The following is a 63,175-nucleotide window of genomic DNA, read 5'->3' as shown; positions in this document are numbered from 1 at the left end:
CCCTAACAAGTTTTAGGGGAATAAATTCTATGTGTCAAATTTATCCATCTTTTACGGCTTCTGGGTTTTGTGCCCCACTTAGAAAGCTCCTCCCTACTTCCATATTGGTGTTCTCCCCACAAAAATCATGCTACTACAAACCCCAAAATCAACAAGCCCCACCTCTGCATTCAAAGCTTCCAATCATTTTTAGGTGCCACATTCTTAAATATCAACAGTCAACAAATAATCACAAGATTCTGAGCAAATATAACAATACAGATATGAGACTAGGACAAACGAAGTACAGAAATAGACTACAGAGGGAAGAAAACTTTAAGAAAACCAACTATACTTAGAATTAGACAATAATGCAATCACAAAACAAGAATGGAATACACATGTAAGGAACATTCAAGATAACAGATGTGTACTTATAAATTTTAAACGTAGCAGAAATTTAACTCTGTAAAAAGGTCAGAAGACAAAATCAAGGAAATCTTCCAGAAAGTGAAAACTTAGAAACAAGAGAAAAGATGAGATTAAATAACTTGTCCAAGGAGGTTTAGCTTCCGAATAGTAAGATTTCCAGACATAGAACAGAAAAAAACAGAAGTGTGATAGATATCAGAGAAATAACTCAAGAGATTTGCCCTCAGCAGATGAAATGGATAAAACTGATATACTTGATGTGTCTGAACATTCATCTTTGTAGCCCCTGAGCCAGGTACAAATCAGATAACCCACCTATTTGGGTTTTATGGTAAATTAAAACCCACCTAAATTAATAATTTATTTCAACATATAAGGCCCTTGAAATAAAATGAATAAAAGAATAATGCTTAAGAAACTTACAATTAGTGAGCCTAAGGCCTCTTGATATTGATAATGGGTAACAATATTTTATCATCTGGCATTCAGCATCTTGCACTGGTGGCAAGTAAGCTGTACCTATCAGTTTGTCAACACTTGCCCAAAAGCTGAAAAATGAGGACAAAGATATCAGCCTAATCATTAAAGTGGCAATTAAGAATACCCCTGAGATAACATTAGCAAGTGGAGGACCTGGAGAGACAACTCAAAATTTTTTCATCAAAATAAAGTGTTTGGCATGGGAGCAGAGTGGAATTCATGTGGAAAAACTTTAACGTCTATATGCCAAAAATTATTTGGCATATAAAATACTTTATATGCCTTGTAAAATACATAAAATATCATCCTAGTTATCACAAGGATCACAACAGAACATCAGTCAATACAGATAAGGAATAAAACTTTGCAAACAGGGAAGATTGAAGTATAAAAACACAGTAGGTGATGTCAAAGCACTGTAAAATTGTAGCTATTATGGAGTTTAGAAAGTTTCAATTTAAAAATGGAATGGTTGACGAGATACTTGGTATGGGAGGCAAGTGAGCAAACCTCTCAAAAATATTTCCTGCTTTAAATACCTGCACTTACTCACTAAATAACTTTACAGGAGGTAAGAGTCAGTTGCTCACAATTCTTAAGGGAGAATTCATTTAACAAAAGACTAAAAGATTTAAAGTGAAAGGAAACTCAGAGATGAATTTATAGAAAATCTATCTATAGAAAATAGAAAAACTTACTTTATCTCCCCTATCTCCACCTCCAGTAAGACAACTAAGAATCTATATATTCAGAGATACATAGTAATTTTATGGAATGCCTTTCCACTTCAGTCATACCTACAACAAGATCCTCTCAGTAAAATGTAAGTTCCTTATACAAGGTCCCTAAATGTGCTTTACTTATCTATGGATCCCCATTACATCTCTTGCAAAGGTATCTAAAATCTGCATGTGTGGGGCTTCCCTGGTGGCGCAGTGGTTGAGAGTCTGCCTGCCAATGCAGGGGACACAGGTTCGAGCCCTGGTCTGGGAAGATCCCACATGCCGCAGAGCAACTAGGCCCGTGAGCCACAATTACTGAGCCTGCGCGTCTGGAGCCTGTGCTCTGCAACAAGAGAGGCCGCAATAGTGAGAGGCCCACGCACCGTGATGAAGAGTGGCCCCCACTTGCCGCAACTAGAGAAAGCCCTCGCACAGAAACGAAGACCTAACACAGCCATAAATATAAATAAATAAATAAATAAAATTAAAAAAAAAAAAATCTGCATGTGTACATCTTTCTGTAAAGACATCTGGACTTTTACTAAAAGCTTCCAGAAGAACTGTCTTCAAAAGTGACACTGCTTCAGAATGAAAGATCTTGTCCATTCATTCCTTAAGAATAATTTTCTAGTTTATTGTCTTTACACTTAGAGAAATAGTATTTCATTTAAAATACTCTCCTAAAACATGAGTATTACCATGAGGGGATACCCTAGTTAATGAATCTCTTCTTGTTGGACACTTACCTTAAAAAATATAAAGAGTCATTCACAATATTTTTTCAATAAATGTCAATCATGTGCAGGACAAAAGACTAAGCTGAAGACCCTAATGCAGCAGAAAACAGTGGCTAAAAAAGACTGAGAAAGGCCTCGAACTTGATCAACAACTGTTCTTAAACATTAAGTTTTCCCCTCCAGCATTTAATCATATTTCTGCTTTCCTGCACTTTTCATTTTGTGTTCTGGACATAAAAGCCATGAACTAATTTATTTAACTGGAATACTAATATCCCTAACTCACAAAGTACTTACCATGAATTGAAAAAGTTCTGTTAAATAGTGAATCACATTACATCCTCTATCTTGAGAGCACTGTACTAACACTTAACACCACAGAATTAAACATGGCTTAAGGATTTAATTGCTGAACCCACACCTAGCTCAAAAATATTAATCATAATAATTTAATGCTCTTACATCTTCCTGAGATTTTTTAACAACACAGAGTGAGCAGAGGATCAAAACAAGAACTTTCTGCCTCAGCAAGTGACTTGCTTGGTTGCAGGCTAAGAATGCCCTTTCTCCAACCCTTAATAAACTCTGGAATATTCAATCAAAATGTTTATTTTGAATTATTATTCTTTAAAGTAATTGAGAAACATATTATTAAGTTCTTAGTAGTAAGAATCATATACAAACTTAAATTGAGACGTGAGGATGTATGTCTAGAATGGATACTAAACTCTGGCATTGCCTGCTACACTGCATACAAGACAGTATATACACACACAGCACCCTAAAGTTTTCCCAATGAGAAAAACACAATTACAGCATCTAACATTTATTAAATGCTTATGTGCCAGGCACTGTGTAAAGTCTTTTAGATAAATTCTTAGTTGAACTTCACAACTGCCTTGAGGCTGATCTATCATGCCCATTTTGCATTTCGGGAAATGGTCTTTAAAAAAATCTTTGAGGTATAATAACTTGCCCAAGATCAGTTACTAAGTGGCAAAATCAGCACTCAAATACAGCATTGCCTGACCACATACCTATGCTTTTTGATGACTGAATATTTTACCTACTCAAATTAAGAATCCACTAGAGGGCTTCCCTGGTGGCGCAGTGGTTGAGAGTCTGCCTGCCAATGCAGGGAACACGGGTTCGAGCCCTGGTCTGGGAAGATCCCACATGCCACGGAGCAACTAGGCCCGTGAGCCACAACTACTGAGCCTGCGCGTCTGGAGCCTGTGCTCCGCAACAAGAGAGGCCGCGATAATGAGAGGCCTGCGCACCGCGATGAAGAGTGGCCTCCACTTGCCACAACTAGAGAAAGCCCTCGCACAGAGACGAAGACCCAACACAGCCATAAATAAATAAATAAATAAATAATTAAACTTTAAAAAAAAAAAAAAAAAGAATCCACTAGAAAGCATAAGCCTTACTGATGGTGAACCAGTAGTATTACCCATGTATCGCCTCCTGTATCTTGTATTATTATTCATATAGTAGGTACTTGAAGATAGCTAACTAAAGGATAAAACACCCTACTGCAAAACAGCTTCAAGGAGAATATGTGATTTGGCCAGTGGAAAACAGATGAAATCTTTTGATGAATGATATGTATAATAACAGAGAAAAGTAACACTAAAAGGAACTGTTATATATAAAAGGCTTATTTTAAAATAATAGTATGAACCCATGAATAGATTCCCATTCAAGAGTTACCAGTGATGAACACTAAAAATTAAACATTTTACTTCTTAACTAAATGTTTAATCAAGTAAGAACACTGAAGGTGCATGTAACTTTTTTATTGAGGCACAACAAGGCATTTTAACTTGCCTGAACTTGAGGCAGTTAGTTTAGTAAGCTGAACGTTAATACAGTTAAGGATTAAGTGCAAACAATATACATTCACAGCTTGACTAGCGAGGCTACATCACAATTTATAAAGTGCCAGATTAGTGCTAATTGTCATTCAGCTTGAAATTTTTCACCATGGGGAGGAAAACAAAAAAGTAAGGACCTCCTCCTTCCTCTAGGAATGAAAACATTTTCCTAAACCAATCTGTCAGAAGGGCAAGGACTACTTTTCCTTTATTCCCACTAATCAGAACACCATATCTTTTTATTGTCAATTCTGTACTGACTTTCAATCTTGGTAAAGAAGATAGCCTGAAAACGTAGAATATTTCCAACTACTTCCATAAATTGCTCCTCTGTGCAAACGTAACCATATCTGGTCTCCCTGGAAGAGCTGAAGAATTGCATGATTGCTAGCAGTTTCATGGTCTGGAGCACCATCATTGGCATAGGCGGATACCAAGACCTCTTCATTCTTCATGAGGTTGACATACAGTGGCACATTCACTGCCAGCTTTAGCATGTGAAAAATGAAAACATAAGTGCCATTCACTGGGCAATTAAATCTACCAAGCTGAAGATCAAAAGTTTCTCCCAAGTTGTTCAGAAGAAGATCAAACACAATAGGTTGGTCTAAAGTTCCGGGGGCAAGATTGGAGGTTCTGGCTGCTGAGAAGGCAACTCGCATCTGCTGAGGCAGGGGATACACGTGTACTGGCAGTATGGTGGCTGCTGGGTTTGTCACTGGCACATCCACAGGGGTCATGCTACGGGAGTCTCCTTGTCCAGAGTCACCACTGTTAAAGGTTTCGTTGTCTCTTTCTGGGCTGCTCACCTGAGAAGAATCACTCCACCCTGCTGTTTTATTAGCAACAGTGAGTTTCTCATAATGAAGCAGTTAGCTTTGAACACAATATTTAACATTAGTCGGCTACTGAAATACAGATAAAAATACATTTTATAGTAAATTTTTTTTTAAAAGCAATAAAGTATAGCTACAGTATACTTTTCTAGATTTCTCTGACAATAGGCTTTTCTACTACTATTCTAAAGCCAGAAAGGACCTGGATGATTTTGTCCAGTAGCCTCATTTTTTTTTTAATATTAAAAAAATGAGGCCCCCAAAGGTTGGATAACTTAACAGTAGTTATGGTTAGCAGAGTCTAAAACCCAGGTGTGAACACTCTTTAATACTTTACCTTTCTCCCATAATTCTGAGTTCTTAATTCCTCAGTGATAAATCCACTAAGTATCTAACGGAGAAGGACTCAAACTGAGATTACATAAAAGTAGCAACTTCTGGAACTACTAGCCTACTAGACATTCAAACGTATTTTGTCATGGTACTAAGCCCCATAATAAATGCTTGTTCTTTATTTCTAAGTTAATGTGGTATCATAAAATTTTAATGTTTTCAGTATTGTACAAAAACACTGCTCAGATAGAAGGCAAAGATAATGTGAATAGTGGCTACTTTCTTAAAAGGAAAAGCTTCTCTTTTCTTGTGACAAAGTTAATCTTCAGTAATTCTTGATTTTCTCAGTTACACTGAACCTTTTAATAGTACCTTCACATTTTAAGAAGTATTAAAAGTATCCTGCTTTTGTTCAAGTCATTGTGTCTTAATTGTTGTTTATTCCTTATCTATCAATGTACTAAGGGGCACTAGAGTATCTAGAAGTGCCCATTATTCCAAAACCACCATCCTGAAATATCACCTGAAACTATATCAAGTCAGCATAGTGAATATGTATCTAAGGGTAAATCATGCTCTGGTGTCAAGCAAATTTAAAACACACACACACTTAAATTGACAAATGATTTCCACAGCCTTTCTAGTAGTCTAATATCTCCCTAAGATCTTCAGTACAACATCTAAGCAAACTGAAAACCTCAAAAGATAAATGCTAATATACTTTGGGGAGAACTTGACAAAGGATGAAGAAAGATCTAGAGGTATGTTTTAGGTAAATAAACTCTTCAATAAATTATCCTTACCTCTCGAATTTGCCCGAGGACCACCAGATGTTCCTCCTCGCTTGTAACACTGCTGGAAATTATCCTAAAATGAACACATAATATTTACCTTAGCACCAAAAATGCAAAACAGTAATTATTATTGGCAGATAAATTTGTAAGACTAAGTCCTCCTAGCCCTTGATCTAGCCTTCTCCAGCAACCAAAGGGGCTCAGATGACACCAAGAAAAACAAAGCAAGAGTCACAGTAGCAATATTTGCTTCATCTGTTAATTAACCTGACAAATTAGATATGTTAATACTTGCAAAAACATTTAGAGAACACTACGTAAAAGACACAATGCTAGGTAATGAGGGAAATTCAGAAATATGTCCTGGTCCTCTGTGCCTCATCTCAATATAAAAGGAGATGATAAAGCAAAACTACAGACAATTTCAGTCTTGCTCTATTTATAAACCAAAGTGTGAAGACAATTACAAACTATGTTAGGGTTTTGTTTTGTTTTGACATGGAAATTGATAAGAATCATAATACATGAACATATTATTGCCTGGAATCTTTAAGAAAAAATGTTCAAGAGGCAACATTTCAAACTGACTCCCAAGTATGGTGAAAGTCAGCCCCCATGCAAGTCATGAAAAGAATAATTAATGGTGTAATCAGATTAATATCAATACATGTAATAAAAATTTAAACAGAACAAGAATGTATACAGTAAAAATAATAATTAATTTTCCTACCCCAAACTCCTAATCCTCTTCCCAATAGCACTACTATCACTGATATCTTATGTTTCCTCAGGAAGAAGTTTAAAGCAGCACACAAAAATACTAGAATACTGGTATTAAGAACAGATAGCTCCATTACTGAAAGACTGCATTAATCAAAGTTTTCCCTGCACACACAGTATGTGACAATCAAGTAATAACAGTTATATTTGCATCCTTGATATATGCAAAGCACTTATGTATATATGCATATATCCTTGATATATGCAAAGCACTTATGTATGTATATGGGTTCATTTAATCCTCAGAATCTCTCATAGAGTAATCAACACTTCAGAGTAAGATAAGGAACTCAAACAGATGAGTCTTCACCTAACAGATAAGGAACTAAAGCTCAGAAAGTTTACTAACATGCCCAAGGTCACACAAAGAGGAAACTGGTGAGATCAGGGGTCAAACCCAAGTCATTTAGGTGACCTGGTGTGTTCTCCAAGGTGTGTTCTTCAATATTGCCTCTGTATAGACGTCTATCTTACCTCACGTAACCGTAAGCTCCTTCGTATGTTAACAACAGAACTCAGTAAAACACCACATACACACTTAAAGGCTTGTAAAACTTCAAAACTGAAAATGCTAATGTAGTATAAATTCATATCCATATACGACCAATGACAGGGAGTTTCCAAGGGCTGTTCAAGTGGAATGTCTACCATCCTCCTATCAGTCTTTTATCATATATAGTAAAGAAAATCTGCTGAACTAGTCAATCAAGAATAAACCAAAAAAATCAAACTTACAAAAAAGGACTTTCCTATACCTGATATCTAAAAAAGTTAAACTGAAGGCAATATAGTAAAGACCATGGGCTCTGGAGTTAAGAAACTTGCATCTAATCTTAGTTCTATCATTTACTTGCTGAGTGACCTTACATAAGTTACTTGTTTCTGAACCCCAGTTTCTCTTATAGGATGGTGGAATAAATGAGTTAATGCAAACTTAATAAAGTCCTTAAGACCTCCTAAGTTCCATGTAACAGGCAGTTGTCATGTACCCTACTTGGGTTATTAGAAAAGCTTCCAGATCCACTCTCCATAAGTTACAAGAGTGTCTTTACAAAACAAATTACGACTCTGCTATAGTTTAGTCACCAGCTTCACATCAATTGTACTATTGTTCAGTTATAACAATTATTCTTACCCTTTGGGAATAAGGTGTTCCAGGATACTCTCTAGCTTGGAACTGTAGCTGGCTATAATTTCCATTGGAAATTGAAGGAGGTCCTCTATAGGTATCAAAACCTAATAAATAAACAACTTACATAAAATTACGGGCAAAATTACACTAAACTTTTAAATAGTCTGTTCTATACCACTTAGAAAGTTAAATTGATCCTATAAAGCCATCGTTAGATTTATGCCTTCTTTAAGCAAACTCCATAATACTGTTTCCACAATAAAACACACATTTATAAAAATATCACAGACTTCAAACAAGCCAACTGTAGAAATTTACTATTGCTGGGATGCAGGTGGGGTTGGGAAAGGATGGTGGTTAAGGCCTTGGTCTAGAGTACTTCTGCTAATACCAGCAGTGACTAGAATACTTGGAACCATATCTAACTTAAAAGCGTATCACTATTATTGTCTCAAAGTTTTCATCTGTGGTATACTCTGATAACTAGGAAATGGGCACTGTCTTAAATATGACATGTTTTGAGCCAGCCAAGTCAATTAACAGAAGAAAGAAATTATTCAAATATGAAAACCAAAATTCATCCCTGGAAAAAACCAAAATGCTCAACCTTTCACTTCAGTAAGTCACAGGATCGATCTGTTTTTCATTCAAAGAGTTCCTCTGTTATAGACAATAGACATATTAGAAATACCATATTTTGCAGAAATAGGGAATTCTCTACTACATTATAAATGGAAAACACAAAAAGGAACAAGGTAAAGTAAAAACAGTTTGAGTCAAGTAAACATACAAATTTTATTCAGAGCATACCTTTATAACCACCAGGGGACCGATACGAATTGGTTAGTAATCTCCCACCACGAGTACATCCTCTAACAGATCCCCGGCTATTGACAAATGGTTGAGAGGGTCTGGGAAATACATTCGTCTGTGCTGGGTAAAAGGCAAGGCTACCATTGCTTACTTGAATAGTTCCATCAGGATAACTTGCTGCTTAAGGAAACAGTTTTAGAGTCCAAGAGTTAAATGGTAATAAAAGTTTAATATTCTTTATACTTAGAAGTCAGTGTATATCAAAATCTTTAATACAACTTTCTCCCTTTTTAAAAAAAAAACAGATGCTATAGATATGTATGTGTATAGAGAGAGAGAGACACAGATATCTCTCTCTGTATATATGTTTAAGTAATAAAATATTATTCAGCCTTAGAAAGGAAGAAAATTCTGACACATTCTACAATACAACATGGATGAACCTTGAAGACATTATGGTGTTACAAAAGGACAAATACTGTATGATTCCACTTATATAAGTTACGTATTTAGAGCAGTCAAATTCATAGAGTAGAATGCTGGTTGCCAGGGATTACAGGGAAAGGGAAATGGGGAGTTAGTGTTAAATGGGGAAGATGAAAAATTCCTAGAGGTGAATGGTGGTGATGGCTGCACAACAACCTGGATGTACTTAATGCCATAAAACCTGTACACTTAAAAATGGTTAAAATGATGAATTTTATGTTACGTATATTTTACCACAATTAAAGGAAAAAAACAGGCTAAATATGCCAGATCAAGGAGTAAAAGAAAATGAATTCTTATTAATACTGTAATTGAAAAGGCATATGACAAAAAGTATCCTTTATGTAAATCACCTGCCCTATGTTTTCACAGTACAGATGAGAACAGAATGAGGTCATTTGTGGCTAGGTCCAGGGATTTACATTTACTACCTCTTGTGATTAACCAAGCAATTCGTTTGCTCCCAGCTTAAGTTTTAGAGAACCCAATGGGGGCCTGAAATACCAACACTAAAAATCTACAAGTGCTTCTTAAGTTGGGAAATAACTACAAAGTTGCTATTCTTTCATGTACGTATTAGAATAGCATGAACAATCAAATGGGTCTCCCATCTCTAAGCAAAGAGTAGAATAAGCATACTAAATTATATCTTCACATTAATCAATGCTTTATTACAAGAGGGAAGAAAAAAGGCCAGATAGCCATCTGTCTGTGCTAACATGGAGTTAACAGAATGGTTTCAAAACCTTCATAAAAGCAGCTGGATAGTGCCTTATGCACCTCTACCACTGTTGATGGTAATTAAAGCAATCAGATTTAAAAATAAAAGCCTACTACTTCAAGGTTAAATCAACCATCTAAGTTCTACCTCTACAAAAGTTAAAAGTAATAAGTGAACTTAACTAAAGAGACGAAAAAGCATTAAGTGTTTCTCAGTACTTGAACATGTGAAGAGATAAGGCTTACTAGTCAAGAAAGAACCTCTCAAATGTCACTACAGACTTGCTTTCCATTTAATTAGCTCTCATCTAAGTCTTCAAAATATGATACACAAAGATCTTACCAGTCTCTTGAGAAAGGACAGTCTGTTCTACGTGTATAGCTGGCAGTTGGCACTGGGGTGGTGTCTGTGTACTTGCTGTAGTAAAACTTTGATTGTAGCCAGGTGAGTAAGGGGATTCTTTTATTTCTTGTTCTTTACGTGGAGGCAGAGGTGCATTAACATTAAATACCTTAAAAGACAGGGTACACTGAGTCATTTGTGAAGTTTTACAGAAAACGATTAAAGGTGACATTCAGCAAAACTCTGCAACATTCAAAAACTTCTATTTGATGGGCAAAGGACTTGAATAGACATTTCTTCAAAGAAGATAAATGGCCAATAAGCACATGAAAAGATGCCCAACATCATTAGTCATTAGACAAATATAAATCAAAACCACAATGAGATTCCACTTCATACCCATTAGGATGGCTATTACTTAAAAAAAAAAAAAAAAACCCCAGAAAAATCTAAGTATTGCTGAGGGTGTGGTACTGTTGCCACCCTCGTGCAGTGCTGGTGGGAACGTAAAATGGTGCAGCCACTGCAGAAAATAGTACAGCGGTTCTTCAAAAAGCTAAATGCAGAATTCCCATTTACCAAGTAGAATTACCAAGCAGAATAGGATCCAGCAATTCCACTTCTAGGCATATACCCGAAAGAACTGAAAGCAGAGACTCAAATATTTGTACACCAATGTTCATGGCATTGTTCATAATAGCCAAAAGATGGAAACAACCCAAGTGTCCATCAGCAGATGAATGGATAAACAGAATGTGGTACATACATACAATGGAATGTTATTTCACCATAAAAAAGAATGAAATTCTGATCTATGCTACAACATGGATGAACCTTGAAAATTCTATGCTAACTGAAATAAGCCAGATACAAAAGGACAAACACCGTGATTCCACTTATATGAGGTACCTAAGAATAGGTAAATTCATAGAGACAAAGTAGAATAGAAGTTACCAGGGGCTAGGAAGGGGGAGGGGATGATGAAAAAGTTCTGGAAATAGATAGTGGTGATGGCTGTACAACACTGTGGATGTACTTAATGCCACTGAATTATACATTTAAATACGGTTAAAACAGTAAACTTTATGTTTATGCATATTTTACCGTAGTAAAAAAACCGAATTTCTATTTGATTTTTTTTTTTTTTTTTTTTTTTTTAATTTTTGGCTGTGTTGGGTCTTTGTTTCTGTGCAAGGGCTTTCTCCAGTTGCGGCGAGCGGGGGCCACTCTTCATCGCGGTGCACAGGCCTCTCAATGTCGCGGCCTCTCTTGTTGTGGAGCACAAGCTCCAGACGCGCAGGCTCAGTAGTTGTGGCACACGGGCCTAGTTGCTCCGCGGCACGTGGGATCTTCCCAGACCAGGGCTCGAACCCGTGTTCCCTGCATTGGCAGGCAGATTCTCAACCACTGCGCCACCAGGGAAGCCCTTGCCTAAAGCTTTTAAAGGTAATCTTTTTTTTTTTTTCCAAATTATTTATTTATTTATTTATGGCTGTGCTGGGTCTTCGTTTCTGTGCGAGGGCTTTCTGTAGTTGCGGCAAGTGGGGGCCACTCTTCATCGCGGTGCACGGGCCTCTCACTATCGCGGCCTCTCTTGTTGCAGAGCACAGGCTCCAGACGCGCAGGCTCAGTAGTTGTGGCACACGGGCCTAGTTGCTCCGCGGCATGTGGGATCTTCCCAGACCAGGGCTCGAACCCGTGTCCCCTGCATTGGCAGGCAGATTCTCAACCACTGTGCCACCAGGGAGGCCCCTCTATTTGATTTCTGACAGAAGTTAAACCAAGTACAAAAATTAACTCTCCTGCTATTACATTATAATAATGCTTACTGAGAATGAAAGCTATATAGGGGAAAAGGGTACTTTTTCAGAAATTGAAAACAAATGAAAAAATCTGCCATTTACTGATTTCTACCACATAGCAGGCAATGATCTGTCCAGACTCTGGTCATCATCTATAATATAGCACTTCTGCTACTCTCTAGCCCTCTTATCCTGCTCCATTTTTCCTCACAACACATAGCATCTGATATAAATATATATGAATATTTTTCTCTCTAGCCCTCCCACCTCCATAATAAAGTATAAGCTTCTTAAGCACAAAGACCTGTCTATTCTCCATTGTTACCACCCCTAAGAACAGTGCTTGGCTTCATAACTACCTGTTTATTGAATAAATGAGTAAGCAAACAAATAAGAACCAGTTTGTACTGGATAGAATCCAAACAGGTAGAGAAGACAGACTGGCATGAGCAAAAAGGTATTGTGATGCAATGTGGCATCCTGCATGGGATCCTGGAAAAGAAAAAGAACACTGGTGGAAAAACTAGGGAAATCCAGATAAAGTCTGCAGTTCCACTTAAAAAACATAAAGTAGGATAAGTGCTATTAAAAATTTCCAAGATACAATGAGAAGACACACCAGGAGCAACTAATCAGGAAACAAAGATTTCAAAGCAGAATACAAATCTGGATGTAATTTTTTCACTGAAAAACCCAAGGTACCTGCCTCTAGAAACAAGAAATTATTCTAAAGGTTAACTGACTTGTTTTATTGTTGCTGTTGTTGTTATTATCATTTATCATTTTTGTCTCTCCCTTGCTACACACACACACACACACACACACACACACACACACACACACACACGAATGTAAGCTTCATGGTAAAGGGGACAAATCTGTATTATTCATTTCCTTACCCCCAGTATCTAGAACAATGCCTGGCATACAGTAAAACAATGCCTGCCTCGAAAAATATATACAGTGAGTGAATGAATGAGCCATAGAATTGGAAATACCATAATTTAGTCAATCATTTCCCAGTTAACAGACGTTCAGATGGTCTCCAATTCAGATTGGTTTTGTTGCGATTGCCTTCTAGTGCCGTTATATACAACATATCTTCAGCTACTGAAGCATATCCTTAGCTACTAATCCCTTTGTTCCTGTAGTATGGATTCCTCAAGGTGCAACTTCTGTCACGGCTTTATGCCCCCTTTTTAAAAATTTTTAACAGGAAATGCCTTTCCTAAAAGGTTGTGATGATTTACTGTCACATCAGCAGTGTATAAAACTTTCTGATTTCTTTCCCCACTCTAGATAATGTCAATTGTTTTAATATTTTCCAATTTGTTGAATGAATAATTGTATTTCATTTCAAATTAAAATTAAAAATCTTAAAACACACACACACACAAAAAAGGTATTGTGACAAAGAGTGTACAAGGCAAGCCCAGGGGACTAGTCTGGCAAGTTATACCAGACTTCAAAAGTTACTGAGTGTCAGGCAAAGGACTTTCAATTTCATTCTATAATGGACCAATATTTGCTTTTAATTAGGAATAAGAAAAAGTTAGTAAAACCAATGTGGCAATACTGTGTAGGATGGATTGACAGGGATAGAGGGAAAGCAAGGACACAAGGCTGTGCTAGGTGGCCAAGCAGAAAGTAATAAGATTAGTGAATTCAGGGGTGTGAATTCGCCAGACCATCTCCCTGCACTGTGCCTGCTTTCCACTTCCACTCCACTGGCCCCATCCCACCACCATCACACGGAAGTACCTGGAGTGGGGCATTAAGCACCATCAGGAAAGGTACTTATCGGCTAAGACTTTTTGCTTTCTTCTAAAGAAAAGTTTTATACTTATTCTACGTTTAGAGAATAAACATCCAAACCTAGTTGAAATATCACCTTAAAAAGTTTTAAACTACAATTTGTAGCGGAATATGTAATTCAAAATACCATAAAAATCTGAACAATTCTCCAAAACCCAGATGAGATGAAGATGAAATCAAATGAAAGTTTCAACAGTGATAGAACACACAAGTGTGTGTCCTGTATTTCAGGTTATTGATGCCATGGAACATTACTACTGTGATATTAGTAATGGTTAGTATTATTAAGCTATTTACAGAAAATTATGTTTCTCACTCACGTTTCATTCATTTAATATGGGTCCTCAGCTTTGCCTGCCACTAATTTTCAGAGGGGAAAATGCCCTGATAAAATTTCCATTCAAAATTATTGAGGCTTTGGATTTAATACTCTTCCCACAAAAACAATATTTCCATTGGACAAATGCAAATTCTACCAGCCCAAAAAAGAGTAATAGAAATGGCAAATTTTTTCACATAGTACCTAATGTAAGAGAAACAATAGCTTTTTAACAGGAATAATGAACTGCAATCATCATTCACGTTTCATACTCACTGTCTGCATGGCTTGAAAGGGTGCTGTGTTAATGGTTACTGAACTACTACTTGCTGGAGGTGACTGGAAGCCCTGTTCAGAGCCCTTTGACATGGGAGGATTTGGAGAAGCTAGTGAAGACGGTTTCTTGCTTGGGGGAACTGCTGCCTAGGGAGGAGAAATGCAATATCAGCCAATCACCTGCCATACAATAAAGAGTTAACACTAAACCCCAGACTGGCATAAGTCAGCAAGTCCTACAGGACGACATTTGGACACAGGAATCCAGAAGAATAGCTTTTGCTTACAATTTCAAATCTCAATTGCTGAGGATGCACACGAGCATTTGCTTTTGCACAGCTTGCTGACTAAGTGAGAATCTTACTATTAATCAGTCTAACAGACGAGGGGCTGAACTTTTTATGAGTACCTAGTCCTTTTCAAACCCTGTAATGGTATTTTCCAGTTCAGAATCTAGTATTATTCCAAATTTATACAGAAGAATTAGGCTTAAGAAAAACCTTGGGTTAGTTACTTAGTCAGTGTTAAGTTTTCTCTGTTTTAAAGTCTTATTAGTGGATTCCTCAGTCAGCCGCTTAAAAAAAGAAAACCAAACCTGAGCTAATCTAAGTAACTCTTAACTAAGGGAATAAGCAAGTCCTTAATATAATAGATTATAAAGCCAAATGCTTTAAAAGATATGAAAACACCAGTACCAATGAGATTATGAAGCAGACAGCTGTGACTCACTAGGTGGCAAACACTTCCTCACCTTAAAATAAGGAACCAAGTAATTTCAATTTAGACCAAGTCAACACCATAAAAACTAATGCTTACCTTATTTTCTTATACAATGAACACAAATTCTCATATAATAGTTAACTAAAAAATAATAATAAAACCTAAGAATTGCTAAATTAATCCAAAAAATCATCCTATCTTGCTATATCTATCTCAAGGATTTGCTCAAACACAGCGAAAACTTTCACTTGACAATCAAGAGGAAAAACGTAATACTGTCAAAATGCTTTGACAAAATTAGGCAAAAAGAGAATGTAACTCATTCCAATTGAGTCAGTGCTAATATTAAAACTATAAAGTTATTGAGTCTTCTGTTACATGGATAAAAAGATTTTTCTCCTAAGGAGTCCTTCAATATGAATAGAGTGAGAAACTTGAACTAACCTTACCCTTACCTAGAAATTTTCATTTTTTTTGACACTAGCAATTTGGACATATTTATTGTATCTGAAAAGGCAATACACTATTAAGTCCATTTATAAGGTAAGGTCACAATAAAGTTAAAGTTACCTGTATAAGTTCCAGGACTACAACATCTATAGAAAGCAAACATTAGTAAGGTATAAATGTTAAATCATTAAACTGATTATGCCTGTAATTCATACAATAAGCTGGTTCTGCTATTCTTTAAGACAGAAAAGAAATTAAGACAATTGGTCTCTTATTACCTCAGGAGTCTCTGAGGTCATAAACTCTGTTTCAGATCCCGAAGAGGCCTGATCGGTAGTAACCAAGCAAGCATTTGAGCTACAAGTAACTGGAGAAGAAGCAGCCTAAATACAGGAAGATATAAAACATTGTAAAAGGCACATTTTGTTCACTTTATATTTCTTGGGCCCTGGGCTTCCTAACACATTACTCTCGTTGAGCAATCACTACTGCCAAATGGTATGCTAAACACTTTTAACACATATTAATATATTTAATCCTAACAATAACCCTGTGCAATAGGTACAACTATTCCCATTTTATTCATAATCAGGCAGAAGCAAAGAAAGTTAAGTAATTTACCCAAGGTCACACTAAAATTAAGCGGAAGAGCTGAGATTCTAACCCAAGCAGTCAGCTACATTGCCTTTCCAGGCCTAGTCACCAGAGCTACACATCTAACCCCATCCTCATTTATCAAGATTCTCGGCCCTGGAAACCTGGGGTCAGATTTTCTATCAGGCTCTCAATAGCAGTTCTGTGGGAGATGAGCCCAGGGTACATTAACGCTCTAGGCACGGGCCTGCCAGGGATCATTACAACTATGCTTTTACTCTACGTGCTCTCAGTGTCTTAAAGAAGTCGGCAGAAGTATAAATAGAAAGGATAAGCTCTACATAAATAACAACAGCACCAATATTTTAAGAAAAATTAAAGCTAATATGTATAAAATACTAATTGGGAGAAAGCACAGTAGGAACTAATGCTGTGACAACTGTAACCAATTAAAAACTAAGAGAGTAGCTAGGAAGGAATTCTATGGCACAACAGGTACTAGAATATAACAGAGATACATAAAATTCTAGCAATGGCAAGGTCTGAAGTGTCGGTGAATCCACTCCTTTTATCTAAATGTTTCAATGTGGTTCTCAGAAGCCCAAGTAATAAAATGGGTTAAATGGAAACTAATTAATGGTAACCAAATATCAGAGCAGTTATGTTTCAGTGACCTTCTAGAAGGGTTCATCATGATATGCCACTTCTTGATAAGGAGATGGGGACCAAGTTTTTAAAAGTCTAATGGAAGACCTTTAAAAGGTCTTATGGAGAAAATTTTGAAATCCTTTAGAGCATTTAATATACCAAAATAAATAGGTATAATTTAGATCTGACCAAACTATTAGAATTATTATAAAATGGTAGTGTTTCTAAAAGCAGGCCTTTCTTCTGGTCCTCTCATTAAAACAATGAGACAACCACCCAAAATAAGTGAGACTGGCTATTGTGGGGACATTACTAACTCTATTGCCAAAGAAAAATTCGAAGATACTAAGTAAAGGCAACTTGGCCCACTTGATAGTTAAGCTTTAAAAGACTTTGAATTTTAGTTAAAACGTTAACTTAACAAAAAAGATAAAGAAACATTCTTTACATTAGTATTTATTTAGAAGTTACGGCAGTTCTTGCTTCCAAATTATTGCTCTTTAAGAAGACCGGCTGGAGTTTGTTTTAAGTACTGCTGAGTAAGCACGATGTTTGAGGCCAGTGGTTCCAAAAAATGGATGTGCAGATTCACCCAGGGAGCAGATTAAAAATACAGATGACTAGACGACACCCCTGGAAATTCTGACCCTATAGGTCTAACATGGTATCTAACAATACAGTCATCCCTCAGTATCCACAGGGAATTGGTTCCAAGACCCGCTATGGATACCAAAATTCGCAGATGCTCAGGTCCCATAGTTGACCCTTCATGCCCGTGGTTCCGCAACTTCGGATTAAACCAACCTCAGATCCGTAGTACTCTATGTATTTAGTGCTCGCTTCGGCAGCACATATACTAAAATTGGAACGATTCAGAGAAGATTAGCATGGCCCCTGCGCAAGGATGACACGCAAATTCGTGAAGCGTAGTACTCTACGTATTTAGTGGAAAAAACCCACGTATAAGTGGACCCGAGCAGTTCAAATGCACACTGTTCAAGGGTCAACTGTATGTACTTTTATTAAAGTGACCAAGTGATTCTGATGCAGCCATCCCACAGGCATGCCCTGAGAACTACCAGACTATTGGTTTATCAAAAAAAATCTTAACTTGTCACTTGAAAGCCTCATATAGAACCTAATAGCTAGACCAGATAACATGGAATTCTTCAGTTAAAGCAGTGACTGGGGTGAGGGACCCTGCTTAACAAACACATTTTGAAAACCGAGCCACATCTTAAACTAAATATAAACCACTGTAAACAAATGGTATTTACTTGTAAGGTTTTGGAAGGGAAGGCAACTGCTGAACCACCTGATCAAAATATTTAACCGACTGTCAAAGCAGTTGCTGTCTAGAAAACTGCCATAAGGTTTTCAGAAGGATCCTGAGAAAAAAAAATTTTTTTTAAGTAATGACCAGAAAACTAGCAAATCTTGAACTTACTATTGATGGAAATGCAATGTGGCATTTACAGAGCTCAATGATCTGGTCCCTTTATAACTCTAATTGTGTTCTGTGAAAATTAGTTCATCAGAATGTTAGATATATGTGTGCGGGTAGGACTGGCTAACCATGAGTTAAGCAAAATTAGTTTCTTTCTTTATACCCTTTACTCTGCCAATATACTAAGTGACTTAGGTAGCTCAACAGCAAAGTAAGATTCCCAAAGTACCTCCGAATTCTTCAGGCTTACTCTTTCCTTACTAACATCAGCTAACCTTCTCTATTATAACAGATGACTTCCCCATGTTTATTAGGGAATCTTTTGAGAACCAGCTGTACTTAATCTAAAAAACTAGATATCCTTAGAATATTTTCAATAATTTCATTAGGTATATTAGAATCAGCGAGTCTGATCATTCTTGCCAAAGCCAAGAGTTTCCTCCCTGAATAGCAAAGAAGAGTAAATGAAAGATCAGTCTGGTAAAGTTACCTGTAATGGCTCTTGAAGAAAATCACTTTGATTGGATAGATTTTGTTCTGTAGATGCTGCAGAGAGTGAAATCAACAGTGAACTGAGGGAGGAGAAAAGTTTATGCATACCAACTGGGTGGAAACTAAAGTTTATACTTTATAAAACAAAGCAGTATCTGGAAGAACTAGCTCTCAAGTCCTTTCTACTGTAGTAGAGCGCTAAAAAAAGAGTCAGAGAGGATTACAGAAGAAAAGGATACTAGTTCCATCAATGGACAAAAGCAGTATTTCAAGGCTTCCAAAAGAAAAGAACTATGACTTTTAAAAAACTGGTAATTGTAATCTGGATGATAAAACCTGAGCTATCATGAGCAGTAATTAGTTAATACACTTTAAGTTACAAGTGCAGGGGTCATTTGGCTCCTCAGTTTTTTTTTTTCTCTTTGATCATGTAAATTAAATATACTTTTCAATTACATAGTTGCAGTTTGGTTTCTTCTTATTAATGTCTATCACTTTTGTTAATTACTCCCTCTTCCTTCTCCTTACCCTACCCAGGAATTACTGGACCAGTCTTCTGGTTGGTGTCTACTGCTCACTGCAGCTGAACTATGGCTTTGATTATGTCATTCCACCTCTGAGATAAACTAGTGTAGAACAAAAAGCCTAAAGTCTGAAGCATCAGACCAGATTCAGATCCGGTCTGCATCATTAGTTACTGTGTTAACCTGTGCACTAAATACCACTGATGTAATTTCACTCATAGTTAGGATCCAAAAGCCTCCACACTAGACATACAGAGTTGAAAGAAGTCAAGCAGGTTCTAGTCAGAATACACTCCAAGAAGAATATAAAAAGTGGCAAAGACAACTAACATTGTGTACTTCCATTCACCGATCTGGAGACCTTCTCTAAAATGCAAACGGGTCAGTTAAGTACACTAACATCCTCACGGTAATTTACCCGTATGTAACTCTGATAACATATGTACACATTTAGAAAAAATTAACACACGGACATAGTTTAACCTTAAGATAATCTAGAGTAAAATTATATGCAAAAGAAGTAATTGGAAAAACAGCTGTAGGTCTAACAAGTCTTAAGAATGAGGACATACCTACTGGGCTACCTGGAGTAGCTGAAGGCGGCTGTGATGATGGAATTGCACTTGGAGGTTTGTCAAAATCCAGAATAGATTCCTAAAGACAAGAGTTTAAATAATGAGTGAAAACAAAGATTATCATTTGTTGGTAAAGCTATTACCATTAAATTATTTATGATGTTGTCAACTGCTTATTAGCTATAGGAATCTAGCTAATAACTATCTCAAGATGTTAATAACTTAGTCTTTATAGGAGAAGAAATGAGAATTAAAAACGAAATCTAAAGTAACTGTCAAACCTTAAGACTGTGTCAGGGGCTTCCCTGGTGGCGCAGTCATTAGGAATCTGCCTATACGGGTTCAAGCCCTGGTCCGGGAAGATCTCACATGCCGTGGAGCAACTAAGCCCGTGCACCACAACTACTCAACTACTGAGCCTGCACTCTAGAGCCCACGAGCCACAACTACTGAGCCTGCATGCTGCAACTACTGAAGCCCATGTGCCTAGAGCCCGTGCTCCACCACAGGAGAAGCCACCACAATGAGAAGCCCACGCACCACAACAAAGAGTAGCCCCCACTTGCCACAACTAGAGAAAGCCCAGGCGCAGCAACAAAGACCCAACACAGCCAAAAATAAATAAATAAAATAAATTTATTTTAAAAAAGAAGACTGTGTCAGGACTTCCCTGGTGGTACAGTGGTTAAGAATCCACCTGCCAATGCAGGGGACACGGGTTCAAGCCCTGGTCCGGGAAGATCCCACATGCCACGGACCCACTAAGCCCGTGCACCACAACTACTGAGCCTGTGGTCTAGAGTCTGTGAGCCACAACTACTGAGCCCACGTGCTGCAACTACTGAAGCCTGAGTGCCTAGAGCCCATGCTCCACAACAAGAGAAGCCACTGCAATGAGAAGCCTGCGCACCGCAACAAAGAGTAGCCCCTGCTCGCCACAACTAGAAAGCCCATGTGCAGCAACGAAGACCCCAAGCAGCCAAAAATTAATTAATTAATTAATTTTTAAAAAAAAGATTGTGTCAAGTATTAAAACTCTAATAGTAATTCTAAGGCCAAGTTAGGAAAAGAAAACTCCTGACTTGAAGTCTTAAACATTAATCCTAGCGTAGACTGAGCCCTCATTTTTATTATAACCAATGAGAGGGTCTAATTATTTTATCTCAACCACTAAACTAACTCATGCCCTTAGAGACTTTCATGACAAGAAGGCATTCTCTTCTCCCATCTGCCTATCCTGGTTATCCTAAAAATATTTCCAACATTTTGAGTACTTAACTTATATACTTAACAGTGATCATTTTAGGTCTTTTATATATCAAATAATCTGAAGAGGTATGCAATTCCCTCACTTTACAAATAAGCAGAAGGTTGGAGGTTAAATAACTTGCCACAGATTATACAACTGGTAACTGGTAGAAGTGGATTTAAATGCAGGTCTAATTCCAAAGCTCAAAATCTTTTTACTACACAAAAATCTCTTATTTGCCTACTTCATCCCTCAGTAATACCACACTATTCTGAAATTCTGTAAGAGTCTGTATGACACAATTTAGCATGTGTCATAATGAATGTCTTATGATTATCTACACACAACAGCAGCAATATCATTTGAGCACTTTAAGCTTCTTACATGTTTAATTCATTGTATTACTCACAACAAACAGGAATAGGAACTATTATCATTTTTTCCAAAAAGAAACTGAGGAAGAGAGTTAAGTAACTTGCCTAAATTCTCAGAGCTAGGAAGTGGCAGAACCAAGATTTGTACTCATTCTGGACACCAGAATCTATGCCCTTAACAACTTCATTTAATGCTTCAGATCAGAAGCTAGTAGCCCCATGACTATCATTTAAGATTCACTTAATAATGACTCATACTTGCATAAAGTTACAAGTTCCTTGAATCTGGGTCATCAGATCCTGCAGTTTTTCTTTCCTCAATACTGGATCCTTTGGAAGGGTAGAGGAAGAACCTACAGGCTGATGCATAGGCTTAGGCACCTACAAGATAAACCCATAATGTATAAGAGTGAAATTCAAATTCAAAAGCCTAATTCAGGAAACTAAGCTTATCACTACATCTTAATGTAATCAAAACACATAGCAGTGCTCATTTATAGATTTATCTCAGGTAAAGAATTTCCACATAAATGCATTTTCTAAGTAATTTAAGCAAACTTTACATGTTTCCTCCTTCAGAACAACTTTAATGGGAAAGGTTTCTAAACATCATCTTTTTAAAGGGAAGGCCCAGAGCAACAGAACTTCCTTGATAGAAGTTCTCTCATTATGGACATCAGTTACCCTGTGTCCTCTATGATAAGATGCCACTGACTATAAATATAAAACACATCAATGATTTTTTTCCCCAGGGAAAAAAAATTACTACTACCACATTAAATATACATCCCATTTTTAACACATATCTGATTTCAGAAACAGTAAGATGTAAAAACATATACATAGATATCCTAGAGTTGAGGAAATATACTACTATATTCTGTCACACAGGAAGTATACTTTGGGGGAGAGGGGGCTACTGATGCTTAGAAGGTGGCTCGCCCTCCTGCTAAATTTCTTAAGATTGCTGAATACCCTGGAATAGACCTCATGCTTATGGTTGTTTCTTACAGGTATCAGCAAGCCTGTCCCTACCAGCTCCTCTTCTCCACCTTCTAAACTCACTGGGAAGTCACACAGCTAAGCTTGTCAACAGTGTCATAAAATAACTGTTAATAGACCCTAAGGGAATATATGAAAGGCTCTTTTAGGAGAAATGTATGAACTTTAGTGATTTATTTCATGTTATCTAGTCTTTTGGCTTTGAACTCTATTTTGCCCTTGACAGTACTTAGTCATGTTCCAAACAGCTGAGATTTCAATACAGATAGAGGCAAATACTCTATTATACAGAGAAGCGTCCTCTCAGTCCCTGAGAGACCCTGTAACTTCAATATAATGATGTCTGTGCCATAAAGCACATTAAATGAGTTTTGACCTTTCCAATTAAACACCCTTAATTTTAAATACTATTCAGCAAACAGCATGGTATCAATATTCTGGTACGGTCAAGGTTCAAGACTGCTATACCTAGTGGAATTTTTAATTGCGGTTTTTTAAACAGCTTTATTGAGGAATTAAATTGGGTTTTTAGATATAAATCTCTCAAAGTAGTTGCTATATTACAATTACTGTCATATGATATCTAGTTAATGAAAAAGGCTATCAATCTTCTGCAGGGTCAGGAAGAAGCTAAAATTATATTACCACTTAAAGAGGAAGAAAGGAAAATAAAAGGAGACAAATAATTCTAAAATTCTCTTCCCATAAGGTAGAATTGAGGCGGGGTAATTTATAAAATGCAATGCTTTGAATTCCTTAAGCGAAATCTTTTTCTCCCCCAACCTTTTTTAATTGAAGTATAGTTGATTTACAATATCGTGTTAATTTCAGGTGTACATGACAGTGATTCAGTTTTATGTGTGTGTGTGTATTCTTTTTCAGAGTTTTTTCCCTTATAGGTTATTACAAAATATTCAGTATAGTTCCCTGTGCAATAAAGTAGGTCCTTAGCAAAATGTTTTTCAAACTGTTAGAAGACCAAAGATTTACGGGCAAGCCTTTGGCTAAAATGGCGTGGAAGTGCAGGGAACACTACTAGATGTATATGGAGAACACTGGGAGGGTAGCAAGTTCACATCTCTTAGCAAACAAGGCGGTAACAAGTCTTCAACAAGTCTGCAATGAAACAGTGGTAAATAACTTATACTTTAATAAAAGACAACACTAACTAGCATCGTATCCAAGGATTATTCATTATAAAGCTTCTTATCTTATTGACATGGGTTATTTATCATTAGCAGAATGAGGCCTTATATTTGAACTAAATCTCATACTCCAAAACCTAATTACAGGGCTTCCCTGGTGGCGCAGTGGTTGAGAATCTGCCTGCCAAGGCAGGAGACACGGGTTCAAGCCCTGGTCTGGGAAGATCCCACATGCCACGGAGCAACTAGGCCCGTGAGCCACAATTACTGAGCCTGCGCGTCTGGAGCCTGTGCTCCGCAACAAGAGAGGCCACGATAGTGAGAGGCCCGCGCACCGCAATGAAGAGTGGCCCCCACTTGCTGCAACTAGAGAAAGCCCTCGCACAGAAACGAAGACCCAACACAGCCATAAATAAATAAATAAATAAATAAATAAATAAACAAACAAACAAACAAACCCAAAGTTTAAAAAAAAAAAAAAAAGTATTTGAAAACCTAATTACAGAATATTTAATGCCTATACTTTTCATCTGCAGAAAATTCTTTTGAAACAGAAATAGAGAACTAATTCAGATCCTTCCCCAACTACTGCTTCTTCGGAAACAGGACATGAAAGATTACTGTTTCTTCTCCTGACCATCTGTACCTTCTTCAAAGAGGACAGGCTAATTTGAGTGACTATAAATGAAAGAGAAGGAAGAGAATACAGAAAAATGTAACTTCTGTCAGAAAAAGGTCTCCTGCCTTTTGACATGCATTTACATTTCTCACTTCTTCAACATTATGGTCTTTTCTGAACTATCCACTATTTTGATGTCATATCATGTCATTAAAATTTGAGCATTGAAACAATATTTTCTAACTGTGGAAATTTCACTTCAGGTTAGGCGCAAATGACAGATTAAATCTGCTTCCAATTTTCTAGGGAAAACAAATTATGCATTAAAGAGTTAAGTGAAATATTTTATACATTAATTAAACATGGGTTTTACTGATCTTTTCCCAAAGAGAACTTTTAAATTATCACTACCACAAATCTCTATTTATGCCTACATTGACAGGAACAAACTGATACAAATCAACTCACATCTTTGGGTTCTGTATTAAACTTCCTGGGCAGCAGCTGGTCATTTGGTATGAGGCTTGCTGTAGCTACCCCCCAGGACTTTGGAGAAATCTGTGACTGTGGTGTTAAAGGGTGTTTTTGACTCTCAACATTGTTTTCCCAGGATTTTGGAGTCTCTGGCTGTCTTGAATCCTGTTCTTCACACATGGGAGTGGCCCATGACTTGGTGATGTCCTGTTCACTCTGCACAGAAGGTGTCCAAGACTTTGGAGTTTGCTTCTTTGGATCCTGTTCTTTCTGCAGCTGAACTGGCCAAGGCTTTGGTGTCTCCTGCTTCTTCTGTTCCTCCTGAATGTACCCCACTTTGGACTTAAGAGCTTCTGGCTTCCACTGGTTGGGAGCTGACTTGGTTTTCGAGACATCCTGCTTCTTCTGCTCTTCCTGCAGAGTGGACCTGAGTTTTGGAATCTCTTGTTTCCTCTGTTCTAAGGAAACTGCGGGCTTTGATACCTCCTGGTGCTTAACGGAAGACTCCCAGGACTTGAAGGATTCCTGTTTCTTCTCCTGACCATCTGGTTCGGTAAGCACATCCCAACATTTGGGGAGATTTGGTTTTCTAGCATAATCTGCTTCCCAAGATTGCTCTTCATCTTGTTTACTTGAATAATCTACTTCTGTCATGTAGCGTCTGTTAAGAAACTAAACCACAGGGAAAATGTGCTCAAGTCACAGTCTGTAGAAGACCTTGAAGAGAATACTGAACTCCTATGTCCACTGGTCTGACCCACTGTGCTAACAGGAAACTTCTGACCTTATCCTACTTGAAAATAGTATCCTACTTTTATGTCCATTCCTTTCCCCTCAATTAACAGAAAGACAAACTTCAAAAGTATACTTCAAAAGTAGCAACCTATATTTGATTCACCTAAGACTGGTAAGCAGTGCACACCGTGGTGCCACATTTGCTTGACTCAGGCTCTCTTACCAAGGTTACTCTGCCTCTGCCAGCCTTAGGACCACCTGACTCCCTTCAAGTTAAGGCAGAGGGTAGTTCAACTACACAAAGTCCTACTTTTTACACTGAAGTCTTATGTTTCCTGAATTACCAGCCTTTTCTTTATTCCCATTATATATCAATCATACTGTGATTTTGCTTCTTCCATTCTTTTCGGTTTCCATGAATTCCGATGTCACTTCAGAAAGAGAACAAATGTCCTCTTCTATTACCAATATGAGTAAATTCTGGAAAGAGCAAAATCCCACCCATCTTCAAATTCCAATACAGGGACCAAAACCACCACCACCAACACCAGCTAACACTTGAGCCATTCTGCGTGCCAGGCCAAATTGTAAGTAATTCAGATTTAACTCCTTCAAACCTCACAATAACCATATGAGGCAGGCATTGTTATTATCCCCATTTTAGGTAGGAGGCTAACAGACACAGCTGAGCTACATATCTTGCCCAAAGTCATTAAGCTAATAAGCTGCAGAGCCAGGATTCAAGCTTAGGCAGTCTACCTCCAAAGCCTCAGCTCCTAACCACAACACTATACAAAAGTCTCAAAAACCACAACTGACTGAAAATTACCTTTCGGTACCTTACCTCTTGTGGTTGTATCTCTGGCTGTGCAAGTTCCACAAGAGACTCTGAGAAGATAAAAGGAATATTAAATAAGTACTAGGTAAACTATAAGCTTTTAGACTGATTACACTGTAATTCATTCTAGCAACAAATTTCAGAATAGTAACAGATAAAGGATAGTGCAATTAAGTGTATTCATGGCAGGAGTAATTCTCACTATTGGGTGCTGGTCAAAAGCATGTGGTCTGAGGCTAGTTGAAGCTAGTAGCTCTGCTTATATAAGACACTTTTCTGAAGTCAGGTTGTAGTTAAAAATTGATTTCTGATTGAAAATAGGACTATCTCCTCTTACCCACAAACACAGCTTCTTTCAAGTTGATTTATAGCTCTGGTGCCATGGGGTAAACAAGAAATACTCGAATCTTGCTAGTGGCTACCAGAAGGCTGCTTGGACTACCTCCTTAGACGTAATATTTCTTAAATAAATCCAGCCTCAACAATAAATAGCAAAGGTGCCATTTACTCAAAGTATTTCTTCCTCAAGAAAAGTGGAATTTTGAAAAACATTATTTCTTTTACTGATTTTGGCAATTTTTTTCCTAAATCAATATGTTAACCTTAGATTATTTACATTCTTGTTCTACTACAGTATTGGAATGTACTATAACTCACATTTTAAACAACGGTTTTAAATGGAATGATCCTAATAGTTTAACAAAGAATTCAAATTCCATAAATGCCTCATTTTAACAGTGTACTCTCTTGTAACAAAGTATAACCTAATGTTTCTATTAAGGTTGACTCTGCAAATCATGGTAGTAAAGCCTAGAGATGTGTCCTAAACCTAGGCTTATCCTGGGGCAAGTAAAGATTTCCATGCATGTAGAAAATAAAATAATCATTTTACAGTGATTTGACTCATTTTGGTTAAGTGTTAAAAATGCAACCACTATAAAGAATTTCAGAGATCACAACAAACCTGACTCTTTGACAGATTCAGTCTTCGATAATTGTTTTTTCTTCTCTGATTTTATTAGCATTTCTTCCTCCAATGATACCTCTTTTTCCTTAGCATTTTTTGGAACTGGGATACTTTCAAAATAGCCTGAGTTCAGCAATTTAGATAGTAGATCTTTCATGTGTTTGTCTAAGAAAGAGTGATTAAGACTTAGTTATCACATAGCCTAATAGTTCATGGAAAATTATTTGGACTAGAAATCCTTATATAATTTTATCCTAGTTGTAGTATGTCATTATAATAGTCTACACTGGGGGTATTCAAAGAACTGGTCGTACCATGAAAAGGAAATATGCAGTCCATCGTTACGTCATGCTGAAGCAATATAAATTTTAAAAATCAGAATCCCAAAGTTTAGCAAGTCACTTAAGTTTTCCTGGGCCTCCATTTCCACCATTTGAAAAATGGCTAAAAATCAGAGACTCCAATCAAGGACTCTATCTAGTATGTTATAAAAGCACAAATCTATTCCCTGAGCTGGGAGAAAAGTGATTTCTCCCATCTGCCCCCAAGACATGACAAAAAGCAATTATTCTACCTTCCCCAAGTAATTAAGGCTTTAAGAGAAATAAACAACACAGTTCCTCAAACATAAACTTTAGAAAAACCTATTTTGGACAACCTCTAAAGAATTTTTAAAGTATAAAATTCCATGATTAAGATTTTACTCTTGAGTTATACTATATTTCACTCCTAGCACATCACCATTTGATGATCAAGAAAAATCTTAAAATGATGTTATTAAAGTCACTGCACCATAAATAGGTCTGAAGTCTATTTTATTTTTAATATCCACTAAAAACATAATTCCCAAATTAAGCAGAGCTCTCATACTTGATTTGGGTCTACTATTCCTTTCACAGGAATACTATGACACAGATGACCTTTTTTTTTTTTTTTTAAATCAAATTTGAGGTATAATTTACAAAATTCACATTTTAAGTGCACAGTTTTAACAGATGTTAACAGTCATGTTACTTCCACCATAACCATGATACAGAACATCTTAAACAACTCAGAAAGTTCCCTTATGCCCCTTTTATAATCAATCTCCTCCCCCTACTCCCTGGCAACCACTGACCTACTATCGTTCTAGTTATGTCTTTTCTAGAATTTCATATAAATGGAATCATACAATATGTACTCATTTTTTGTCTGGCTTCTTTCACTCAGCATAATTATTTTGAGATTCATACATGCTGTTGCAGTATCAATAGTTCATTCCTTTTTTCATTGCTGAGTAGATTCCATTGCATGAATATATCACATTTTGTTTATTAATTATCAGTTGGTGTACATCCGGGCTGTGTTCAATTTGGGACTATTATGAATAAGCTGGTATGAACATTCATGTACAAGTACTCATGTGAATGTATGTTTTCAATTCTCTCGGGTACTAGAAGTGTAATAGCTTGGTTATATAGTAAGTGCATGCTTAATTTTATAAGAAACTAACAAACTAGTTTCCAAAGTATTTGTATCATTTTGCATTCTAGCCAAGCAATAAATTTCTGTGGTTTAAACTTGAAAGGACTTAGAAATTGAGATAGTTATTCATACTTAAATATTTTTAAAAAGGAAGCAATCACTAGTAACAAAAATGTTTACCAGCTTCCAATGAGTTTTCATTATCCTAAACTAGTACACAGAACTGTGTACTTCACGTCCAAACATTTGTACTTGGTCATTTGGCCAAAGCCTATCTAGGAAGCCAACAGGACTCTTTCTCTCCAGATCATTTCCAGACCAATAGACAACAATGTTTCAATAGACTATGAAGCCAAGTCATTCTTATTTTCTTAAGCAGAGCTGGTAGATAAGCCTTGATATTAACAATATGTGGATTTAAGATTTGTAAATAGAACAGGTACTACCACCCCACAATAGAGAACTGAACCCCAAAACGGTCAAGCACTAGTCCCTAGCTCTTGTTCCCAAATCACAGTGACTCGTCACCTCAAAACTCTCCCTAGGCTCCATTTTAGTGAGTACAATTATACAACAGCTGCTTTTAACAGAACTAAACAAAGATATCATTCTGCCGATGAATCTAGTATTGTCAGACATGTAAGTTCTGATGGACTGACACAGTTTTGGCCCTCAATATCATACTAAACTCCTAGACATAAAGTTTAGTATTTACTGCATAAGTCCAGAGTAGAGAAAACTCACATGTCGTTCCTACCACTGCTTTCTCACTACCTTCCAAAAGGTCCCAAAAGTACAAGGATGACTGCTCCATCTGGTCTTCAACACTGACAAGGAAAAGCAGCAGCAGAACAAAGTGGCTTTAGAGGCACATATATTTATATATGGAGCAGTACAATTTATACAATATAATCCATCAACAATTAAGACATTCAATGTTAATTATGTGGTTTTTTACTCTTTGGAAATGAAAAATTGAAATTTTATAAAAGATGACTAAATACCCATTTATGGATTTCAAATGTAAGCATTTTTCCTTAAAACTAAAATAAAGATTTTACCAAATACAGCTATCAAGGAATAGACCAAAAAGAGTTTAAAGCAATCAGTGTGGTATCCTTCATTATCAAGTGTATGTCCTAGATTTAAAAAAACCGTGGAATGGAAATATTAAGAGCTGCATTTGTCTTTAAAGAGAGCAGCTCATTTTTCAAATTGTTTCACTTACATTTCACATATTAAAGTAAGTTACATTCCTTGGATCTACCAAAGTGAAGCCAGAGAAGGAAGCATCCAAATAGGTAATGATGATGGAATAGACTATTGGGATGGGAATAAATATATATATATATGGCTATATATAGGTAATTAAGAGTTTTATCAGGTTTCTTCCTGCACTGATAGGGCTAATTTCTAAAGCAGTTGAAATCTAACTGCTTTTGCATGGCTAACAGACACAGCATTGAAACAACCTGTATCTAACAAACCAAAAGCATAGAGCTTCTGCTCATTAGCTGATTCACTCCATCTAAGCAAAAACAGTAAATAGATACTGTAGGAGAAAAAAATTGGGTTGCCTCAATTTGCTGGTTTTATATTTTAAATTATCAGATTGGTTTCTCAGTATTTACTCACAGCCTAAAAAGAACACTAAATACTTCTTACTTTGACAGTTTAGTGATACTAATCAAGTTAAATTTTATTCACCTCCACTTAAGTACAGCAGTAGTAAGGAGGCAAAGACTCTCAGGTAACACAACAGCCTGATATAATTACAAAAAAATTTTTAAGAATATACATAATTAGTATTATGGTTAATACCTATGTAAGGTTAAAACTTGATCAGACATTTTAAAAATCAGTGTTACAATAAAGAAGCAGGTTAATGAGATCATTCAAATTCACTTTCTTACTAGACAGGCTATCAACCTCGTGAGAGTCTGAGCAGGCCAACGTTTCCAAAGCTGAATATATATATATATATACACATACACACATACATATACATATATACATGCTGAAAAGCTAGACTAAAGTGTTATATGTCCTGTTTCAGGAAAATATTTTCATTAACTTACCTCAGACTTTCATTTCTTTCAGGACAGGTCAATTTTGAAAATTTAATGAGGTAGTCAAGTTCTTTTAAAGGCAAATACACTGCACCATTCAAGCCCCCTTTGAAGTCTTTCTGTACATGTTCCTGCATCAAGTTCTGTAATACATACTGAACTTGAAGTATAGTGCGAAGCTTTTTCTTCTCAGCCTCAAGTTTTAGCATGTGCTCCCTTCTCTGGGCTTTCTTCTGCGCTTTAAGCAGCTGTTAAAACAAACGCTAATTAAGGCTGACAACTCTCCACAACCCATACTAGCAATCCATTAGTCTACAAAAGTCTAATCCCAAAGAGTTGAGATTAGATGATAAATCTCAAATATATAACACTGACTGTGAAACTGTCAAGGTCATTTAACCGCCTGCCTGCTTTTTGAGCTAAAGAAGTCACCGAGTACTTAGCTGGTTTGTCTCAGCTAACCAAAGCTAAAGAAGTCCAAATATGTGACTCTCAACCCCAGGCTGAATCTAGTACCTCTACTATCACCATGATGAGAAGCAAAGTACCTATCATTAATGTCCATATTAATCACAAGGTTTTACTTTTCCATATTATGTATACCAAGCCTTTTTAGGCTAAATATTTTAAGAAAATGCTTCAGTTTAGTTTGGGTTTTTTTTTTAAATCTTATGTTCCAGGGGAAGAGTATTCAAAATGGTTGATTTTCAACCAACCAAAGAAGACTGCTTAAAGCATAAGGAATTGAAAACCAAACAGAAATAAAATGTCTTACAAATTTAATGCCAAAAAAACAGCCACAGCAAACAGGGGTTTTTTTAAGCAAAATTGAGAGAGATTTTCATAATAGTTTGTCATGGAAAATTAGTGGAATACAAGTTTTCCCTCAAATGAGTGTGTGTGTGTGTGTGTGTGTGTGTGTGTGTGTGCACGCGCGCGCGTACACTGAGCAGCTCCGAGTCTACTCAAGCTTACAACTGTTAAAGTCTGATATAATACTTGGGTCCCAAAAGTGGCTTCTCATTTGTAAAATCCCAATAACAGAAAGTACCATCTATTTCCACTGAGAAACCCAAAAGGTCTTTTCTCCCCATAGGTGTTTTTCTGTTTGTAATGTTTACATCGTACTGGATATTTTCCAAGGTATGAAAATCAACATAACAAAAAAAAAAAAAAACAACTTTTTGATTTTTCCTATAGATGAGTTAAAGTACTTTGATTCAGCATCAACATTTAAAACTCTAAGAGACGTTCATAAATCCTAATCAAGACGGGGGTTAAAAAAAAAAAAAACCTCAGGAAAAAGATTCATTAGGCATTATTAATTCCTTTCTACAGGGTATGAAAGCAACTTAATAAATATGACTTGTGCTACTACCAGGGACAAGAGACAATGGCTGAAGATAAAATTTTAAGAGTGAGAAATGGACTGGTTGGAGGTTACGTGGGCAAGGGTATTTTCTTCAGGATGGCAAAGGCTCAGAAAAGCTTTTTCCAAGACCTTAATATGGACTTAAACCAATAACACTTACCAAACTCAGCTTCTGCTTGAGAGGAGGAAAGACGATAGAGGTGGCAATTCTAGCTCTCCAAGACAGTGGGATTCCCTTGGACACAGATTCATGATGGTATAAGAAAAGGCAATTGGTGCTGAGGACATCTTCAGGACTATATCACATGATTACCTCAGCTCTCTCTTTGGCCACCTCCCAGGGCTGGATTAGGTGTTCTTAAGGGCTCAGGTCACTCTGAACTTCCCCTATCAAAGTATCTATTACATGAAATGCCTATCTTTTTCTTTAGCTGCATCCCCCTTACGCTTCAGCTCCATGATGACAGGGACCATATCTCTGTTGTCCACCAGTATATCACTAGTACCCAGCATAGAGTCTGACACATGACAGGACCTCAAATATTTATCGATTCTATCAGGTATCAAGCAAGAAACATGCTGTCTCCTAGGTCATAATCAGATGTCATGAAAACCACTGACAGCAGCCTATTCTTATTTATGTGGAAACTAAGGAATCAGGTTACTTCTCTTCTTTCAGTTGAAAACTGATTTAGAAAGAAGAAGATATGAAGTAAACTGCTGTCAACCAATAGCACCCAACCATAAAATTTATTTTCTGAACCATGACTTAGAATGATAAATCCCCAAAGGACAAAGCTCATATCATGAAGATAAAGAGAGATGTGGTGGGCTGAAGGCTTCCAACTTTAGTTTGAAGGGAAAGAAGAAAATGTTACACAAACTGCAAAACAGGCTATCATAGAAGAGGTCTGACAAAAGAAAGAGTTTAGCAAAAAAAAAAAAAAAAGTCCCCAAATTCCTAGGCTGGAAGGTACTTCGCTATAAAAATAGTGAACCTTGGACTTCCCTGGTGGTGCAGTGGTTAAGAATCTGCCTGCCAATGCAGGGGACACGGGTTCGAGCCCCAGTCCGGGAAGATCGCGCACGCCACAGAACAACTAAGCCCGTGCGCCACAACTACTGAACCTCTGCTCTATAGCCCACACGCCACAACTACTGAAGCCCGGGCACCTAGAGCCCGTGCTCCGCCACAAGAGAAGCCACAATGAGTAGCCCCCGCTCGCCACAACTAGAGAAAGCCCGCACGCAGCAACGAAGACCCAACGCAGCCAAAAATTAAATAAATAAATAAATAAATCTATTAAAAAAAAAAAAAAATAGTGAACCTCCATAGGTGCCTGGCACATGGATGGTGTTTAAAAAAAGATTTAAATCTAAAAAGAACATCATACATTGAAAAAACAACACCTGAGTGGAAAATGAAAATTTGATAGGGTAACTCAGAAAAGAGAGTTAATGGAAATTTTTAAGTATTATAAAAATATACTTCAAACCTCCAACCAGAAGGCAGATATAAAAGATCTTTTTTTTAGCACAATGGACCAAAACTAACTAAACTTAACATATGGGGGGTGGGGGGGCGGGGAATCAATCACACAAGAAAAAAAATGACTTAGAAGTATTGTATCTAAAACAGCCTAGGAGTATTTAACAACTGTGAAACTAACAGAAAGTATTATAATTAAGTGATGAATAAGTAAACACGAGTTAAAGTGTGCTATGGATAACAAAGCTAATATCATCGTAGACTTGCATTAACAGAATTATCCAGAAAACAGAAGAAAGTATCTCTATACTACACTATTTTAGGTTTCACAATACCTTTTAAAAGTTAATTAAGTCAGACATCCAGAAGAGAGCAACTCAGAACTATATTTTACAAGGATTAAGATGGCAGCTGTCTTCAGCTTCAGAATGATGTTTTGGGGTTTTTGTTTTTTTATTTGTTCTTTTTTGATGCCACAGGAATGGAGAAGAGAATTTTAATTCGCCAAACAAGAAAATATCCAAAAACTGGAAAAGACTATCTTATGAGGCATGCTCCCCATCTCAGAAATGAATTCACCAAATTATTTCCTCAATTGGTAGAACATGATCTTTAAAGGGCCATCTAACACTAAGATTCTAAAACAATGAAGAATACTTCATTAATGAATGCTTAAGACTTGACTATTAATTACTGATTAAATCTGTGGAAGAGAAAAGTTTGAGTTGCCAACACAGAGCAATTGAAACAAGCAGTGGGACCAGACTTAACACTATTTAAATTTAAGATGAACCGTAAATTTTCCTGGTAATAACTACCACGCTCTCAAGAAGAGTCTACCAATAATGCTAAACTTACAAGCCTATATAAATTTTCAAGCCTATATTCTAAAATGTCTTTAATAAATGTATCTGTCAAAATAGTTTTCATTCCCCTTCTCAATGATTACCATAATTCCAGAGTGAAATAATACACATTAGATAACTAACACTTTATTCACAATACCTCATATTCAGATAACATTTGTGTTGAGACTCTAGAAATCTGAAAACACTAGTTCTTCAGAAACTATACTCCACCCCACCTCCTCCAATAAAATATAAGCAGGAATTAGATGAACAATAACCAAGCACCATTATCAGACACTGATATTTTCTTCAAGATCAGTGGTTAAATTCGTTTTAGGAAAAGCAAAGAAAACATACTCACATCTTGGCTCAGTCCAGAAAAGGTTTTCTGAAGCTCCTTGGCAAATTCTAAGTTATGTAGCACTTCTTCATATTTCTCAACTGCTTCCTACCGAATAGGATAAAAAAAATCAATTCTGTGAACTTCTAAGTACAAATATCTCAAAATAAGTTCCTTAATAACAGCAGAGGAGATTTAAGACTTTAGGAACTAGCTATTTACTATACATAACTCAAAAAAAGTAAGGAGAAAGTATTTAATAGAAGTTACATAAAGTTAAATTTAAAAATTCAATTGTTTATGCTAGAAATCTGAACCGTAATAATAATAATAATAATAAAGCTATCTATAAAGTCTAAGGTCAGAGAGGCCTGTGGGTTTTAAGAGCACTGAGCCAATAGGATTCCTGTCAATATTCATTCACTACACAAATATATTACACAAGTAGCAGAGTAAGAATCACACAGATGAAAGCAACCTCAAGAAATTTATACTATGGTAGGAAAGACTTGTAAATAATTACTTATAATAGACAAATTAAGTATTGTGACAGAAATATTGTAAATTTTTTTTTTTTTTTTTTTGGCCACAACGTGCAGCTTGCGGGATCATAGTTCCCCAACCAGGGATTGAACCCGAGCCCTCAACAGTGAAAGTGCAGAGTCCTAACCACTGGACTTCCATGGAATTCCCTGTAAATTTAAAGAGGGAAATTTTTCTTTGAGATTTCACAGATGAACAAAGTTGATAATTAGAGAAGGGGTAGGTTGTTTTTTTTTTTAATTGGGGTATAGTTGTTTTCCAATGTTGTGTTAGTTTCTACTGTACAGTGAAGTAGAATTCCCTGTGCTATACAGCAGGTTCTCATTAGTTATCTATTTTTTTTTATGGGACTTTACTTCAAAGGGCCATTATGAAACAGAACAAGATGGGGAGCTTGTCCAATCAGACAAAGGCATATTACAAAGCCTCCATGGTTAAAATAATATAATATTTCACTCTGGGTATCTACCCAAAAGAAATTAAAACATATGCCCACTTAAAGACTTGTAAGTAAATTTATATAGTACATTATTCATTATAGCCCAAAATAAAAACAATCCAAATATTCAGCAACTGGTAAATGGATAAGCAAAATGTGTTATAACCATACAAAGGAATTCTAGTTAGCAATAAAAATAAATGAATTACTGATACATGCTATAACATGGATGAACCTCAAAAACATAATGGTAAGTCAAAAAAGCCGGATGCAAGACTTTATTTTATATGAAATATCCAGAAAAGCCAAATTTATAGATAGAAAGCAAATAAGGGCACAAAAGAGAACTTGAAGGGGTTATAGAAATGTTCTAAAACACAATTGTTGTGATAGCTGCATAACTCTACAAATTCACTATAAATTATTGAATTGCATACTTACAATGGGTTAATGTTATATTTATGATACCTCAATAAAGCTGTTTTTAAAATAATCTGATAGCACTATGTCTTTACAAAGGTACAGAACAATAGGAACTCCTGTGTACTACTTGTCTTAGCATAAATTGGTACAATAATTTTGGAAAATTGTTTAACATTTTTACTATGAAGTTAACTATGGGTATACCCTACAACCCAATGATAGGTATACACCCTGAAGAAATCTTACACCTGTATCTCAATAACACATATAAGACCAATCAAAGTAGAATGCCAAAAAATAAACAACTCAAACATCCATCTATTTACAGATTACTACTAAGTAGAGAAAAGCAAAGGAAATATAGCTACTTGCATCAATATAAAAATCCTAAACATAATGAGCAAAAAAGATAAACTGAAGAATATACAGTATAACATTTATCGTAAGTTTCAAAAAAGCAACCCTAACAGATTTAAGGACAACAAATAAGTTCTGTCAAAACAAAAGGAAGGGAATGAGGGGGGAAAAGTTCAAGGTCAGGTTACAGGAAAGAGAGCTCTGTGAAGGAGCTTCAGTGTTGTTGGTAATATACTATTTGGGTTGAGTAGTGGGTTCTGACACTTGCTTTATTATGCATTGTAACTTACATGCAATACTTTGTTTGGACTACATATTTCTTAATAAAACAGGTAGAGAGGCCTTCCAAATACAGAACCAAGAATGCACAGATAACATAACCATATTATACAGTCCTCAAAGGGATGTAAAACTAAAAAGGAATACCACTTCATATCTACTCCCAAATGGTATTAACTTTGACTCAAGAAAAGCAAAATCAAATGGGAACTACCTCGACTTCCCATCATCAAATGTGGATCCATCCTTTCTTTCTCTCTTTCTTTACATAGTGGAGGAGATGTCCTTCCACCTGTGCCCTGGATCCTATTCATTTCTGCCTTCATGGGAGATCTTACTCTGATTCCCTCTTTAATGTCTTGAGCCTCTCCCTCTCTGTTGATGCTGAAACCAGCATTTAACAAGTTCAAGTCTCCCCCAACCTAAATAAGAAAAATAAAAAGTGCCGTTCTGGCAACCACGTCCTTCCAGTCTCAGACATGTATCAAAAATGCCTACACAGTTTCCATTTCCTCCTCAGCCCTTATCAACCCGGATTGTTTCCACCATTCCACCAGGACTGTCCTGGCTAAAGTCAGCGATGTCAATCCCATCCTTTAAACCTATGGATCTTGTATAGCTCTCATTTTGGTTAACTTCTCAGAAGACTTCAACATAAAGTCATCCTCCTGCTCTACTAAGATCCCTTGTTTTTTTTATAACACTAACTTCCCATTTCTCCAGCTTTTTATTTACCGGCAATTTTTCCATTAACTATTCTCACCTCAGTTTTTAAGCACTTATAAAGATAATAGGACCTACATCACAGAGATGTGCAATTTAAATGATTTCATGTTTATAAATCACTCAGAATGATGCCTGGCCCGAAAGTAAGTTCACTATCAATATTTTTAGCCATTATTATCCAAACATGAAATGTCAGATTTCTTTAGCATTCTGTCTTAATGCTTCTTTTCTGCTTTCTACACTCTCACCCGTGATAGTCTCATCTTTTCTCATGGCTTCAATTAGCAGCCATACAGGTGATAGATCTGTAGACTAAACTTCTCTATGCTCCAGACCTTCTCATAAATACTTACTAGATATCTCACCCTTTAATGTTTCACAGTCACATTAAAATCAATGGTCCAAAATTGAGCTCTTTATCCCATCCTCCCAAAATATTCTTCTCTCCCAGTGTTTCCAAGCCCAATAAATGGTTTTGCCATCCACCCAACTGTTCAAGCCAGAAACCTGGAAACCACTCTTGGTTCTTCTCTCTATTCCTACACAGTACCAAGCTATGTAGATTTTACCTCTCAAATCCAACTACTTTATTCAAACCCCTCTGCCACTATCTTGGTACCAGCTCCCAAAAGCTCTGACTTAGACTACAGGTGTAGCAGCTGAAAGCATCAAGTACCCTTGCCTTTTGCTCAAGCACTCACTTGAGTCTCGTTTCTCCATTTCAAATCCAGACCTGAATCAAAATAGATATTAAAGTTACAAATGGGACTCTAAAAAACTTCATTAAGACACTTTTCTTACTATTTTAAAGCAGAAATCTAAGTTTATGTTAGCAATAGTGAAATCTTAGAAGTCTATAGCTTATTCTCAACAGGTTACTTAAGAGTTACTGCCAAAAGAGGTTACATTAGCTAAGCACATATAATCACGCAGATCATAGAAAGCTTTATTTACAGTATTACAAATATCTGTTAGGTTAAAGAAGAAATACAAACTGAATTACAAAATTTCTAGCCAATAATACCAAAAACAGTATCAAATCAAATCTATAGTATCAGCTAAAGCAGTGCTTGAAGTAACAGTCACAGCTTTAAATACATATAGGTTGGGGGGGGAGGAAACAAATTAAGCACTCAGCTTAAAGATAGAAAATGAAGCAAATAAACCAAAGGAAAGCAAAAAGATAAAAGGCGTAGGAGAGAAAAAATAAAGGTGGCTTTAAGAATTTTTTTAAGATACTCACTAACTTAATTAATTGAGCAAACGAGGAAATACAACCACACAGTTAGAAATAAACAAAGTAATACAGAAATAGGCTTTTATAAATAATTACTTTGTCCCAATCTTTGCCAATAATTTTTTAAAACTGGATGAAATATTAGTGATTTTCAAGGAAAGGTTTTAAAAAGTTGACTCCAAAAACAATAAAAATCTAAACAGATCAATTTTCAAAGAAAAAATGGAGACTATTTTCAAAGCACTCCCACCCAAAAAAGAACCAGGCTGATAGTTTGAGAACATTTCAACCAAACTTTAAAGTACTATGGAAACACTGACACCATATTAATAAAGGATGAACAGCCAGAGCCCAGATGTTTAGGGCAGTGAAACTATTCTGTATGTTACTGTAACAGTGGATACATGCCATTACGTATTTGTCAAAACCCAGAGAATGAGTTGAACCCTAATGTAAGCTATGGACTTTGATGATGATGTGTCAATGTAGGTTCAACTGTAACAAATGTACCACTCTGGTAAGGACCGTTGACAGCTAAGAAGGCTGTGCATGTGTGGTGGGGTCAAGGGGTATACAGGAACTCTCTCTACTGTCGGCTCAATTTTACTGTGAATCTAAAACTGCCCAAAAAATAAAGTACACTAAAAAAAAAAAAGAAGCAAAAATAAAGGCCCCAAAAGTATCTATATTAAGCTAAACTGTATACAGGCTTAAAGAAACTATGGACAAGTACAAAGTAATCTATTAGAATCATTATTTTGTAAGATGAGAACTGAACAGAGGAAGGACAGGGTGAAAGAAAAACTGTATCTTTTTTAATATTTCCTGATTTCTAAACTATGTGAATTACTTCCAACTTTAAAAACTAAACTTAGAGCTTTTAAATTAAGTACTATACTACTGACAACAGTTCTCCGAGGGGTCAGATTATAGAATTTTTTTCTTCTGACTCATCTGCATTTTCTAAATTTCTACCTTAAGTATATATTCCCTGTATGAGGAGATGTTATTTCTCAAAAGTACCACTAACTATATACTCAATCACACCTAAAAACCTAATATTCAATCATTTTATATTTAGTAAATCTATATGTAATAAATATTTAAATGCCTACCATATGCTATAAACCATTCTAAGTACTAGGAAGACAACAGTGAACAGACAAAATCTCTACTTTAATGGAACTTACAGTGTAAGGGAAGGAGAGATAAAACTTTACAGTTTGTCGGAGAAGCACTTTTATTAAGAAAATTAAAGCAAGGAAAGGAGCAAAGGAATGTGAATGGGGGAATGGAGGTATGGTATTGTCAGGACATATGTTACCAAGATGACCTTCAAATAAAAAGCTGAAGGAGGTTGGGAATGGAGCCATTTAGACATCTGGGGAAAAAAAGCATCCCAGGCAGTAAGAACAGCACATGCAAAAGCCCCGAAGTAGAAGTGTGGCTGGGATGTTTGAGGACCAGCAAGAAGCCCAGTGTTGCTGGGATGAAGCCAGCAAGAGAGAGAAGTGCAGGAAATGCAATAAAGATGTAAAAGGAAGTGGTGAGGGCTTCCCTGGTGGCGCAGTGGTTGAGAGTCTGCCTGCCAATGCAGGGGACACGGGTTCGAGCCCTGGTCTGGGAAGGTCCCACATGCCGCAGAGCAACTGGGCCCGTGAGCCACAACTACTGAGCCTGCGCGTCTGGAGCCTGTGCTCCGCAACAAGAGAGGCCGCGATAGTGAGAGGCCCGCGCACCGCGATGAAGAATGGCCCCCGCTTGACGCAACTAGAGAAAGCCCTCGCACAGAAACGAAGACCCAACACAGCCAGAAATTAAATAAATAAATAAAAATAAATAAATAAATAAACAGGAGCTGTTGTTTAAAAAAAAAGGAAGTGGTGAGCATATTTCGTAGGGCCTTATAGGACATTTTGGCACCATGATGGGAACCAATAGGGAGGGACTTTTGAGCAGAGGAATAACCATCTGACTTGTATTTGAAAAGAATTACTGAGGCTACTATGTTAAGAATAGACTTGGAGAGAGAGCAGAAATAGAAAAACCTGTGAGGAAGCTGTCACAGTAATGCAGATGAAAGGTGATGTGGTGTGGAACAGGAAGGCAGAAGCAGAATTTATGAGAATGGTCTGTTTCTGGATTTATTTTGAAGGCAGAATTGACCAGACTTGCTGATGGGCTAGATATGAGGTATGAGGAGAAAAATGAGAAATTCTCCAAGGTTTTGGGCAACTCCATCCTTCTAATTCATCAAGCCATTAACTGACATAGTGAAGGTTAAAGGAGGAACAGGTTCTGGGAAGCAGAATGAAGTCAAAGATGTCAAAGACAACTGGACATAAGAATCCAGAGTTCAGAGGACTGATCTATCGGCAATATAAATTTGGCATTTGTCAGGATATTACTTAAGAAATCAAAGTTAATACTATAGAAGCAACATGTAGTTGTGAAGGAAGTAATGAAATGCTGAGATTAAAGTTCACCTGGCTGGAGCTCTGAAATATAGCGTATCCTCGACATTTCTTACAGAGCTATCATGAGAACCACCAACCTCCCCACTCCCATCCCCTATGTTTCCCCAAAGTCAAAAACACTACTGTAACAGAACATTTCCTCCAAGGGTATTTACACAAAGGGACGTTTCATCACTTTAAAAGTTATTGAATATACCATGACTACTTAAAAACAAAGCCATGTTGAAACGCTGAATGTCCAGCTAAGTCCTTTCACCAGCTATCTAAGCACATCATTCTCGGAGCTCAGACAATTCAAATCTGTGCCTCAGCAAAACTGTAATTTACTACATCACAAAAATTCGAGGTCACTGAAGAAGGGCCAATATGGCAAGGGAAAAGCCCTTGAATACCAGGACCTATGATTCACAACCAAAAATTTTAGTTAAAAAAGATAAAAGACAATAGATCTACAAGCTAGATCGAATAAGTTTTAGATTAATTTTGTCCCCATCTTAGCCAGGAGATGTGATCAGGTCAAAATGGCAAACATCAATAAAGCATTTTTTAAATTTTCCATATTGCAAAAACTCTCCTTCACCACATTAGATAAAATTTGCAATTACCAGGTATACCATGGGCAAGGTAAACAGTATTTTTAAACGTGGTAAATAGTAAATATTTATAGTAAGATTTTTTTTTAAAAAAGGCCCAATATCTATCTATCAGATAAACATGCCTCCTGAGAAGGAACATGGCAATTCAGGATAGAAAAGCAGGGAGAAACCATCAAAGGAATTAGGGGGAAGCAACTAGAGAAAACCAAGGCAAGCTGTAGTAAATATTCTTTTATATTTTAGAGCAGAGAGATGTTAGGTTTAGAAAAGTAGAAAGCTAGATGATTCCCTGCTCTTCTCCTTTAGTCCACTCTAGTGAAAGGTTAATTTAAATCCATACGTTAACTCTTAGTGATAGTCTACATTTTCCCTCTTATTTGACAACACACACCCCCATCTGTACACCATCTACTAGTGCAAAAGATACTTCTTTAAGTCAAAGCTATGAGATCTAATAGGTGAAGACAAAGTCTTTTGAAAAATCCAGTGGATTCTCACTCTTCTTTTTTAGCCTATCCAATCTTTGGTCTCCCCCAAACTCATCTAGAGTTTTACTAAGAAAAGAAAATCAGTAGGTCTGGCCAAAGGATCATAAACCACTTACCAACTGGTCTGGATTAAGTTGCTCTCCATTTTTCAGGCGATCCTTGTAATCTTCCAGTTTGAGCTACAAAAGAGAAACTTGGTATCTACTACAACCTGATATAAAATTCTGAAACAAACTAAATACCAGACTGTTCCTTGTGAAAACAAAGTTCTTGAAGTTAGCTATCAATCTGTAAGAATAACATTTTACTACGAGGCAAGCAGCAATTGTAGATGAGTTCCAGTCAGGCAAAAAAATATTACCCACAATCAACATTAGTCTGGAATTACAAAAGTTAAGCAGTAATAAAACCCTTTTCTCTTAATGGCCTCTATAATTAGACTACGTGACACACAGGGATTTAATCAATCATATGCTCCTAACCCAGTGGTGCTCAATCAGGGGCAATTTTGTCCCCCAAGGATAGACGACAATGTCTGGAGATATTTTTGGTTATCACAACTTGGGGGATGGGAGGGAGGAAGAAGGTGCTACTGGCGTCTTGTGGGTAGAGGCCAGGGATGCTGCTGAACCTCCTACAGTGCAAAGGACAGCCCCCCACAACCAAGAATTATCCAGCCCAAAACGTCAATAGTGTTGAGGCTGAGAAGTCCTACTCTAACCTCACACTGAAACTGTTACCTGTTGAATTATGTAGGCATTTGTTCAATAGGAAACTTCCTAATAGAAGTACAGAAATGTAAAATACTTCTTTTCTAGAATTATAGTAGCCTCGACTTGAAGCTATTTTTCATATAAAATTTCTCATAAAGTAAACAGATGACAAATTAATTGCATTTATTGTCCACATAATAATGACATGACCCTTTATGGTATTCTAAAAGCAATGTTTAGGCTCCTTCCATATTGGCTTGATAGCTTTAAAATGCTTTTCCAGAAGCTTGAAACAAATGTGTAAGTACTGACCAGACTGTTATTCAAAATTAAAGAGGCATTATAGTCAAGCTGAAGAGCATAATTATACATATATATGTAGTTCCTCCACCTGAGGTAAGACATTAGTGAGTCTATCAATAGATCCTGCTTTGACTAATTTCCCACAGTGGCAGGGAATTTGTGCTGACCCAGGCACACTCACCTTATCACACTTGTGATCAACTGCATGCATTCAAAAGACAACTGGTGAGACCTAGGGCTACAGAGAAGCTACTAGTAACTGGCTCGTCTTCACTACCTTCCTAGTGTGTGTGTTAGTGGGGGGAGGGGTCCCGAGGGAGGGGAGAAGGGGAAGGAAAAAAGAGTCAACCGGACTCTTAAAAATCTCTTCACCTTCCTCCATTAAAAGCAATTTTCCTAAGGTTTAACTAGGTCTTGGCATAATAATATTTAAGAGTTCCTAGGTCCAGATAGTTATTAACTCACCTTACTATCACAAGCAAAAGAGGATCATGACACAACAAAGCTACGTGCAGTACCGTTTCACAGGCTACATGACTCAGGAAATGAAGAATGATTTGGATCTTTACATCAGCATTTACTGTAACGTTAGGCTGATTATAACCCTGAGTATCTTCACAAGGCTCTCTACAATGCTTTCACCTACAAATCTTAAACGATCACCTAGCAACACAAAAATTAGTGCTAAAACATTTTCTGGCTCTACCATCATTAAAGCTTCCAAAGACTGCAGCAGCTATACTGCAATATCAACTGCTGCAGAAAGTCACAAGGAAAACAAGCTAAAAAATTCAGACTATTACTCATTTATGAAAAGAAACATTAATACTACACTCAATGAATTAATCTGACGTAAAGTAGCCAGCCCTTCAAGTATTTCAACAGTAGCATGCATAATAATTTTACTATGAAGAATATTTTTATTCATTCTGACAAATCAAACAGAAAATGTTTAATATAGCCAATATTTAGCCCACTTGTACATTTTAGCCAGCTAAATCACAAGGTTACTTAAATCTTTAGGAAAAATATCTTTAGGAAGAATACCTATGAGCCCTGATAGAAAGCAAAAATGCCAGTTCCTTAACCCTTATTTAAGATGGTGCATATACAGGGCTGGGAGAAAAAAAAAAAAGTTACCTTCTTTTTCTCGATGTTTCTGATTTTGTGTTTAAGGCATATGAGTCCATTATCAATATATGTCTCATATGCTTGGGAAGGAGAGGCAGCAGAACTGAGAGCAGGCTGCAAGGGGCTCATGGCCCGCTGGCTTTCCCCATGCTGACTGTGGTTCACTTGGGGCCTGGCTGACTTCATATTCCCCTCTTTTCCCTCCTCCGAATAGCCTGAAGGTGACTGGTAACCAAAAGGAGATGAAGAGAGTTGCACCATTGAAACAGATGAGGCTGAAAGAGGGAAGAAAAAAAATAAGTTAAGTATAAAAGTAAATTACGACTAGAGGCTTTAAATTCCCTGAAAAATCTAGACCCACGCCCTCAAAATTCTCTTCCACAGAAGTGAGCTCAAAACCTAATGATGCTTTAAATACCACACTTCCATTTCACTACCTTGAAGGCAATTAGTGCCACGCACTGGCGCCTTTACGTAGGCAAAAATCTACAATATGGGGGACGTTTCCAGAAATTCAATTTCCCACATAGGGAGGAAGAGCCGCTAATCAATCAGTGGCTTCAGAGCTGAGGGCAATCCACATATTGAATAATTTCTATGGTCAAGTGATGACACACAAAAAATAAGCCTTCCCCATCGGGACAAGGCAGCCATTCGAAACTCTCTACATTATCCCTCACCACGAGCCCCGACCCCAATCACTGACAACGACTTTTAAAAGAAAATCCCGAACACACACAATTCTTTTAGAGCTCTCATTCACTAAGTGAAGAGAAACTTCTTGAACAAGAATGCTAACTTCCCTTTGATTGCTCTGGGGCCTATAAAGCAAGTCCGTCACTACTGGACATTTGGAGCCAGGTACTCTCTGAAACTGCGACCGCCCCGAGTTGGTGTCCAGTTTTGTTTAGACTAACCGATAACCACTCACATCCAACCGGTTTAAGGGCTCATCCTGGCGAGTCTTACACCGCCCCGACCGTGGCCCTAGCTCCCCCTCCACCCCCGCGCATCGGCGCTATTCCCCCCACTCCCCTTGAGGAGCATCCCCAAAGCAAGGGCACAACAGGCCCCAGGCAGCCGGCGCGGATCCCAAGCCCCTGCAGGGCCCGGGCGAGAGGCGCTTCTATGCGGCGGGCCCTCGGCGCCCCGAAGGCAGCGACCCCCGCCCTCCCCACAGTCCTCCGGACGCCGAAGCACACGGCCGGGGCCACTTCTGCAGGTGCCTCTAAGAGGCCGACCTGCAGTAAGACGCACGGGCCACCTGCCCTCCAGGGCCCCGCCCCGAGGATGCCAAGCCGCCCCTGCACTCACGGCGGCGGCCGCCCAACCCTGCCCACCCACGCCGGCCGGCCACCTGCCCTCGCGCCGCCGACCCAGGCCGCGGCAGTCAGGCTTCACCTCCGCAGGACGCCGAGGCCGCTGCCGCCGCCGCTGCCGCAGCACGGGCCCGCCTTCGAAAGCCGGCGGGAGCCAGGAGAGCTGCGGAGGTGGACCGGCGCCACCCCGCACTCGCGTCTCCTCCTCCTGTCTCCTCCCTCTCCCTTCCCAGTCCTCGCTGGCGGCGTCTGCGGCGCCGGACGCCCAGCCGACTTAGCCGCTCTCACCTAGGCCCGCCCTCAACCCCGCACGGGGCTTATATAGGCGCGCCCCTCCCCCACCCGCTCTCCCAGCCTCGGGCCGCTGCTGCCTCCTCCTTCCGGTTCCCCGGCCCTGCAGCCTCCGGCCTCCGCCCGGGGGGCGTTTGCGCCAGGCCCAGCTGCGGCGCGAAGTCGGTCGCGAGAGGGCGCGTTCTCCCAGCGATTGCGCAGATTGCGGGGCACCAGGTGGGCCTGCTGAGTCGCCGGGAGCTGGCGGGCCGCAGACCCGGCAGCCCTACCCGACCTTGCTGATTGCATCCAGTAACAATTGGATGTGCGACCTTGAGCAGGTGATTTCGATCACTCGAAAAGCGCAGTGAGCCCTTTGTGGAATTGCCAGTTAAACCGAGCTTGAGCCTCTGGTGGTTTAGGTGGGCACTCTTGAAATGCAGGGATGCCTTTGCCCCCCAGATTCCATCCTTCACAGTAGGATGGGGTAAAATCACCGTTTCCTCAGAAAGGACAGCATGTAAGAGCAGAATGCTCCAAACCAGCGTTGCCGTAAAAACGGAGTGGGTGACTCCGCAACCTTAAGTAGCAAAATTTTATTTAGGCTGTGTCATTTGTTGCTTTGAAACATTAATTCGTTGTCACTCAGAGAAAAAGCTGATAAAAATCTTGGTAAGGTTGCATCAAATTAAGAGAAAAGGCTGGAAATACATCAGTGTTTCTGAAGGAAGATATGTGTTTCTCATACCAAAAGAATAAGAGGGGAGAAAAAAAAAAAGAACAGGAATACCTACCATGTGTCCAGCTATTACACCAAATAGAATTGTTTTAGGTCCTGTCCTTGGGGCTCTGATAAAAATTATTTAGACTAGCAAGAGAAGAACAGAGAAAAATCAGAAGTATAATTAAGGAAACCAAAGTCCAGTTTAAAAAGTGTTGGGGAAACCTACACAAAAATTATCATGATTTTTAACATTTCTTGATACAGTATTTTGCCAGTTATTATCTGTGTTCTTTTCAGTCTCTGGTAACCTATTGTACCTTAATGTTGCATTTTAGCTTTGAATCTCTGAATTCCATATGTGACCTTGAGGGTCAGACAAATACTACACTGTCCATTTGTTTCATTGTTTACAACGAGAGATAGAGCAGAAGCTGCTTAACGTGAGGGGAGGAAGAAAAAAGTGGACAAGTTTAAAAAAAAATGTGAAGGACACACTTTTGGATCAACGAGCAGGCTCAAAGTTACAGCACAGGTTATGCCTGTTGTAGCCTGAACTAATAGTGAACCTTAGAATGGTATTTCAGACATATTAATCGTTAAATGTTTGCTTTCGAATTGACCAATAATAAACTATCCCTTGGGTCATATAGATCTAGCCATAGATCCTAAATATTCCACTAAATGGAATAATTCTGAATAAATCTATACAGTTTTATTTCCAAACATACTTCAGAAAATGAATCAAGAATGCAAAAGCAAACAATTAAACTTCAAGTCTGGTAAGGTACCCTCTGTATAAGCACAGCATAACATTTGTAGGAGATTGTACCTTACAGATAATGTTGCAGTGATGTTTTCTGAAAAAAATGAAAAAGGTGATTCAGAAAAAAGCTTTCCTGCTAGAAAAGATCTTTAAAGCCAATGAATCCAGTTTATTTTGAAAGCACGTGCCCCCTCAATTTTTACTTGTTAGGGCTTGTCTTTATTTTCCCCTCCCCCACTCCCTGTTTTCTACACCTTGATTTGCCTTGCCAACAGTGAGGCAGTATTTGTGGATAGCCACCTCTAAGCTTAGCAACGAATTACTATATTTAAAATGTGATTTTAAAAGTTGTTTCAAATCAATGGGGGAAGAGTACCTTCATTCAAGAAATATGTTTTGTTATGTTAGTTATATCTCAGTAAAGCTGGGGGTAAAACCAAATCTTTATTGGGCACCAGATATGTGTTGGGTGATAGGGATACAATGTTGAGTGAGACAAATATAGCCCCTGCCCTCATGGAGCTGAGTGGGAATTCAATAAAAGCTGCAGGAATAAATAGCAAAAACAACAAACTCAAAATAGAAAAACAAAAATACTAAAGACTTATAATGGATCATCTCATTTCTGTAAAAATAGCCGAACTTTGCATACCTTGAAAATGTGAAGGTTTTAAATATGCATTGTCTAGCAAATGCATGGTTCCTATAGGAATGGTTATGCTGTAGTCACTTAAAATTAATGTAGCTACATATTGTTGAAGCTGGAAAGATTAATTCACCAAAGGATGTTGAAGCTGGTAGCATATGAGTGGAGATATGAGAAATTATCTTGTTTATTTTGTTACGAGTGATAGAAATATGCTTCTCTTTGGTTCTACAAGGCTTTCTGGAGTGTTGCCACAAAAAGATGGGGAGAGGAGAAAGAGAGAGAGAGAGGGAGGGAGGGAAGGAGGAAGGAAGAGAAGGAAGGAAGGAAGAAAAGGCTAAGAAAGATTCTCAGGGAACAGATAACATAGTAAGGTTATTTTAAAATATTGCACTTTCACATATTTTCAGATTCATTGGGTGTCTCTTCAAATACTTGAGGAGAGAAAGTTATGTAAGTGAAGGACTGACCAATATAGCCTTTAGTTAGAAAAAAAATTTTTGCCATAATTCTTTGAAGCATTATAACAGAATTCTTATAGTTTCTAAGGTTAATATTTTTGTGGGCTTATTATTTCATGAAATTATAGCACCACATTCCCAGAGGTTTTGTTTAAACTATTTTTATGGTATTGGAATTAATACATTAACAGTGTTTCACCAGTAAGTCCCTTTGAAATAAAAGTTCTTTGGAGAGAAATGATCAGTTTAGAACTTGTGAATGTGTGTGTGGTTAATAATATCAAGAGCATAAAAATACTATTTGTGTCCAACTTTGAAATCACTGTAAAGGGTCAACAGCACAGACTTTGGAACCACACACACCTGGATTTGATTCTTACTAGTTCACAGTGATCTTAGGCAAGTTACCTAAATTCTCTGGGCTTCAGTTCCTTCAGCTCTAAGAGAAAGACAATAATAGCTGCTTAATGGTGTCATTAAGGACTTCATTTCATTTATGAAAAGGCATGTCCTCTGCTGAGGTATCTTCATGTGCTTCTTTTCCAACAGTGTGAAGCCCAGTATTTCTTCTGGTGTCCTGAGGAGAACTAGAGAATCTTAGGGCTGTGAAACCTCTCCCCTTATTTTAAAGATAAGGTAAATAAAGCTTCTGGACATTTGGGAGTTTTCTGAGGACCTAAAGAATCGAGGTCTGCTGCCCACTAGTGCAAAGTGCATTCCAAGTAGCTTCAACCCTTTTCCTTGCTGCTTCCATAGAGAATAAATGGTAGAAACAGAATTACACTGACAAAACTAGAAGCACAAAGAATAAGCAATTAGCGTTACTGTATCGTCAAAGGAATTTTTTTTTTTATGTTTTGGCTGCACAGAGTGGCATGCAGGATTTAGTTCCCCAACCAGGAATTGAACCAGTGCCCCCTGCAGTGGAAGCGCTTGGTCTTAACCACTGGACTGCCAGGGAAGTCCCCTTAAAAGGAATTTATTGAATAGACATTGTAAAATAGTCATATCTTTTGATCCAATAGCCCTTATATTAGGAATCTCCCCTATGGAAATAATGAGAGATGCAGACAATAATTTATTTATAAAAATGCTAATCACAGCCTTTTTTAAGTGATGAAAAATTGTAAACAAAAACCTAGGCAAAGTAGGGAAATAGCTAAATAAGGAGACTCTAACCCATGAATTATAATTCAAGCAGTACAAATCTTTTAAAATAATATTCAATGGCATGATATTATACAAAGTAAACAAAGGCAGGATAATAACATAAGACATTGAATACAGTTGTGATTTTGTAAAATATTTAATTTTAAATATGCATAGAAAGGCTAGAAGATATTTTCCTCTTTATTTTTATAGCATATGTTTATTTAATTTATTTTTTTAATATTTTATTTTATTTTTATTTTTTTGGCCGTACCACGCGGCTTGTGGGATCTTAGTTCCCCAACCAGGGATCAAACCTGGGCCCTCAGGCCATGAAAGTGTGGAGTCCTAACCACTGGACCACCGGGGAATTCCCACATATGTTTATCTTAGATAGCAAAGTAGACCCAAGAAATTTCCCCAAAACATGAAAACTACTACTCTTAATTTTTTGCTTACATCCTTCCAGACTTTATTTCCAAGCAAATATCTATATATAATCTTTTTACAAAAATAGGAATGTACTAAACACATTTGGCAATTCAGTCATTTTCACTTAAAATATGGCACACATCTTTTTATTAAAACAAATTTTAACTTTGAGTTAGGTTTGAGTGCTAGAATTTTGTATGATGTTAATTATCTTCTTTTTACTTTCCTGTGAACAAGTTAGAAATTAGAAAAACAATAAATAACACTTTACTTGAAGTATCACTTAGATACCTCATTATTTAACAGAAATGTTAATTGTCCAAATGGAACCACAAAAATAATATATAATAATAAATATTTGAATAAATGGTAATCTGTATAATTCTTCCCCCCATAAAAGGACAAGAATCCTAAATGAAACATGAAAAAGTTACCCTAAAAGAAAGCCTAAAATAGTACAAGTTATTTTGTCACTTGAAAAACTACTTTTTATCCACCATCATATTGTTACCTCAGAATTTCTCACGTAAATTATTTACTCATCTTTAATAAGCAAAACATCTTAAAAGAATTCTATTTTTTTACATGTGACACTGAGAGCACAGCAAAAAAAGAAAAACATAAATAAATTAGCCTTCATCAAAACTGAAAAGTTTTTGTGTTTTAAAGGACACCATCAAAAAAATGAAAAGACAGTTCACAGAACTGGAGAAAATATTTTCAAATCACATACCTGATAAGGTACTTATATCACCAATATATATTATATTATATATATACAATGTTGTACTTTTTTTTCTGGTTATTTTTTTTTCTTCATCTTTATTGGAGTGTAATTGCTTTACAATGTTGTGTTAGTTTCTGCTGTACAACAAAGTGAATCACCTGTATGTATACATATATCCCCATATCCCCTCCCTCTTGAGCCTCCCTCCCACCCTCCCTATCCCACCCCGATGGGTCGTCACAAAGCATCGAGCTGATCTCCCTGTGCTATGCAGCTGCTTCCCACTAGCCATCCATTATACATTTGGTAGTGTATATATATCAATGCCACTCTCTCACTTTGTCCCAGCTTCCCCTTCCCCCCCATGTCCTCAAGTCCTTTCTCTACGTCTGCGTCTTTATTCCTTATATAAGAATATACAAAGAACTCTACAGCTAAATAATTTTTTAAAAACCAATTTAAAAATGGGTAAAGAATCTGATTTGGCATTTCTGCAAAAAAGATATACAAATAACCAATAAGTACCTGAAAAGCTGCTCAACATCACTAGTCATCAAGGAAGTGCAAATCAAAACACAGTGAGATACCACTTCACACCTACTAGAATGGTTATAATCAAAAAGACAGATAATAACAAATGTTGATGAGGATGTGGAGAAATTGGTTGGAATTCTCGTGCACTGCTGGCGGAAATGTAAAATAGTGTACCCGCTTTGGAAAACAGTTTGGCAGTTCCTCAAACAGTTAAACATACAGCTTCCATATAACCCAGCAATTCCAAGTATATAGTCATATATATTATATATATATATATATATATATATATATATATACACACTCAGGACAAATGAAAACATATCTCCACTCAAAAATTTGAACACAGATTTTCACAGCAGCATTATTCGAATAACTACAAATTAGAAACAACCCAAATGTCCATCAACTGATGAGTGGATAAATAAAATGTGGTATACCCATACAAAGGAATATTATTCAAGCATAAAAAGGGATGAAGTGCTGATACATGCAAAAGCATGGATGAACCTTGAAACCAAATGTCCATCAACTGATGAGTGGATAAATAAAATGTGGTATACCCATACAAAGGAATATTATTCAAGCATAAAAAGGGATGAAGTGCTGATACATGCAAAAGCATGGATGAACCTTGAAAACATGCTACAAGAAAAGAGCCAGACATAAAAGGCCACATACTGTATTATTCCACTTATATGAAATGTGCAGAATAGGCAGATCTATAAAGACAGAAAGTAGATTAGTTGGTCGTCTAGGGCTTGGGGGAATTTCTAGGGGGAAATGGGGAGTGACTGCTAATACATGGTTTCTTTGTGGAGATTAAAGTGCTGTAAAGTTGATAGTAATGATGGTTGCACAATTCTGTGACTATACTAAAAATCATTGAATTGTACACTTTAAATGGGTGAATGGTTTGATGCTATGGGTTGATTTACGTCCGTCAAAAAGATATGCTGAAGTCCTAACCCTCAAAACCCATGAATGTAACCTTAGTTGGAAATAGGGTTTTTGCAGATATAATCAAGTTAAGATGAGGTCATACTGGATGAGGGGGAACCCTAAATCCAATGACTGGGGTCTTTATAAGAGGAGAGAGATTTGAAGACACAGAGGAGAAACAAGAAAGAAGGCCAGACCCTGGAAGAAGAGAGAATTGGCTACCGGAGATCATGGAATCTCCTGAGCCTGCTGCAGTCAAAAATCTGATTAAAGCCAAAGGCTTTCAGAGCCATCAGGCCATTAGGGTGATATAAGCGTTGGAGCATCTGGTCCATTACTTTTAATAAGCCACTAGAGGGAGGAAGACCAAGATGGCTGACAGGAGGACATGGAGTTCACCTCCCCCCACAAACACATCAAAAATACATCTACATGTGGACCACTTCTCACAGAAAACCAACTGAAAATTGGCAGAAGTGCTCCTATACAATCAAAGCTACAAGAAAGATCTCCACATAAAGAGGTAGAACGAGGGAAAAAGAGGCATCAGGATGGACTGGCGCCCCTGGGAGGGATCTGTAAGAAAGAGAAGTTCCACATGGGCAGGCTCATACCCTAAGGAGCTGCCTTGCCTGCTGGGAAGTCTACTTGGACAGATAGAGGCGCTGGAGAAGACTAGATTCTGCTCACAAGGAGTGCTTGCATGCGAACCATCAAGGCTGAGAGAGACTTGTGCTGATGGCTGCTGCCTCACTGCTCTTCCCAGTCTGAAGGGGTGAATGCCCAGCCCCACTCGCTCAACACCATAGCCTAGCATGAGATCATGGCAGGGATTCAGTCTAGCTGTGCAGAGACCAGCAGGGACGCCTGGGGTGTGATCCAGGCCCAACCACAGAGGCCATTGTCAGCACATGCACTGGGCAGTGCCACAAGAATGTGCAGTGGCCTGGCACTGAATCTCAGGCGGACCGGCCCCAGGAGAGGACTGGATGCAGCTGGGGTGTGGTCCAGGGAGAACAGCAGAGGGAGCCCATTGTTAGTGCATGCACAGCAGCGTGGGTCCAGAATGTGCAGAGGCTGGGCACTGAGTCTTGGGCAGACAGGGCCTGGCAGGAGTACACATTGGTTTGTTTCTGTGTACTACGAGCACTCCAGCTCCTCCCACTCCACACCTCAGCTTGGAGCTGGATCTGGGGTGAACAGATCCTGGGAGAAGTTTGCCACAGCGGCAGCCCAGGACCTCAGTTGCAGCACAGACACCTCGACCTGCAGCCACAGCACGCTGGTCCCCACCCCAGCATACTCCACACCACAGCCTTGCACTAGGTCTGGGAAAAAACATAACAGAGAAAGGGATGCCATCTTGGGCTACTTTGGGCAGAACTGCAGACACCTGCATGGGTAACACATAGGTTTGCTGTGACCACACAGGCCTCACATGCTTCAACGGCACCTCCTTTGGGGCAGGGCATGCACTCAAAGACAAAAGAGCCTGATCGAACCCAATCCTCAGGGCTTTTACTCCAACAACTGGGGAGAAGGCCCCACCCCCGACAGGGCAGTGACAGCTGCAGAGCAAAGAGGAAGCCCTGCCGCACATCCAGCACAGGCTCTGGACACCACAACACAAATCACATCCCCTATCAAGGGGATAACAATTGGCACACTATAAAGAAAGATATGGCTGGCATCCATACCAAAGCCAGCTCTTGAACCAAAAGAGTTGGAGTCACAGAAGTCTAGACAGGGATGCTCCCACATAAAAACACCAGTTCAAGACCACAGTAGCTAACTGTTTCTCCTAAATTCATAGAAACAGAGAAAGTTAAGTAAAATGAAAAAGCAGAGGAACTACTCCCAATCAAAAGAACAAGAGGAATCCCCTGAAGGAACAAATAATGAAACAGACCTCACCAGTCTACTAGACCCAGAGTTCAAAAAGGAGACAATAAAAATGCTAAAGGAATTAAGAAAGATTATCAAAAGAAATGCAGATCACAGTAACAAGGAAATAGAAACAATGAAGATGAACCAATCAAAATTAGATAATTCAATTGCCGAGATAAAAACCAACCTGGAAGCAATGAATAGCAGACTAAATGACATAGAAAAAGGAATAAGTGATCTAGAAGACGGAATAATGGAAATCACCCAATCAGAACAGCAGTCAGAGAGATGAATGAAAAAAAAAATGAAAGCAACATACAAGATGTATGGGATAATGTAAAGCATGCCAACCTACACATAATAGGGGATCTAGAAGAAGAAGAAAGAGAAAAGGTGATCAAAAATGTATTTGAAGAAATTATGGCTGAACACATGTAAATCAATGATGTTAGAACACACCCTCACATCATACACAAAGATAAACTCAAAATGGCTTAAAGACTTATATAAGACACGACACCACAAAACTCCTAGAAGAGAACATAGGCAAAACATTCTCTGACGTAAATCGTACCAATGTTTTCTTGGGTACAATAGTACTAGATACTGTCAGTATCTCAAGACAATAGAAATAAAAACAAAAATAAACAAATGAGACCTAATCAAACTTACAAGCTTTGTACAGCAAAGGAAACCATAAATGAAACAAAAAGACAACTTAGGGACTGGGAGAAAATATTTGCAAAAGATGTAACCAACAAGGGCTTAATTTCCAAAATATACAAAACAGCTCATACAACTCAGTAACAAAAAAGCAAACAACCCAATTGAAAAATGAGCAGAAGACCTAAATTGACATTTCTCCAAAAAGACATACAGATGGCCAATGAGCACATGAAAAGATACTCAACATCTCCAATAATTAAAGAAATGCAAATCAAAACTACAGTGAGGTGCCAACTCACACTGATCAGAATGACCATTATTAAAAAGTCTAAAAAATAACAAATGCTGGAGAGGGTGTGGAGAAAAGGGAACCCTCCTACACAGTTGGTGGGAATGCAAATTGGTACAGCCACTATGGAAAACCATATGGAGGTTCCTGAAAAAACTAAAAATAGAGTTGCCATATGATCCAGCAATCCCACTCCTGGGCAAATATTCAAACAAAACTCTAACTCAAAAAGATACATGCACTCCAATGTTCATAGCAGCACTATTCACAATTGCCAAGACATGGAAGCAACCTAAATGTCCATCAGCAGATGAATGGATAGAGAAGATGTGGTACATATATACAGTGGACTACTACTCAGCCATAAAAAAGACTGAAATAAAATGCCATTTGCAGCAACATTGATGGACCTAGAGATTATCATACTAAGTGAAGAAGGTCAGAAAGAGAAAGACAAATACCATATGATATCACTTATACGTGCAATCTAAAATATGACGCAAATGAATTTATCTACAAGACAGACTTACAGACATAGAGAACAGACTGTGGTTGCCAAGGGGGGGGGGGAGGATGGGATTGGGAGTTTGGTATTAGCAGATGCAAACTATTATATATAGAATGAATAAACAACAAGGACCTATGGTATAGCACAGGCAACTATATTCAATATCCTGTGATAAACCATAATGGAAAAGAATATGAAAATGTATATATATATACACACACATATATATATGTATATATATACATATATATGTATATATATACATATATATATGTGTGTGTATATATATATGTATAACCAAATCACTTTGCTATACAGCAGAAATTAAGACAACATTGTATATCAACTATACTTGAATAAAATAAATTTTTTAAAAAATTATGGCTGAAAACGTCCTAAAATTAAAAAAGAAAACAGATATCCAAGTATGGGAAGCACAGAGTGTTCCAGACAAGATGAACCCAAACAGACCTACACCAAGACATATCATAATTAAAATGGCAAGAGTTAAAGAGAGGATTCTAAAGGCAGCAAGACAAAAACAATGAGTCAGTTACAAAGGAACCCCTATAAGGCTTTCAGCTGACTTCTCTGCAGAAATTTTGCAGGCCAGAAGCGGAGTGGCAATGATATATTTGAAGTCCTGAAAGGAAAAACCTGCAGCCTAGCATACTCTACCCAGCAAATTATCATTTAGAATAGAAGAAGAGATAAAGTATTTCTCAGACAAACAAAAATTAAAGAATTCAGCAATACTAAACCTACCCTAAAAGAAGTATTGAAAGGAGGGAGGAGATATGGGGGTATATGTATAAGTATAGGTGATTCACTTTGTTATAAAGCAGAAACTAACACACAATTGTAAAGCAATTATACTCCAAAAAAGATGTTAAAAAAAATATATTGAAAGGTCTTCTCTAAATAGAAAAGAAGCAAGAATTCATAGGAAAGGAAAAGTCACAGTAGGAAAGGCAGATATATAAAAGGATTGAAGATCACTTAAATAAGCCAGTACCTAGATTAAAAAACAATCAAAACATTTTGTAAAAGCAATTATAACTACAAGCAATTACAACAGCAAAAGGATAAGCATGAAGATGTAAAATAGGACATCAAAATCACAAAATGTGCAGGAGGGGAATATAAAAATGTAGATCTTCTAGAATGTGTTTGAACTTGTATGGCTATTGATTAAAAGCAAGTAGATAGGGACTTCCCTGGTGGAGCAGTAGTTAGGAATCCGCCTGCCAATGCAGGGGACACGGGTTCGAGCCCTGGTCCGGGAAGATCCCACATGCCGAGGAGCAACTAGGCCTGTGCATCACAACTACTGAGCCTGTGCTCTAGAGCCAGCGAGCCACAACTACTGAGCCCATGTGCCTAGAGCCCGTGCTCCGCAACAAGAGAAGCCACCGCAATGAGAAGCCCACGCACCACAATGAAGAGTAGCCCCTGCTCGCCGCAACTAGGGAAAGCCCGTGAACAGCAACGAAGACCCAACATAGCCAAAAATAAATAAATACATAAATACATAAATAAATAAATAAAAGGCTATTTATTAAAAAAAAATAAAGCAAGTAGATATAGTTATGGATCAACATACTTGAAATCCAGAATACCATAAATAAAAACATACAATAGATTTTTAAAAATCCAAAGAGAAAGGAAGTCAAGCATACTACAAAAGAAAATCATCAAACCACAAAAGGAAAAACAAAAAGAAGAAGAAAGAAACTAAGAATAACTACAAAAACAACTGGAAAACAAGGCTTAAAATGGCAAAAAGTACATACCTATCAATAATTACATAATGTTCTGATCAAAAAACATAGAGTGGCAGATTGGATTAAAAAAGAACCAACAATATGCTGCTCATAGGAGACTCACTTTAGGGCAAAAGACACACATAGATTGAAGGTGAGGGGATGGAAAAAGATATTTCATGCAAATGGAAATGACAAGAAAGGGAAGGTAGCAATATTCATATCAAAAAAAATAGACTCTAAAACAAGTCCATAAAGAAAGAAAAGAAGGGCATTATATAAAGGGACAAATACAAGAAGGGGATATTATACTCATTAGCATATATGCACCCAATGTAGGAGGACCTAAGTATATAAAACTGATACTAACAGATATAAAGGAAGAAATTGACAGGAATACAATAATAGTAGGAGACTTTAATACCTCACTGACATCAATAGACAGATAATCCAGATAATCAATAAGGCAACAGAGGTCCTAAATGACACAGTAGACCAGTTGGACTTAATATCTACAGGATACTATATTCAAAAAAAAAAACAAAAAAAAACCCAGAGCACACATTCTTTTCAAGCACGCATAGAACATTCTCTAGGGTAGACCACATACTAGGTCACAAAACAAGCCTTAACAAATTTAAGAGGATAGAAATTATTTCACGCATCTTTTCTGACCTCAATGGTATGAAACTAGAAATCAACACAGAAAGAAAACAGGAAAAGAATGAACACATGGAGACTAAACAACATGCAACTAAAAAACAATGGGTCAACAATGAAATCAAAGAAGAAATCAGAAAATACCTTGAGACAAATGAAAATGAAAACAGAGTCTCACAAAATCTATAGGATGCAGCAAAAGCAGTTCTAAGAAAGAAGTTCATAATGATACAGGCCTCCCTCAAGAATCAAGAAAATCTCAAATAATCAACCTAACATATCCTCTATAAGAATCAGAAAAAGAAGACAAAACAAAGCCCAAATTCAGCAGAAGGAAGGAAATAATAAAAATCAGAGAGGAAATACATAAAATAGAGATTAAAAAAAATAGAAAAGATCAGAAAAACCAAGAGCTGGTTTTTCGAAAGGATAAACAAGATTGAGAAACAACTAGACAGACTCACCAAGAAGAAAAGAGAGAGGACCCAAATAAACAAAATAAGAAATGAAGGAGGAGAAATAACAATTGATACTGCAGAAATACCGAAAAAAAAAAAAACTCATAAAAGAATACTATGAACAGTTAGTTATATGTCAATGAATTGGATAACTTAGAAGAAATGGACAAGTTTCTAGAAACATACAGCCTGACAAAACTGAGTCAAGAAAAAACAGATAGTTTGAACAGACTTATCACTACAAGTGAAATAGAATCTGTAATAAAACTCCCTGCAAACAAAAGTCCAGGACCAGATGGCTTCACAGGGGAATTCTACCAAACATACAAAGAAGAACTTATACCCATACTTCTCAAACCATTCCAAAATATTGAAGAGGAGGGAACACTCCCAAATTCATTCTATGAAGCCACCATCTACCCTAAACCAAAACCAAAGATACTTCAAAAAGAAAATTACGGTCCAATATCTTTGATGAATATAGATGCAAAAATCCTCAACAAAATATTAGCAAACTGAATCCAACAATACATTAAAAGGATTATACACCATGATCAAGTTGGATTCATTCCAGTGTCACAAGGATGGTTCAACATAAGCAAATCAATCAATCTGATACACCACATTGACAAAAGGAAAGATAGAAAAACATGATCATCTCAATAGATGCAGAAAAAAGTCATTTGACAAAATTCAGCATCCATTAATGATTAAAAAAAAAAAAAACTCTCACCAAAGTGGATATAGAGGGAACATATTAAAAGCCATTTACAACAAACCCACAGCCACATAATACTCAATGGTGAAAAGCTGAAAGCCTTCCTGCTAAATTCAGGAACATGGCAAGGATCCCACTCTCACCACTTCTATTCCACATAGTATTGGAAGTCCTAGCCACAGCAATCAAACAAGAAAACGAAATAAATGGTATCCAAATTGGAAGGGAATAGGTAAAACTGTCCCTATTTGCAGATAACATAATACTCTATGTAGAGAACCCTAAAGTCTTCATACAAAAACTATTAGAATAAATGAATCTAGCAAGGAAGCAAGATACAAGATTAATATACAGAAATCTGTTGCATTTCTTTACACTAGCAATGAAATATCAAAAAGTAAAAAAACAATACTGTTTAAAATCATATCAAAAAACATACTTAGGAATAAACTTAACCAAGGAGGTGAAATACCTATATACTGAAAACTGTAAAACACTAATAAAGGAAATTGAAGGTGATGCAAAGAAATGGAGAGATATACCATGCTCTTCAATTGGAAGAATAAATATCGTTAAAATGGCCATACTACCCAAAGCAATCTACAGATTTAATGCAATCCCTATCAAAATACCCATGACATTTTTCACAGAAGTAGAACAAATAATACTAAAATTTTTATGACACAGAAGACACAGGATTGAGTCCTGAACCAAGATGGCAGAGTAGAAGGACGTGCTCTCACTCCCTCTTGCGAGAACACCAGAATCACAACTAACTACTGAACAGTCATCGACAGGAAGACACTGGAACTCACCAAAAAAGATACTCCACATCCAAAGACAAAGGAGAAGCCACAATGAGATGGTAGGAGGGGCACAATCACAATTAAAATCAAATCCCATAACTGCTGGGTGGATGACTCACAAACTGGAGAACACTTATACCACAGAAGTCCACCCACTGGAGTGAAGAGTCTGAGCCCCACGTCAGGCTTCCCAATCTGGGGGTCTGGCAACAGGAGGAGGAATTCCTAGAGAATCAGACTTTGAAGGCTAGCGGGATATGATTGCAGGACTCTGACAGGACTGGGGGAAACAGAGACTCCACTCTTGGAGGGCACACACAAAATAGTGTGTGCATCAGGACCCAGGGGAAGGAGCAGTGACCCAGGGGAGACTGAACCAGATCTACCTGCTAGTGTTGGAGGGTGTCCTGCAGAGGTGGGGTGTGGCTGTGGCTTACCAAGAGGACAAGGACACTGGCAGCAGAAGTTCTGAGAAGTACTCCTTGGCGTGAGCCCTCCCAGAGTCCGCCATTAGCCCCACCAAAGAGCCTGCAGGCTCCAGTGTTGGGTCGCCTCAGGCCAAACAACCAACAGGGAGGGAACCCAGCCCCACCCATCAGCAGTCAAGCGGTTTAAACCTTTACTGAGCTCTCCCCATCAGAGCAACAGCCAGCTCTACCCACCACCAGTCCCTCCCATCAGGAAACTTGCACAAGCCTCTTAGATAGCCTCATTCACAAAGGGCAGAAAGCAGAAGCAAGAAGAACTACAGTCCTGCAGCCCGTGGAACAAAAACCACATTCACAGAAAGATAGACAAGATGAAAAGGCAGAGGGCTTTGTACTAGATGAAGGAACAAGATAAAACCCCAGAAAAACAACTAACTGAAGTGGAGATAGGCAACCTTCCAGAAAAAGAATTCAGAATAATGATAGTGAAGATTATCCAGGACCTCAGAAAAAGAATGGAGGCAAAGGTCGAGAAGATGCAAGAAATGTTTAACAAAGACCTAGAAAAATAAAAGAACAAACAAACAGAGATGAACAATACAATAACTGAAATGAAAAATACACTAGAAGGAATCAATAGCAGAATAACTGAGGCAGAAGAACGGATAAGTGACCTGGAAGACAGAATGGTGGAATTCACAGCTGCGGAACAGAATAAAGAAAAAAGAATGAAAAGAAATGAAGACAGCCTAAAAGACCCCTTGGACAACATTAAATACAACAACATTCGCATCATAGGGGTCCCAGAAGGAGAAGAGAGAGAGAAAGGACTCAAGAAAATATTTGAAGAGATTATAGTCAAAAACTTCCCTAACATGGGAAAGGAAATAGCCACCCAAGTGCAGGAAGTGCAGAGAGTTCCATACAGGATAAACCCAAGGAGAAACACGCCGAGACACATAGTAATCAAATTGGCAAAAATTAAAGACAAAGAAAAATTATTGACAGCAGCAAGGGAAAAATGACAAATAACATACAAGGGAACTCCCATAAGGTTAACAGCTGATTTCTCAGCAGAAACTCTACAAGCCAGAAAGGAGTGACAAGATATACTTAAAATGATGAAAGGGAAGAAGCTGCAACCAAGACTACTCTACCCGGCAAGGATCTCATTCAGATTCGATGGAGAAATCAAAAGCTTTACAGACAAGCAAAAGCTAAGAGAATTCAGCACCACCAAACCAGCTCTACAACAAATGCTAAAGGACCTTCTCTAGGCAGGAAACACAAGAGAAGGAAAAGACCTACAAAAACAAACCGAAAACAATTAAGAAAATGGTCATAGGAACATACATATCAATAATTACCTTAAACATTAATGCATTAAATGCTCCAACCAAAACACACAGGCTCGCTGAATGGATACAAAAACAAGACCCATATATATGCTGTCTACAAGAGACCCACTTCAGACCTAGGGACACATGCAGACTGAAAGTGAGGGGATGGAAAAAGATATTCCATGCAAATGGAAATCAAAAGAAAGTTGGAGTAACAATACTCATATCAGATAAAATAGACTTTAAAATAAAGACTATTACAAGAGACAAAGAAGGACACTACATAATGATCAAGGGATCAATCCAAGAAGAAGATGTAACAATTATAAATATATATGAACCCAACATAGGAGCACCTCAGTACATAAGGCAATTGCTAACGCTATAAAAGAGGAAATCAACAGGAACACAATAATAGTGGGGGACTTTAACACCTCACTTACACCAATGGACAGATCATCCAAACAGAAAATTAATAAGGAAACACAAGCTTTAAATGACACAATAGATCAGATAGATTTAATTGATATTTATAGGACATTCCCTCCAAAAATAGCAGATTACACTTTCTTCACAAGTGTGCACAGAACATTCTCCAGGATAGATCACATCTTGGGTCACAAATCAAGCCTCAGTAAATTTAAGAAAATTGAAATCATATCAAGCATCTTTTCGGACCACAACACTATGAGATTAGAAATGAATTACAGGGGAAAAAAAGTAAAAAACACAAACACATGGAGACTAAACCATACGTTACTAAATAACCAAGAGATCACTGAAAAAATCAAAGAGGAAATCAAAAAGTACCTAGAGACAAATGACAGTGAAACCACAATGATCTAAAACCTACGGGATGCAG

General features: G+C 37.6%; 1 protein-coding gene and 1 long non-coding RNA gene across 30 annotated transcripts; one reads left to right on the top strand and one right to left on the bottom strand.

Moving 5' to 3' along the window:
• Nucleotides 1-4,134: 4,134 nt before the first annotated feature.
• On the bottom strand, nucleotides 4,135-46,463 carry CAPRIN2 (caprin family member 2). 29 transcript variants are annotated; one of them, XM_082419661.1, is made up of 20 exons: nucleotides 46,225-46,357; nucleotides 44,833-45,098; nucleotides 42,793-42,855; nucleotides 35,133-35,219; nucleotides 32,595-32,669; nucleotides 31,072-31,310; nucleotides 29,738-29,820; nucleotides 27,527-27,694; nucleotides 26,569-26,612; nucleotides 24,984-25,661; nucleotides 22,008-22,130; nucleotides 20,124-20,205; nucleotides 19,026-19,081; nucleotides 16,125-16,229; nucleotides 14,677-14,823; nucleotides 10,465-10,633; nucleotides 8,913-9,095; nucleotides 8,106-8,206; nucleotides 6,200-6,263; nucleotides 4,135-5,059 (listed from the first exon to the last, which is right to left on the bottom strand). In XM_082419661.1, exons 2-20 carry the CDS (start codon nucleotides 45,082-45,084, stop codon nucleotides 4,491-4,493), a joined length of 3,288 nt encoding a protein of 1,095 aa, XP_082275787.1. In that variant the 5' UTR covers nucleotides 45,085-45,098; nucleotides 46,225-46,357; the 3' UTR covers nucleotides 4,135-4,490. The 29 variants fall into 29 exon arrangements, with proteins under 29 accessions (XP_082275787.1, XP_082275771.1, XP_082275769.1 ...); XM_082419645.1 differs by lacking the exons at nucleotides 32,595-32,669; nucleotides 46,225-46,357 and adding an exon at nucleotides 46,431-46,455 and having other exon boundaries at nucleotides 8,913-9,035; XM_082419643.1 differs by lacking the exons at nucleotides 32,595-32,669; nucleotides 46,225-46,357 and adding an exon at nucleotides 46,431-46,454 and having other exon boundaries at nucleotides 8,913-9,092.
• Nucleotides 46,464-46,599: 136 nt separating this feature from the next.
• LOC309640734 lies at nucleotides 46,600-50,233 on the top strand. Its single transcript, XR_014252369.1, has 2 exons — nucleotides 46,600-46,753; nucleotides 49,556-50,233. It is a non-coding gene; the product is annotated as an uncharacterized lncRNA (long non-coding RNA).
• Nucleotides 50,234-63,175: the final 12,942 nt, after the last annotated feature.

The sequence above is a fragment of the Balaenoptera physalus genome, assembly GCF_965194825.1.
Source record: "Balaenoptera physalus genome assembly, chromosome: 13".
Lineage (NCBI taxonomy): Eukaryota > Metazoa > Chordata > Mammalia > Artiodactyla > Balaenopteridae > Balaenoptera > Balaenoptera physalus.
This window is presented reverse-complemented; position numbering and strand designations above follow the sequence as displayed.

What these genes read in the sequence shown, in the direction of transcription:
- CAPRIN2 (XM_082419661.1), bottom strand. Translation starts at nt 45,084, where the DNA reads ATGGTGCAACTCTCTTCATCTCCTTTTGGTTACCAGTCACCTTCAGGC. An exon ending in GAAAGAAATGAAAGTCTGAG is followed by an intron (nt 29,821 to 31,071) that starts GTAAGTTAATGA and finishes TTTCCTTGTCAG; the next exon opens with TGTTGAAGACCAGATGGAGC. An exon ending in TGACCTCAGAGACTCCTGAG is followed by an intron (nt 14,824 to 16,124) that starts GTAATAAGAGAC and finishes TCTCCTCCCTAG; the next exon opens with GCAGCAGTTCCCCCAAGCAA.